General features: G+C 41.0%; 7 protein-coding genes and 1 pseudogene across 7 annotated transcripts; 2 read left to right on the plus strand and 6 right to left on the minus strand.

Moving 5' to 3' along the window:
* Positions 1–2203: 2203 nt before the first annotated feature.
* On the minus strand, positions 2204–3127 carry LOC121517269 (olfactory receptor 13F1-like). The gene has a single exon (XM_041798922.1). It carries the CDS (start codon positions 3125–3127, stop codon positions 2204–2206), a length of 924 nt encoding a protein of 307 aa, XP_041654856.1.
* A 2198-nt stretch (positions 3128–5325) lies between these two features.
* LOC121517276 lies at positions 5326–6209 on the minus strand (annotated as a pseudogene).
* A 6071-nt stretch (positions 6210–12280) lies between these two features.
* On the minus strand, positions 12281–13240 carry LOC121517283 (olfactory receptor 52K1-like). The gene has a single exon (XM_041798948.1). The coding sequence runs from the start codon at positions 13238–13240 to the stop codon at positions 12281–12283; it is 960 nt and encodes a 319-aa protein (XP_041654882.1).
* A 19663-nt stretch (positions 13241–32903) lies between these two features.
* On the minus strand, positions 32904–33824 carry LOC121517287 (olfactory receptor 1500-like). The gene has a single exon (XM_041798960.1). The coding sequence runs from the start codon at positions 33822–33824 to the stop codon at positions 32904–32906; it is 921 nt and encodes a 306-aa protein (XP_041654894.1).
* A 2939-nt stretch (positions 33825–36763) lies between these two features.
* On the minus strand, positions 36764–37714 carry LOC121517292 (olfactory receptor 142-like). The gene has a single exon (XM_041798973.1). It carries the CDS (start codon positions 37712–37714, stop codon positions 36764–36766), a length of 951 nt encoding a protein of 316 aa, XP_041654907.1.
* Positions 37715–42244: 4530 nt separating this feature from the next.
* Positions 42245–43168, plus strand: LOC121526363 (olfactory receptor 11A1-like). Its single transcript, XM_041812930.1, has one exon. It carries the CDS (start codon positions 42245–42247, stop codon positions 43166–43168), a length of 924 nt encoding a protein of 307 aa, XP_041668864.1.
* A 4833-nt stretch (positions 43169–48001) lies between these two features.
* Positions 48002–48928, plus strand: LOC121527088 (olfactory receptor 11A1-like). Its single transcript, XM_041813787.1, has one exon. The coding sequence runs from the start codon at positions 48002–48004 to the stop codon at positions 48926–48928; it is 927 nt and encodes a 308-aa protein (XP_041669721.1).
* Positions 48929–58271: 9343 nt separating this feature from the next.
* On the minus strand, positions 58272–59222 carry LOC121517297 (olfactory receptor 2A14-like). The gene has a single exon (XM_041798986.1). It carries the CDS (start codon positions 59220–59222, stop codon positions 58272–58274), a length of 951 nt encoding a protein of 316 aa, XP_041654920.1.
* Between the last annotated feature and the right edge of the window lie 12867 nt (positions 59223–72089).

Here is a 72089-nt window from a genome sequence, read left to right on the forward strand (position 1 = left end):
AAATTACCATAACTATGCAGATGACACACAGCTCTACATTTCAATGTCCCCAGGTGACCATGGCCCCTTACAAGCACTGGGTAAATGTATGGAACAAATTACTGAGTGGATGTGCCATAATTTTCTTCAGTTAAACAGAGAAAAAAACTGAGGTAGTTGTTTTTGGACCCAAGGAGGAATCTCTAAAAATCAGCATTCAGCTCCAGTCACTTCAGTTAAAAACCTCATACCAGGCCAGAAATCTGGGTGTTATCATGGATTCAGACCTAAATTTTAAAAACCACATAAAAACAATTACAAAGTTAGTGTATTATCACCTCAAGAATATTTCTAGGATTAAAGGACTGATGTCGCAGCAGGACCTTGAAAAACTGGTCCATGCATTAATTTATGTTACAATGAAGTCGGAGACCACTTTCAAGACTTCAGCAACTGTTAACTACCGTAACAGTTGCTGTGTTCGATTGTACTCAGAATTTGGAAAGAACAGGGTCAGAAATTCAGACTTCTGAGTTAAATGTATTTCATTGCCTAAGCTTGGAAAACATGGCTGGCCGCAGTAAGCTGATGTTTGTTTGGATGTTTTTCGAGGATCAAAAATTCCTTCTTGGGAAATATATTAGCTACTTGAGGGAGAGAGAGAAAGAGAAACGTCATATGCTGTAAGTATGACTTGAACGCACCAGCAAGGGGAATCCTGCATGCATCATTGAACTTATACGAGCATCAAAACGAGCTGTGCAAAGGCCTGTAGTGTAGTAACACAAATGCTAAATTAGACGAAACATAAAAGTAAAAGTTGAGGAGAAAGTGACTGTTTAGCTCTCACAGTGTGTGACGCCATTTTGCTATCACGTCATTCCGACCAGTCAGAGTCCCGAGCTCAAGGGCCGTTCTATTGTACTGTTCCGATTCGGAGGACGCATTTATCAGAGTTCTGAGACGATTCGAACGCGGCAATTATCTTTACTGGTCTGCCTAACAAGTCAGTCAGACAGCTGCAGCTGATCCAGTTCTCACTAAGACCAAGAGAGTGGACCACATCACTCCTGTTCTGACGTCTCTGCACTGGCTCCCTGGCTCTCAGAGAATAGACTTTAAGATCCTCCTGTTAGCTTATAAAACACTGAATGGTTTAGGCCCAAAATACATCAGAGACCTTCTAGTCCAATGTAAACCATCCAGACCGCTCAGGTGGTCTGGTGCAGGTCTGCTCTGTGTCCCCAGAGTCAGAACCAATCATGGAGAATCAGCGTTCAGTTTCTCTGCCCCATATATCTGGAGCAAAATCCCAGAAAACATCAGGTCTGCTGAAAGTTTGAGCTCTTAAATTCAGGTTGAAGACTCACCTGTTCACTGCTGCCTTTGACTAAAACACTTTATCACTTTTCAATTTTTCTATTTTCATTCAAACTCTGCACTGTAACTTTTACTTTAATATCTGTGTTTTTATCTTATTTGCTGTTTTTAATCACCTTTTACATGCTTTGTTTAAAATACTTTCATTGTCTTTCTTTTTCCCCTTTGTATTTTAATGTCCTGTGTGAATCACTTTGAATTGCCTTGTTGCTGAAATGTGCTATACAAATAAACTTGCCTTGCCTTTGTCAATGTATTAATTTCACTTTTTATCTCAAATTTTTTTTTCAGCTTTTCAATTTATGATTTTGACCTTTATCTCATATTTTGACCTTTTAGGTGCACAATTTTAAATTCATATTTTTTGCCCTAACCCTAAACATGATTGTGACTTTCTTTTTTATATATTTACCTTTTAAAAGCATCATTTTAACCTATAATTTCATATGTTGACCTTTTAAACTGAGTTTGACTTTTTATCCCAGATTTTGAGCCTTTTAACTAGTCATTTTGACTTTTTAAATCTCAAAATCATTTATCATCAGTGCTAATTTTCCCCATAATTTATTTCTGGTGAAAACGAGGTTGACAGTTTGGTTGAATGTGGACCCTGTTAGGCCCTCAGGTTAGACGTATAGAGCAGAATATTACTCATCATTTAATCATGCACTTGTTAAAAGGCCAACATTAATTTCAGCATTAAAGGAAGCACTTCAGTTACCTGCTCAAACTTTTGAAATCATGTTTTTGTATTTGTATTTTTTAAACTCTACTGAGATCACAGCAGACCTAAAAACAGATATTGGACATTGTTAAAACTACAGACTGAGTCAGACTTCACAAATCAAGCAGAAATCAGACTCCTACATTTGATCCGGATCTTCGACAGCCTCAGTCCGTACATCAGAGGGTTGAAGAGAGGCTGACATGTGATGAAGTACAGAGACAGAAAGATTCTCAGCATATTGGGGACACTGCTCATATCATACCTGCTCTGGACTACATTAAAAAAAAGTCCAAAGCAAAAGTTGAAGAGACAAGCCAGGTGAGGAGCACAGGTGCTGACGGCCTTCTGTCTGGTCTGTTTGGATCCAGAGAAACAGACTCTGAGGATCCTGGTGTAAGAATACAGAATCACTGCAACATTACAGGAGATCAGGGCGGAGGCAGATATGAGCTCATAGAGGTTATTCACTGTGGTGTCATCACACGCCAGCTTAACCACGGAGAAGAAGTCACAGTACACTTTATCAACATCGCTCCTGCACAGTTTTAAAGGGATAATCAGTAAAGTTTTAACAGTAACGACCAGAGAAGGAATCAGCCAGCTTGCTGCAATGAGAGAGAAGACTTTGTTAGTGGTCATTCGTGCGTTATACTGCAGAGGAAAGCAGATAGAGAGGTATCGGTCATAAGACATGATGGATAACATCCAGAACTCCACACCTCCGTATGAGTAATAACAGAAAATCTGCAGGAAGCAGAAGGAAGGAGAAATGGTGTGAATGTCTGAGAGAATCTGAACCATCAGAAGGAAAAACAGCCCTGTACTACCATACAGCTCATTAACAAACAGGCTGCACAGAAACATGTACATGGGTTCATGTAAGCTTCTGTTTAAAACGATGACCACAACAAGCAGAACATTAGAAAGAACTATGAACAGATAGAGGAGCAGAACAGTGATAAAATAGACAGATTTCAGCTGTCCACTGTGGAAGTAAGCAGTGAATGTGAAGAAAGAAATCTGAGTGGAGTTTCCCATCATCCGTCTACCACCTTTGGGATCAGTCATCACGGTTAAAGGGGAAGAAAATCAGTGTAGAGCTAAATGTTAAGAACCCATAGGAAGCCTTCAGTTTACTGTCATCAGCAAGAATATTTAGATCAGCAATAAAACCAAAGTTAGAGTCCAAACATCAGCGTGAGATGATCTGTCTGAGTGTTCAAGGTGGTCTGCGTCTCCTCACAGATCTCCCCTCTCTGGTCTGAAGAGTCTCGGCTTAAACCTCTTTACTTTAGTGACGTGGGGCGTTCACCACAAACACTCTGCTCTTCTCCTCTGAACCTCTCATGTCCAGGGACCGCCACAGGATCAGACTAAGGGGACTCTCAGAGCGACCAAACTCTAACACTAAATCTGATCTACAAATCTACTGAAGACTGATCATCTGGCAGTATTCAGAGTGGTTTTGTCTTTCTAGTGTAAATAAAGACAGTCTTCAGTCTGAATTAGGAGATTCTTGGTCGCTATCTGAAGCTAAGGTGGGCCAACTCTAACTCTAAATGCTCTTTGGAACTTAAAGGTCATATATTATGCAAAAATACACTTTTTCAGGCTTTTCTAACAAAAATATGTTCTTCTGACCTGTCCGCAATCCCCCCAAAGAATCAGAAAAATCATTCCAAAAAGTGGCAAAAATGGGCAGACAAATGGCAAAGGGTAGATAAAATGGGTAAAAAATTTGCAAAACGCTGGTGCAACGAAGGGGGAAAGAAGCCTCACAAATATGGGAAAAAAGTTCCAAATAGTGGCAGATAATTGGTAAAAAGTGGCAAACATGGGGTTAGGTAGCAAAAATAAGAAGAACAGTCAAATAGTGGCAAGAAAAGAATGTATAAAAGGGGTGAAATGCAAAAATTGATTACCATAACAAAGGTGGGTAAAAAGCAGCAAAAATGGAAAACAAACAAACAAACAAACAAACAAACAAAAAAAAACACAGCAAAAAACATTCAAAATACCAAACTGCTTGAAAAGAGGTGGCAACAATTGCCACAAAAATGGCAAAAGGGAGCTAAAATAGGTAAAAGAATGCAACGAGATTTTGCAAAAGTAGCCAAAAATTTGGCAAAAAATACAAATATGGGAAACATTCACAACAGAAGGCCAACATGGATGAAATGGGACATTATTGACTAAAGTGGGAAAAAGTTCCAAAACAGTGACAACAAGACCTGTTCTCTGGTTTCATCAGGGGCCAATCTCTGGTTTATCAGGGGCCATTCTCTGGGTTCATCAGGGGCCATTCTCTGGTTTATCAGGGGCCATTCTCTGGTTTATCAGGGGCCATTCTCTGGTTTATCAGGGGCCATTCTCTGGGTTTATCAGGGGCCATTCTCTGGTTTATCAGGGGCCATTCTCTGGGTTGATCAGGGGCCATTCTACGGGTTGATTAGGGCCCATTCTCTGGGTTTATCAGGGGCCATTCTCTGGTTTATCAGGGGCCATTCTCTTGTTTATCAGGGGCCATTCTTTTGGTTTATCAGGGGCCATTCTCTGGGTTGTTCAGGGGCCATTCTTTTGGTTTATCAGGGGCCATTCTCTGGATTGTTCAGGGAAAATAGACTCCTAGGAACATTCTTAGGATGGCCTTAGCCAAGTCAGGAACTGTAGTCTCAAAGAAGACCATCACTAGAGTCCTGCCCAGGACTCAACTGAGAGATAACAGACCAAGAAATACTCTACTTCTGCAGCCAAATGTGGAGCTACAGATTAATGACTCCAGGGGGCTGGATATGTTTGTACACCACACTTTTCAGACTTTTATTTGTGAAAAATTTTGAGGCCATGTATTATTTTCCTTTCACTTCATAATTAGAGGCTGGTTCACTCAGTGGGATACACCGCTGACTCTGGTTCTGGAGGTTGGTGGTGCGAGTTCCAGTCAGTACAGAATCATTACCCAGTATGGGCCCTTGGGTAAGATCCTGAACTCATGGGACACCTGTCTACCTGTATGTACGTTGCTTTGGGTAAAAGCGTTTGCTAAATAACAATTATGAGCAACTTTATGTTGATCTGTCACATGAAATCCCAATAAAACATATAGATGTTTGTGGTTGTAACTAGAGGAAATGTGGAAACCTTCAAGGGGGATGAATACTTTTGTTAGCCACTGTAACTTCTCAGAATTGGGGCTCTGTTCGGATAAAGAGAAACCACATCTGCATTCTGATGATGTGCTATCTAATCTCGGAGGTCCTGACGCTGTAGATGATTGGGTTGAAGCAGCTCGGGAACAGCAGGTACATGGTGCTGAAGAACACACGCATGGAGGAAGTCCGTTTCTGATCCGATAGGACAGGAAAGCAACGAGGGCAATGGTCAGGCTCACAGTGATGACCATGATGTGGGTGATGCAGGTGTGCAGAGCTTTGACGCCCACTTTTCCAGACGTGAGCACGGAGCTGAAGATGACTGTGTAGGAGGCGGCGATGAAGACAAAGTCGGCCACATGGATCAGGAACACCGTCAGTAAACCCACCAGGTTGTTGATGGTGGTACTTCCACAGGCCAGCCCCACCAACGCCATGTGCTCACAGAAACAGTGATTCATCACGTTTCCAACACAGAACGGCAACTTTCCCGCCAGACTCCCCGTCGAGGTGACCAGGAGGACATTTCTGATCACCAGTGGGAGTATAAACTTCAGGAACCCCGGTAAAGCCATGCGTTCATGGCAGTGGAGCGGGCTGCAGATGGCGAAGTATCGGTCCAGGGCCATCCATACTAACAATGTGGACTGAAAGGCTCCCACAAAGTGGAGGAAATACATCTGAGCCAGGCAGCCAATCAGAGAGATTCCCCTCCAGTCAAACAGGAAGCTCAGTAGCATGTTGGGAGCGAAGAACAGAGGGAGGCTCAGATCCATGCAGGCCATCCCGACAATGAGGATGTATATGGGTGAGTGGAGACTCCTCTGTGGTACGATGACATACAGCAGGGAGTTAGCCAACAGAGACAGGAGCAACATGAGGAAGAAAGGGACAAAAAGGACAGGCCTCAGAGCTCCCAGTTCACTGAAGCCGTTTAGGATAAAGTGTTGGTGTGAGGAGATGTTCTCCATCCTTTAGTCCCTTTAAAACCTGGTTTAAGAGTCAAGATCAACTTCTGGTGGATGACTGCAAACAGCAGAATGAGTTTCTGAGGGAAGGCTCTTAACCTGAGTCTGATAACTTTACTAAAGATTAGCCTGTAAACACGAGAGAGTCCCAGGATGTAAATCAAATCACAGCCATTAAACAATCACGCAGCATCTGAGCTGGAGAGTCCTAGCACATGGTTCATGATCACATACATTTCACTATAACAGCTATCACTGAGATTTAGGGCTGTGGAGATGAACTGTTCCCTTCTTTCCTTAAAGATCCAGATGGTTGAGTTCATGTTCTAACCTCTGTTCTATAAAAGCAGGTCAGGAGGTCAGCTGCCCTCTGTTTAAGTCAGGAGAAAAATCAGAATGCCTCAAAAACAGCTGAAATGTAGAGCAATGGAGTTTAGAATGCAATAAAAAGGAGGTGAAGCAACAGGCAGCCTCGGAGTATTTACCCCGCTGCAGAGCTGCTCAAAACATGAAGTTAATTTTCTTTCTAAAAGTCCACGGAAAAACCCGCCATCAGGCTAAAACATGGAGAACGTTCTGGAGTAAAACAGAGTCAATGATACTGACCCTCTCTTATATTCACAGCCAATCATACAGAGGTCTAGTTTAGATTTTTAGGTAATGATATTCATTTTTATCTTCTATTCTTCAAAAAAAAAAAACAGAAACAATAGGATAATAAATAATTTTGCTCATTTCACTTCCTGTTTAACGCTGTAAAGGTTGTGAGAAGGCGTCTATTAACCCCCAAAAAATCTGAGCGCCCACCAGCAGATATCTTTATAACTACTCTGTCATTTCCTAAAATGTAAATCTAGCAGCAGGATGCTCTGATTCTCAGGATTCTCTCCATCAGAAAACCACCACAGCAGACTCCACTGAGGACTTTATCAGACCAATCAATAAAAGTGACCAGCTCCCCTGATCAGAATATTCCAGCAAATACACACAGAGTCCCCACAATCTGAATGCAGTCAGATATTTAGTCCTAAACCAGGATCACATCTGTAAAGACGTAAAGACCCATGGAGTGTTTTTATGGTGTCACATGTGCCGCTGCTGTCCTCAGTAGTTACAGGGCCTTTATCCAGACAACAATGCTGCAGAGGAAATGTCTGTTTGACTGCTCCTCAGAAGAACACCTGTAAAACCCTCATCTTCTGTTCTGGTCTCAAATTAGAGCCTGGACTAGCTCAGGCTTCATGCTGGTCCAGCTGAGTTTGCCTCTGATTCACTATAAACATTCAAGCAGGAGAAACTAGTTAGTTGTTGTTTTAGTCAGTGGCAGTAGCAGCTACAGTGAGTGTGAATGTTTAGGAGGAAACCTCAGACTGGTCCCTTCCTACAGACTCCGTGTTAGAGCTCGGACTCCTCATGGTTCAGAGACAGCATTCAGTTTCATTTGGCTGTTCCTGGAGAGGAGTTTTTCACTATTTTTACCCAGAATTCTACGGCTAAAAACCCCCCAGACCTTTGATTGAAAATTGACCAGAAGAAGGGTTCAACAGCAAACAAATGAAACTAGAGAGCAACATCCTGAAGCCTTCAGTTGAACAGATCTCAGAGAGCCAAAGCAGATCATGCAACATGAGGGGCTGTAAAATTATCCCTCCTCTTTCTAGATCTACAGTCATTCCAATCAAATCAACAGAATGTGGTTAAAAGACTCCAGCGCTGATAATATCTGAGGGGGAATGGTTCAGTCAGCGCTCTAGGAGTAAACTCAGATCAGTCTGAGTTCATCCTGCAGAGTGACTGTCTGCTCTGAAGGAAGCTGTGAAACCGAGTCAGCAGGTGTAGACCTTCACCTGCTGACTCTCCTCCACCCACCAGCCTCAGATGATCAATGACTGAGCATTTCATAAGCCTCCATCTGCATTTTCATTGGCTGTCCCACTGCATCCACACACTCTAACAAATTAACTAACAGACATACCTCTCATTCACAAAAATTCAGACTTTTTTAAGTTTTATCCTGATTCTACACTAATTTAAATTCCTGTTTATTCTCATTAATCAACCATCAGGATCCATCATGATAGAGTCAAAAACAGAATTTGATACATTTTTGAAAATGTATTAAAATTTAAAACTAAAATATCACATTGATGTCAGCAGGCCTGCCCAGACAATGGCCCCTGATAAACCCAGAGAATGGCCCCTGATAAACCCAGAGAATGGCCCCTGATAAACCCAGAGAATGGCCCCTGATGAACCCAGAGAATGGCCCCTGATTAACCAGAGAATGGCCCCTGATGAACCCAGAGAATGGCCCCTGATGAACCCAGAGAATGGCCCTTGATAAACCAGAGAATGGCCCCTGATGAACCCAGAGAATGGCCCCTGATGAACCCAGAGAATGGCCCCTGATAAACCAGAGAATGGCCCCTGATAAACCAGAGAATTGCCCCTGATAAACCAGAGAATGGCCCCTGATAAATCCATAGAATGGCCCCTGATAAATCCATAGAATGGCCCCTGATGAACCAGAGAATGGCCCCTGATAAACCAGAGAATGGCCCCTGATAAACCAGAGAATGGCCCCTGATAAACCAGAGAATGGCCCCTGATAAACCAGAGAATGGCCCCTGATAAACCCAGAGAATGGCCCCTGATAAACACATAGAATGGCCCCTGATAAACTCATAGAATGGCCCCTGATAAATCCATAGAATGGCCCCTGATGAACCAGAGAATGGACAGTGTGGACATCACTAATTTTAAGGTTGTGTGTTTTATTAAAAGGGCTTTACATCTTGAACCAGCTAAATTGTACCACAGCATTCATAAAAAGATAATTCATGGCTTTAATTGGAGTGGTTGTTATTCAGGTTTAAAACATAATCACAGGCTAACTTTACAATGGACCATGATTTCGCTGACCTCCATGGCCCCCTGTTTGGCTGGAATCTCTCCCCTATATCCCCCCTTTATTGACGGCCCTGGATGTAAGTATTCAGAGGCTCTCCAGCACCTCTTTAAATGTCGCTCAGGTTCCTCCATGTCTCTGATCTTTGCTGAGATGTTTCTACACCTTGACTGGAGTCTACCTGTGCTAAATTAACCTGATTGGACATGATTCTTAAGCCACGCCCCTCTCTATAGAAGGCCTCACAGCTGACAATGATATCAGAGCAGAAACCAAGGGTCAAAAGTCAGAGGAGCTGCAGAGCTCAGAGACAGGATTGTTGACAGGCTTAGATCTGGGGAAGGCTACAGAAACATTTCTGCTGCTTTGGAGGTTCCCAGTCGCCCCCTAAAGCCTGATTGGAGTTTGTAAAAAAGCTCCTGAAGGACTCTGAGACTGTGAGAAACAAGATCCTCTAGTCTGGTCAAACTGAGATTGAACTGTTTGGCAAACCAGGCACTGCTCATCAGCTATCATGGTGGTGGCAGCATCATGCTGTGGGGGTGTTTCTCAGCAGCAGAAACTATGAGTCTGATCAGGCTTGAGGGAAAGCTGAATGGTGAGATATCCTCAGTCCTCCTCCTGATGGTTTACTTTTCAACATGACAATGACCCTAACACCACAGCCAGGACTACACAGGAGTGGCTAAGGGAGAATGTCCTAGAGGGGCCCAGCTACAGTCCTGACTCAAACCCTATCCAGCATCTCTGGAGAGACCTAAAGATGGCTGTCCATCGACGGTCCTCATCCAACCTGACTGAGCTTGAGAGGTTTTACAACAGCAGAAAATCCCTCAAATCCAGGAGTGCAAAAGCTTGCATATCCTGCCGACAACGCCAAACAAGAAAACAGTGAAACAGATAAGGCCAGATGTTCTCTACATCCAGTGAGGGTTTAATGGACAATCATACAGCTTACAGAGCTAATGGCCTCTCTCACCACAAGACAATCAGCGTTTATACTCACAGACAAATCTCTGGTTACCATAGATACAGTGTTTGTCACCACAACAGACACTTGGCAGTCATCCTGTCCTCTGACCATCAGCTGGAAGAACTTAAAGGGCCAGTGCGTCCATTATTCTGGTATTAGTAGTGCTAACATACACAGCTACATGCCAACTGGCATCAGCTGTCTGTCAGCTGACATTTAAAGAGTGCATCGCTCCATTTCTTCAGTAACACTTTATTTTAGTGGGCCCTAATGACCTCATAATAATAATCATAATTGACTAGTAATTTCTCAAGAATAAGGTGGTAAATATCTAGTCATTAGTTGGCAATTTACCAAATAATAACCCATAAATATGGTAGTTTTAACCCTTGTGCCCCCCTGAAATTTACTACCCCCTGGACACCTTGCTCAAAACTACCAAACACTAAATCATTTTCAAGATTTTAACCCTTTCAATGCCAGTCTGATTATTTTAAATATTTTATTTTGTATTCCAAAAAAAAAGAAAAAAAAAAAAAAGAAAAAAAAAACACAAAAAGTGGACTATTTTCCATATAACAAATAATAAAAAAATTGGGGGTGATGAAAGTCTTGGATGGTCAAAAATTAGCAACAAAATTGATTTTATTGCACTAGTATTTTTTATGTAATGTCAGAAATACCCTCCTGACACCTTTGAGGCAAAAATTGCCATTGACTTCCATTAAAACCACGTTTTTTAATCTCACTGTCAGTGCAGTTTAAAATCATGCATTCTTTAATGTCAGAATATCAATGTGAAGAAATCTAGTGAGATTTGACATTTTTACTGATTCAACCATTTACTCATTGTAGGACCATGCACAAAATTCTTGTATTTTTGTCTGTTATATTAAGGAGAGTTTTTGTATGGTTTAAAAGGGTTACAATTCTGAGAATTATTGAAGGTTTGGTAGTTTTGAGCAGGTCTGAAGTTGTTAAAGAGATTTATGAAAATAAAGTAGAAAAAATATTGATGTATGGTGATTTAATAGCAGGTTTTTTTTGTGTGTATATTTTTGCCTCGAAGGCGTCCAGAGGGTGCCTAATGTTACAGCTGGCACTACATTAAAAATACAAGTGCAATCAAATCAATTTTTTTGCTAATCTTCGACCCATCCAAGACTCTCATCAGCACCAAAGCCCCATCTTTCTACTATTAATTTTATGGAAAATAATTCACTTTTTGTGTTTTTTTTTTTTTTTGTTTGTTTGTTTGTTTGTTTTGTTTTGTTTTGTTTTGTTTTGTTGTTTTTTGTTTTTTTGTAGTAAAAAATATAATATTTTGAATAATCAAACTAGCATTTAAAGGGTTAAAATCTTGAAAATGATTGAATGTTTGGTCATTTTGAGCAGGTCTGAAGTTGTTTCAGAGATTTATGGAAAAAAAGTAGAAAAAATATTGATGTATGCTGATTCAATGGCAGTTTTTTGTACGTGTACATTTTTGCCTAAAAGGTGTCCAGAGTGTACAAAATTCATTGAGAGTATGAACGACATTTGAGAGTAAAGCATGTTGGATTTCAAAAATTTAACTAGAAAGACAAGTTCCTGTAAAAATTCATGCCACAAGCTGTAAAACTGACAAAATGATCGCAAATTTTAAAAAAAGTTGAGAAAAATGGCCAAAAATGCCCCAAGGAGGGCAAAAGGGTTAAGGAAGTATTTACCTACTGATGGTGCATTTATTATCAAGTATTCCTTATAATACTGTGGTAATTCTCTGGTAATTAGGTGGTATTTTAGCCAACCCTAACCCCCTAAACTTAACCCGAAAAATAATTTGTCGTGAAAGACTCACTTAAATTCAGTGAGCCGAGATAAAGAAATGACCTGGGAATTATCAAGCAACTCATATAGAAAACTATCATCTTATTTTTAAGAAATGACTCAGTCAAATTCCACAGACTTAATAAAACTGCCACAGTTTCACAGGGGTTAGGGGTAGGGGGTGAGGGTTAAATACCACCTAGTTACCAGAGAATTGCCCCAATATTATGGTGAGCTATTTATACTGAATACATTATTACTAGATACATACTTTACAATACTTCTAATGTTTTACTCGGTAAAAAAAAGAGAAATGACCAGATGACTACATGTTTTATTATGAGGTCACTGGGCGCACTGGAATAAAGAGCGACTGTCTGGTCTTTAAAAGTCAACATTCTCTTCAGGGCCCGTCTGCTCCAGGTGACGCCATGACAGCATCCTCAGGATGTGCTGTCTGATCCCTGAGGTCCTGACGCCGTAGATGATTGGGTTGAAGCAGCTGGGAAAGAACAGGTACATGATGCTGCAGAAAACACGGACTGCTGCAGGAAGTCCGTTTCTGATCCGATAGGACAGGAAAGCAACAAGTATGATGGCCAGGCTCACAGTGATGACCACGATGTGGGTGACGCAGGTGTGCAGAGCTTTGACCCTGGATTTTCCAGACGTGAGCACGGAGCTGAAGATGACCACGTAGGAGGCGGTGATGATGATGAAGTCAGCCACAGGGATCAGGAACACAGAGATCAAGCCCACCAGATTATTGACTGCAGTGCTTCCACAGGCCAGCTCCACCAACGCCATGTGCTCACAGAAACAGTGATCGATCTCTTTTCTGTGGCAGAACGGTAATCGTCCAGCCAGACTGACTACAAGAGAGACCATGAGGACATTTCTGATCACCAGAGGGAGTATAAACTTCAAGAACCCCGGTAAAGCCATGTGTTCATGGTAGTGGAGCGGGCTGCAGATGGCGAAGTATCGGTCCAGGGCCATCCATACTAACAATGTGGACTGAAAGGCTCCCACAAAGTGGAGGAAATACATCTGAGCCAGGCAGCCAATCAGAGAGATTCCCCTCCAGTCAAACAGGAAGCTCAGTAGCATGTTGGGAGCGAAGAACAGAGGGAGGCTCAGATCTACGCAGGCCATCCCAGCGATGAGGATGTACATGGGTGAGTGGAGACTCCTCTGTGATACGATGACGTACAGCAGCAGGGAGTTAGCCAACAGAGACAGGAGCAACATGAGGAAGAAAGGGACAAAAAGGACAGGCCTCAGAGCTCCCAGTTCACTGAAGCCGTTTAGGATGAAGTGTTGGTGTGAGGAGACGTTCTCCATCCTCTCTCTGTTTAAATGCGTTACTCTGTCAGCCTGAAAACACAAACACATCTCAGAGGTTTAGGCTCGTTTCTGCACAAACATAAAACCATAAAAACCTACAGAGTGTCTGTTTATACTTGAAAAAAATCTGATAAATGGGAATATAACTAAAATAAAGACTCTTTCTCTCTGGGTGTGAACTTGCAGTCTTTACATCTTTCAGCTGCTTGCACTTTGTGTTGTACATGAAATGATTTCAGGAGATTTCCATTTTATCTGGGACACTGAGATGGACTAGCACTGAACACATTAACAGAGTTAACTAAGTTAAAATAGTACTGTAGGCTTAAAATCAGCCCTGAAAGGGTTAACACTGAGAGTTCAACACTCCAGGATTCACGGTGGATAAAGTCGAACATTTACAAGAAACTGAACTCAGAGTTTCTGAGTTTAACCCTTAGAGCTCACTGCTATTTTTTCACCATCATGTCTTGTCTGGACTTTTTTCTTAAAAAGCTTGTAAAACATCAACTCTGTGCACAGTCAAGCTCTATATATCTTTTTTCTTTCAGGACAACCTGGGCTTTAAGTATATATCTACTACAGTAATGTCACTTGAATAATGAAAAAGTTATAGGACTCTAAAGACAAAATAAAAAAACAAATTGGAATTTGAAACTCAAAGATTTTAATTGATAACACACAGTGAACAACAGTGACAAAGCATTTTCTTTGCACAGACTTTTTCTCCCATCTCTTGGGGACAAAACAGTGAAAAAATAAACATTCTGTGACTAACAGTTTTCAAAATATCTACATATATACAAAAATGTCCATGCGCTTTTTTGCAGTTAGATTCATTTGTGCCATTCCATTAAGTGGTAGAGAAGCAACTAGTCAACTACAACTCCCACAATGCTTTACATCTCATTCATTTCAAACATTGCCCTCAACAAATATGGTGGAATCCACCAAATAAAGCCAAGATAAAATATCAAAAATGGATTAAAAATGGACAAAAAGACGCTTATTACCTGATCTAACACCGTGGATGTAATCTTTAAAGACCCCGAAAGTCACCGAAGTTCCGGGCTCGCTAGAATGGCGTCCTTAAGGACTACAGAGACATTGATGGTAGCAAACGAACGGCGAAATGGTCAGCTTTCAGAGGATAAAAAGAGTGTCTACGACGGAAGGTTCAAAAGTTATTAACGTTTTTCTAAACTGTGTCACTTCTTGTTGTATACGACAACCCTGTCTTCAGAGACCCCAGGAAGTTAGCCAAGTTCTGGGCTCACTAGAAAATGTTCTGTAAGAGCTATAAATACATGAAGCACATATATAGAAAGGCATGACACAGAGCTTTCACGGGAAAAAAGAAGCTAGTGCCTCTGACTTACGGTTCAAAAGTTACCAAGAAATTTACAAAGGGGTGTGCCTCTGGCACAGATCTGTGCCGCTGGAGCTCTAAAGGTTAAAAACTTTGTAAAAACTTTTTTGACTTTGTCATAAATCCACGACATAGTAAAGTAAAAAAGTCACGATAAACCAACCTAAGACCAGAAGTTAGAAATGTCTCCTCTATGTCCAGTTTTGAACCCATAAGGACCCACCGTAACCCAGGTGTCACATGACCTTTAAATGTCCTGTAAGACACCTTTCATAGCTTTTTTTTAAATTTAAACTAATAAAGTCCCTGAGTGAAACACACTGAACATTCTGATGTGGTCATCTGATTGGTGGAATAATTAAAAAGTGGAAAAATTGAAATAGGTGTAGAAAAAAAGGGGATAACTTGTGAAAGCAGAGGTGAAAAGGTTTCAGAAGAGGTGACAGTGGGATTAAAATGGCAAAAATAAAATCTTATAGAAATGCAACAAGAGAAAAAATGTGAAGAAAATTGTGAAAAGTGGTTCAACCCATTTAGGCAAAAGCAGGTAAAAAAAAAAAAAAAAAAAAAAAAAAGCCAAATGAACTCATAAAAACAGGATAAAAACTGTCAAAATGAGTTCAAAGTGGAAACAAATGCTAAAAGTAAAATGTAGTGGCTGAATTTTTTTGAATATGCAAAAATGGGGAAAAGAGGCAAAAATGGGTACAGCAATGCAAAAAGGGTGCTAAAATGGGTGGGAAATGGTGAAAAGCTGTTAAAAAGTGCTAAAAATAGTATAAAGTCGAAAAAATTTGCAAAAATTGGCTAGACCAGGGATTTTCAAAGTGTGTGCCTCCCCTAAGAAGAACTGATCCATTCGGTGGACCCCCACCCACAAAAAGGATTCAAAAAAAAAAAAAAAAAAAAATTAAACATCAACATTTCAAAATTTATGTCTAATCTTTAAACATTTTTAACATTAATATATTTTGGATATTTTAGTTTGCAAATGTCCAGTTATAATGCCATTAAATACCCCTTTTTCATATTTTTTGGGGCCATTTTACAACTTTTTTTTTTTGCTTCTTTTTCCCCATTTTTCCACTTTTATTCCATTTTTGCCCTTTTTACCTTTTTGTCCATTTAAGCTACCTTTCATTATTAAATATTCCTTTTTTTCCAAAATTTTTTGCTTATTTTCGTGACATTTTTTTGCCATTTTTATCCCATTTTTTGTCCATTTAAGCTACCTTTCATTATTAAGATTCCTTTTTTTCCAAAATTTTTTGCTTATTTTCGTGACATTTTTTTGCCATTTTTATCCCATTTAAACTACCCTTTGCCATTACATACCACTTGTTTCCTCTTTTTTGCCCATTTTTTGCCACTCTTGACTGCTTTTTTCCCATTTAAGTCACTTTTCACTCTTTTTTGTCACTTCATAAAATTTTTTGCTACTTTCAGCAATTTTCAGTCCTTTTCACCATTTTTTGCTGCTTTTTGACAATTTTTGCCACCTTTAACCTATTTTTATTGCTACTTCAAGCTGGTTTTGCCTATTTTCACCTCTTAGATTGTGGCTCTTGCAAAGGTATTTTCAATAATTTGGCTCTTTTGTTGAGTAACACTGCTCTATAGCATAGTCCTTATAGTAACTATAAGTCTATCCATTTTGCTCCATGCACAGTAGAGGTTAGCAAAGCAAATCAACTTTTTTCCGGTTTATGGTTCCGCGCCTCTCCTGAGGCTCTGAGGCGCCCCCCAGGGGAGGCCCGCCTCACACTTTGAAAACCACTGAGTAGATGAAGTAGGAAAATGGGGTGCAAAAGAGAATTAAAGGTACGGTGTGTAGAATTTGGAATTTTAGCGACATCTAGCGTTCAGATTTTAGAATGTTACCAAACCATCACATCACTAGGCGACGAGAGCCTGTGAGGACCAAAAAGGATCGTGAGCCGGACATCATTTACAGCAGTGACGAGGTGAGGGTTTATTCATTAATTTCTGTAACCATTATTTTTATAGATTATAGGTCAGTTGTAAGCTCTGCCTGCCTTCCAGGTAGCTTTCAGGACCGGCGGGCAAGTTCGTATTTAAAAATTGTGTTTCGCTCTTTCTGTCCCCAAAACGTTGCCATAGACAACATGGCAGTTCGTTATGTCAGCCTCCATGAGGGTGACCTGCAGTAATGTAAATTTAAGAAGCTTTTTACTATGAAAGTTTTAAGGGGATGATTGTGCACTTATTTTAACATACTTCACATAGATATATAAACATTATATCCCATTTACACCGTTTCTGTTCGGTGAAATGCAGCCAAATTTTACACACTGTACCTTTAAAAGTGGAAAAAATGTGCATAGAGTGGAAAAAAGTGGCATAAATGAATAGAAACAGTGGTGAAAAGGGTTAAAAAGCCCCTATTTCACCGATCAAGCACACATGCATTGATGTCATCAGTAAATCCTGACTGTGGAGGGCCTGTTCACTGGGTTTTTGTGTAGAAAAAAGCCCCCGAAAATGATTTTTGTTGTTAAATCTAATTGATTTTGACAAATGCTGTATAAATACAAATGAAAAGATAAAATGATGCCACTTTGCAATCAAGACTGGAAATTAAATGTATTTTCATATAATAGATGATGATAGATGTGATGATTGTGTGTTAAAACCACACGTCCTCCATTCACTGTAAATCTATCAGGCTCTCTTTAGTGTGTTGTGGAAATTTCTCATTCTGCCTATAGAGAGTAAAAAAACAAGACTGGTGAGGTATCACGCACCAAGTGTTTTACTCTCTGTACAGAGGACGCAACACACAGAACCACACGGCAGATAGCAGTTCAGAGGTTGGCCCACTGAACAAATGCTTCAGCCTCGTCTTATACCATCTAACACGCCTCTGAGCCTTTGGTCAACTTCACAGAACTTCCTTAGCAGAAGACTAAATCATCTGGGGTACAATAAAACAGACAGTGACCCATCTCAGGAATTTACAACTAGGTACACTGTCCTGTGGTGATCTTCCTCTCATCTCCTCTGTGCTCAGAGAGTGATTTACAGTGGGGTTAGAACAGAAGGGTTCAGCAGGTCATTCTTTGATCAATAAAACAGATGCACAGCTAAGACCACAGACTAACTAAATCAAATCTCAGGTTAAAATACAAAGCATGCGGGGTGAGCCGGTAGTCAAGTGGCTAAGGCATGCACCATGTACGCAGGGGACCTGGGTTCAAATCCGGCCCGCGGCACCATCTCCTGCATGTCTCTTCCCTGTTTCCAACTCTATCCACTGTCCTATCTAATAAAGGCCAAAAATAAATCTTAAAAAAAATACAAAGCATGCAAAAACTCCACCACAAGAGTTAGGAGGAGAGAGTCACCTGCTCTGATTTTCTTCCATGCTTCAGTTATTTCTGACTTTATTACCTCACAGATTCTAAGTTTCAGTTCACTGACATTTTCAACTTTTAATGTGAAAAGTGTTGGGTTTTTACTCATGACTGTTTAGACTAGAAAATGTCTCTGTTTTTAAATGAACAGACCCTCTGATTTTTAAATTATTACGATATTCCATCATAAAAAATGGTTATTTGATGTGTAGATCTTTAGGCAATGATATTTGATTTCTCGAAGTGTGTGGGGCATTAGCTTTTCTCAGACTTGAGTGTCAGGGCCATAAAGATAAAGGTGGTGAACCACTGCTCTAATAGGTGCTAAATCTCAGAGGGTAAGCTCAGTCCTGGGCAGATGTGTCAGTTTTTATCCAGACAATCTTCACAGAGCAGAGATGTCTCTATTTGGACTTAAAGTTTCAGATTCAGAGAGGCCGAATCTGAATTCTCTGACATCAACCAACACTCTCTTAGAGCTCTAAATGTCATCGTTTTAGCCGGACATTTGGTCGTTATTCCTAAAATAATCCCAAATCAACAGAAATAACCATTCTCATCAAAGGTTTGACTCTTACTGGGATCCTGGTCTGTTTGTACCCTGATGTACCAGCTCATGAACTCCACCTGTATAAAAGTCCCACAGAGCTGATCCATGGAAGTCTGTTTGTCTCAGTCCTAACTAAAAACCACCTCATACACTTCTTTAAAGTCACAGTCTAGAAACAGGGAAAGGTAATGTCTGCTATGGTTTTAGACCTTGTGTTTTACGAAAACAGCATCTGTTTTTACAGAGCGACATGTCGGATTTAACCAAAAACTACCCTGGCTCTGCTCTCAGAGGCATGAGGTCAGGATTAAAACATGACATACAGATTTATCCTCCATGTATTCATGTCAGATAACCAGCTGTTTCTACATTCAAGGCAGAGCGACAGTCATCTGTTGGGTCAGATGTCTGCTATGGGGCCCAGTCTAAAGTATCCCATCCTGTGGAGGCAGAGAAAATGAGCAGTATGTTTGGGCATAGTCTGAACCCCCCCAGTCATAGAGAGCTGAAGCAGCTAGCTATAGTAAACAGGTGTCAGCTGGTTACCTTTCCAGGGTGTTTGACTCTCCTCCATCCATCCCTCTATCCGTCTGTCTCTGCTGAGTGCTGACTCGGCACTTTAATACCCTCTGTCTGATGCTGCTATTGGCTGCACCAAGTCCAGAACCAGGAAATAAGTCCTCAGTGAGCAACAGAATCAGTTAAACATTTCACATCTGTGTAAGAATATTCAAGTTTAGATTAATAAATGATGGTTAGGCTTTTAATCATACTACTTCTAGAACTGAATAAATGCCATAATAAAGGACTCTACAGTCTATTACAGCCCAGAAATTTTGGTTCTTTGCTTTGATGATTTGCATTTTCTAACTGCCTGATAAAATGCTGATCAAGAAAAAGCCCAATGGACACAACAAGAGGCCAAAAATCATCCCCACTCTGATATAAGGTAGCCCAAGGACCACTGAGCTAGCAGAGAAACCATCTCCTTGCTGATATAAGGTAGCCCAAGGACCACTGAGCTAGCAGAGAAACCATCTCCTTGCTGATATAAGGTAGCCCAAGGACCACTGAGCTAGCAGAGAAACCATCTCCTTGCTGATATAAGGTAGCCCAAGGACCACTGAGCTAGCAGAGAAACCATCTCCTTGCTGATATAAGGTAGCCCAACACACTGGCTGTGTCCAAAATCTCTCTTACTATTTACTGCAAACATACTGTGTTCCACATTATTAAGCAAATGACATTTTTCTCTGATTTTCCTAAATATTAATGCAAATGACAGTCAGAGTATTTTCAAGTCATCAGCCGTTAGAGCATAATTCAAATGTTTTTGAACAAACTTTATAATAATAACCATCATTTTTTTCAAAAGAAAAACTTCAAAATGGGCTTTTCCACATGTTCCACATTATTAAGCAGGCCAGGGTTTCAGCAATATGGGAAAGAAAAGATGGTAAGATGGTCTGAAGGAAACGTTGCTTGTTTATAACGTCATGTTGTTAGTTCACATTCATATTTAGAAACTATTTCTTTTGAGTTAAGTCATCTTAATCCTGGGCTAGTCACAGGTCCATTATTTAACTGCTAACTTTGTCAGTAGTCCCAAGGAACGTCAACGCTAGCCAAAATGTCATCTCATGTCAGTACAATGCACCACTGAAGAAAAGGCTGAAACAGCAGTAAGACTTGCTTTGTTTTCTTAAAAAAGAGTAATGTTAGTGTGAGTAACGGTTACACAATACAAGGACATCACCTAATCATACTCGAGCATTTATCAACATGTATGACATTATATTAGATATAATGTACGATAATGTCTGATCAGGAAAATGATAGTACAGGGTAGTGAGGCAGTTGAAGCGATGAAAGGTGGAGAGACTGAGGAAGCTCAGGTGAGGTCTTAAACTGATAAGAGAAATATGTATTAGCCCATTAATACTTTTTAAACATAAACATCATGAGAAGAACTGTCATACATTCAGGAGAGACACAGGAGAGGCAGATGGAGCTTCAGGGCGTGAGGTAAGGTTTGAAAATCATTTTATTGATTATAATAGATTCAGAAAGGAGAACAAGTGAGGACTAATGTCAAGTTGATTATTTAAAGATTAATTTTCTATAATTATTTCATCATTTCCACAGTACTATAAGGGTTTGGGTTAGGTTATGATTAGGTTATCAGCTGCACTAGAACACCCCACTAGTGTTCTGCACATTTATATGGTGAAATGCTACTCCATAGTGACACATAAGTGGGTTTTTTCCTGTTTAGTTTTAAAATGGGCCACCTTTGTGCTCAGGAGCTGTACCTTAGACGTGCATCTCTGAAGCCATTTTGTATGTTTAGGAGCAGGAATGCAGCAGCAAGAAAGAAACAGGAAAAGGAGAGGATGGCACAGGGCTTGGGGTGAGGTCTTAAAATAAATGAGTGAAAACTTTTACTGTAAGGGTTAAGTTATTCTGTAAACAGAGTGACAGTGTATGAGCCTAAATACATCTGCAAATCAATTAAAAGTCTTCATTCTGTATGAAAAAAACCTTAACAGATACTTTTTTATCTTTTGTAAGTCAAATGCTGATACTCTACATTACTGTATGTAATGTTGTCTTGTAAATACATCAATGCCATGCAGAGACATCAAGGGCTTGAGGAAAGGAGTCAAAGTGAGGGAGAGACAGGAGCAGACCAACAGGTAAGAGAGAGTAACATAGAACAGTTTTTTACAGGAGTTCACAGAAAAGTAGAAAAATGGAATTGCTTGTTTGTAGTAAGTGCAGTCCCGTGGCATCATGTGACATTGTGACTTTTCCTTTTAGGGTGTTCAGAGTTCTGTGTGTGCTATTAAATTTGTCTTTGTGCTACTGAAATATTTAGCTTGCTAGCACCAGTGCTGCCACCTGATAAAGTAAGCACACAGCCCTGGAATGACATAATCATTATGATTTGATTAAAGACTCAAGCCATTTGTTCAAGAGGAGGAGGGAGAAGTGGTTTTTCTGGGTGGTTTGTCCACATCTTAAAGGGATACTTCAACATTTTGGCAAACTCGCCCATTGCCATAATTCCTATAGTCTTAGTAATAGGTCCGTTTCCTTTAGTTGTTGGTGCAAGCTGTTTCTAGATCTGGGGGGACCGTTAAACCAGCTGCACCGCGAACGCGATGTTAGCAGACGGAATTTTTGCTTTCCCTCATCAAACTCATCAAATACGCAATCCAACAACTCCAAAACGCTCTCATGGACAAGTTGTGACCTGCACATTCACCACGCTATGAAATAATCATGGAACATTAAGAGATGGAGATGTTTTAAAGTTAAATGCAAAGCCGGAAATGCACGGATTGTGCATTTGATGAGTTTGATGAGGGAAAGCAAAAATTCCGTCCGCATTCGCGGTGCAGCTGGTTTAAGGGTCCCCCCAGATCTAGAAACAGCTTGCACTGACACCTAAAGGAAACGAACCTATTACTAAGACTATAGGAATTATGGCAATGGACAGATTTGCCAAAATGATGAAGTATCCCTTTAAGATCATAAAACATATACATACAGATCTATACATGCATTTATATAGGTGTGCACAGCACTATTTTTCAAAGAAACATTTGAAAAAAGAAGAAAGTAAAAGATCACATAGCATTTTGTGAATCTTTTGCAGTGTAGTTAATTTATGACATATTTCTGCTCAAACTATTTACGGATCTGTCAGGTCCCCCCCCATATTAAACTCATTCCTACGCCCTCGCTTAGAAGAAGAGCTTTCTCACAGATCAGAGCTTTTACTAAGACTTTGATGGTTCTGGTGCTGGCTTTAATAAAAGCTTTATTCAGGAACAGGGACTAGGAACACTCAGGAGCCCCACAGGGCCCCATGCTGACAGATGGCTCTCTGCTGCCACCTGTGGGTGTGTTATACTACAGACAGTAACAAAAATGAGCCACACTGAGGCTGTTTGTCACAGCCTAGGAAGGATACTGGATCCTAGTTTAATTGTCACATGGTTCGTTGTACACTGACAGGAAACAGATCAAACAGGCTACACTCACAGTGGATGGGAAGGAGGAATCATGGTTCCAGCAGCAGATGGCTGCAGACTGCCATGGTCTCTGACTGTTAACTGGCTTGATGAAACACAGTTTAATCGTTCTGTCATCCCACAAACCCAGCTGACCCCGCCGGCTAAAGACAGAGTAGGGAAGGATAAAGAGAGGATAGTAAAAGGAGCCATGCTGGAAAAGCCTGGTTAAATACGGAAGCTGATGAGGCCAAATGGGCCAAAGCTTTGATTTATTTTGATATTTACAAATACAAACCAGCATGCAGCATAATGAGCATGTGCTGGAGACAGCGAGGTAAAACCAGGTAGAGAGACAGCAGGTTATTATCAGGAGATGAAGAAATTCAATGATTCATGATGTCAAATCTTCTAACCCACGGGTGTCAAACTCAAGGTCGGGGGGCCAAATCTGGGCCGTGGTGCAGTTTTACCCGACCCGCAGGATCACATCACATTTTTATTAGAACTGGCCCGCAGGTCTGAGGTCTGCAGATTTTCTCCAGTGTAGAAATGAGTATTTAACCTTGAAGATTTAAAATATCCTTTGTTAAGTTGTAAAAAACAGGAAAAATAAAGAGTAAAAATAATGAGATAGAAAGTAAGGAATGAGGGAGAGAAATTAATTTGTGTTTTCAGTTAATATTTTCAATTTGCATCTGAAAATTCTGACTTAAATTTAGCATTCTGACTTTTTTAATCTCATATTGTGAAATTTTAGATTCCAATTTTAAATTTCAAGTCACATTTCGACTTTTTAAACTCACAATTTAGAAATTCATCTCATGTTTTGACCTTTTAGATTTACTATCCTACATTTTAAGTTACGTCTCAGCCTTTTAAACTCAAAAGTTTTTTTTTTTTTGTCTCAAATTGTGACCTTTTCAACTCTTAATTTTGATTTGTAATCCCATATTTCAACCTTTAAAACTTTTGATTTTGTATTTTATCTCATGTTTTGACCTTCAAACTCATAATTTTTACTTTCTATCTCGTATACTTGCCTTTTGAAAACATCATTTTGACTTTTGATTTTTTGGTTTCTGATCTTTTAACTAATATTTTGATTTTTTTTTTTTAATCTCAGATTTCGCGCATTTAAACTTATCGTTTTGACTTTTTTTAAATGTCAAAATCATTGAACATCTGTTTTTCTCCCCTTAACTCTTTACCCACTGAGGCTAAAAATGGTGATTTGGACATATTTTGTTATTCTGGCTGTAAAATAGTCAGGAAATGCCCTAAGTCTGAGAGCTTTGGTCCCTTTTCCCAGGAGAACCTGAACTTGACTTTTATATTACCGGAAAGCACAGATTCTCAGCTCTCTGTCAGCGTTGGAATTTTTTAAATTGAGCAAACTTTCGAGGAGTTATGGTGCTGAGAATCTGTGTAGTTGTCTCTCCAAACTTCTGGTGTATTGTTATGAATGCCCACGTTGTTATATGGTTGCGAGTACCATAATGAACCATAAATGTGCGCATGCCCACAATTCTCAGCTTTCCAACACCGTTGGAATTTTTCAAATTGGACAAACTTTGACAGAGTTATGGTAATAAAACTCCAGACATATAGAACAGATCACCGTCGCTACCTCAGTAGGTAAAGGGTTAATTAATTTCCTGTGAAAATTAGGCCGACAGTTAAAGTTAGATGTTGACCCTGTTGGGCCTTGAGGTCAGACCTAAATTCAGATTTGGGCCCCTGCTGTGGTTGAGTTTGACACCCCTGTTCTACTCTTTACTCCTTATGCCATGACTGGGTTTAACTGAGGCACTGTTAAATGTTTTCAGACATGTTTTCAGTGGTGTACTTTCACTCACTAGAAATGTTCATAAACAAAGACAAAAGTTTTTAACTTGATTTTTGTGTCAGAAGGTGATTTATAGAAAAGTCAGGCACAGATATCTATCAGAGGAAAACACAGGAATGTTTGTCATGAGCAGTTCTTCAGGGGCTCACTGAAGCCGCCATCAAATGTTTACTTTGGCTAAAAAATAAAAAATAGTCAAAAATAGGAGCTACAAACTAGGGAAACGCCGTCTCTTCAACTCTACTGTTTAAAGGCCCTGTATGTGGTATTTTATATTAATCATCTGTTCTTCTTTTCCTGGCCTTTGGACTGACTGGTCTGGCCCTGAAATACACACACATGCACACACAGTCTGGAGGTGATTTAGACTAATAGGAGAGAATCAATAACCACACACTGAAATAGACTAATACATGTTTGAGTAGTTTTATCTGGAACTGTAATGTTTACTGATAAAAAAAAATCCAGAATGCAGTAAAACCTGCAAGAAACTGACGGCACAAATGATTTCTTTGATTAAATGGTTATACTGGTACAAGAAACTGCTGAGTTGTCATTAAAAATACATTCAGATCAGTGGTGACGATCTGAGGGCTGCAGGCAGACCAGTTCAGGCCCCGGACTCTTCTCCTGTGAAGCCATGCTGTCGTGATGTATGTGGTATGTGGTTTAGCACTGACTTGTTGAAATAGTAAAAGCCTTCCCTAGTGTTGTACTCAAGAGCACAATATCCGAGACCGAGACAAGTCTGGGACAAGAACAAGACCATCAAAATCCGTTTTCAAAAAAAACCATGACAAGGTTGAACAGTTAAAGAGCATTCTCTCTTTAATTTTAGTTTTCTTTGTCATGCATTTGACAGATAAAAACAAGGAGTCTGCAACTCTTTCAGAGCACAACATGCAAGAATCTCAAATCTTTACAAATTTGTTCAACTACTTACGTATAAAAAATAAATCCTTGTATGTATTTAAAGCCACCGACAAGTCCAGAATTATTTAAAATACCAGGAAATGAGGTGTTTCTCTAGATTAGTCAGGTGAATGAGGCCTAAAGTGTTCAGAGGTGTTTCTGACCAGAATAAGATGGACTGGTTTTTGCAGGTGTAGCTGTTTGTTGTTAGCGAGTGCTTCTCCTTATTATATATTATTATCACTTTAATGAAGTCAAAGAACAGCAGATCAGTGCTGGTCTCAGCCGGTCTTGATGGAAAATCCTGAGTCCAGCCAGTCCAAGACCGAGACATTCAAAATGTGGTCCTGAGACTGGTCTCAAGGCCCAGACCAAGACAACAAGCTGGATGCTCCCTCTCCTCTTAAGTCCACAGGACGTCTGCGGTTTCCTCTGACCACAGAACAGTTTTCCATGTTTCCTCAGTCCATGTGAAATGAGTTTTGGTCCAGAGAAGACGGCGGTGTTTCTGGATCCTGTTCACATATGGCTTCTTCTCTCCATGATCCAGCTTTAACTGTCTGTTAAATGCCTGTTTTTAATGCAGTGGCCCCTGAGGGCCCCTTCAGCCTTGTCCCTTGCTCTCAGAGGTTCCTCCAGATTCTCTGAATGGACTGTAGATGGAGGGAGACTCAAAGTCTTGTTCTACAATTTTTAGACTCAGTTTTTCACAGGTTGGTGAATCTCTGCCCATCTTTACTTCTGAGAGACTCTGCCTCTCTAAAATGCTCCTTTTATACCCAGTCATGTTACTGGTTTGTTGATAATTGACCTAAAAAGATGTAAAATGCTCCTCCAGCTTTTTACATTAGTACCACTTACTTTTCCAGCCTTTAATTGCTCTGTCCCTACTTTTTTGAGATGTGTTGCTGCCATCAAGTTCAAAATGAGCTAATATTTCCATTTAATGTTAAAATGTCTCAGTTTCAAAGCTGATATGTTGTTTCTGTTCTAATGTGAGTAAATATGGGTTTATTAGATGTGACGATCACTGACTTCTGGTTTCATTTACATTTTACACAGCGACCCAACTTTTTTGGAGTTAGGGATGCAGACCCTGTCAGTGACAGAATCAGCCTGTTAACAGTGAGACCTACTGTAGAATACTGACAGCATGTCAGCGATGTAGCACTGAACAGAAACATTATCAGATAAAGTGATGAAACCTTCAGCTGTCACGGTGAAATGACCATCATGGCTTATTTTCCCTGTTTGGCCCTCGGCGTGGAGGCGAGCGGCCCCCGGGACTGATGGGTACTTTCATCATGTTTACAGTAACTTTGGCAGTAATGAGCCTCAGAGGAGATCCTCTCTTCATCAGCAGTGTTTTCTATCTGTGGCTCCACACCAGACCAGACCCTGGAGACGTCAGTGTGGACACACGGACACCCTGGAGACGGCAACCTGCTGCACAAACATCCTAATTAGCTCCCTCTCCATCACAGGGAATTATGGGAAAAAGCTGATGTCATAGTTACTGCTGAATTCTAGAGGTCTGAGGCCTTCACTGCAGGAGTCCAAGTTTATCAGCAGAATCCACAAGTTTTCTGCATCCATCACAAAGTTTGAAGAACTAGGCATCGTAGAATCAGGTGGGATCATGTTTGCTGCATGAAGACAGTGGACCATGTCCACTCTGGCTCTGGTCTTCATCATAGTCATCAACAAACACACAGTCCATATTCTACTGATGTGACCAAAGCGATGATACATATGGCCGTCTATCATTGTCCAGGTTATTTTGGCTGCGAGACATCCAGTCCTATTCTCTAGACCAGTGGGTATAAACTGGTCTAGCATCAGCACCCAGTCTCCTCTCCTCTAGATCAGTGGGTCTAAACTGATCCAGTATCAGGACCCGGTCTTCTCTTCTCTAGATCAGTGGATCTGAACCATAACCAAACGGTACTTGGTCACCTGGTACCCCAAATGCTGCTTTGGACTTGAGACAGAGAAAAAGAGATTAAGATATTTCCTTCAAGCTAAAAGCACATCATGGACTTTTTGCAGCATATTTTTTTTCCAAGCACACATCCACGACCACCTGAACATGTCTTTGTGGCCCACTTTGGGATCCCAGCCCTCTACTTGAGAACCAAGGCTCCTGATTGTGGAGCGTAGGACTATGTCACTCTGGCAGTCTCAGACTCATGAACATGCACGCCAAAGCGGGGATGCAGCTGCTATGCAGCCACCGTGCACCCAGTCTGATGCCACCTATAGCGGGGTCATCCCCCACATTTGGACACGATCCAGCTGTCCCCCTGACAGGCACTTTGGGGGTCCAGATTTCAAACAAACTCCAATTCTGGTCAAATTAAGTTATTCTGGCTTAAATATTTGATTTTTTTTTTATTTTAACCATTACCATTGATATCAGCCCTAGATGCGGATACTACAACCTGCCACCAGGTGGCGATAGCAGTAGTTAAGCCACATGTTTCTTGCACTGTTATGTTCTCCATCTCTGGTTTTATCACTTTAGATGCCATGATGGGTGAAGAACACAAACAGGAAATAGGTGCATCAGGTGAAATCACACAGAAACCTCCTGAGTTGATCTATTATCTATAGCTCTGTTTTGAATCGTTTTTGCTGGGCATGGCCAGACTGCAGAGCAGTAATCTAAATGTGATAAGATTAGAGCTCAGGTTAAAAGTTTAACAGTATGATTTATCAGAAAATAAACCTTTCTTTCAATCGCAGACCTAGATCTGATTGTTTCAGCTACAGTATCATCAATGTGAGCAGTCCATGATCATTGATTGTCCGGGGTAAAGCTTCACTAGCGCCATTTTATTCACTGACGGTAAAGGTTGTACTTCTTTTCTCAATGCACGGTGAGACCCAAAGACTATGCATCAACGCTTTAGTTGGATTTTTAAAGGCTTTTATTTTTAAAAAAAAAAAACGAGCCTTAGTTTTTCCAATATCAGGCCCTTTCCATGTCTCTAAAATCAGAACTCAAACTCCAACCATCCTAATATCTTAACATGTCTCTAGTCCATGTCACTATAACTACTCCTGTCCACTCTTCTGACCAATCAGACGTTTGGATGTATTGGTCCATTCTACCACAAAGTAATCACCAGTTTATTATTTCAGCCTGTCTATAAGGATCTGCTGCACTATCATCAGCTGATATGGAGACAGTTAGGGGCCTTATGGGGGGCTGGGGCCCTGATGTTGGGGCCAGGGGTCCTCCATGTGGACTTCTTAGGATAATCAACATCTATGTTGATGCTGTTAGATTCATTCTCCACACATTTTTTTGTTTTTATTTCAAATACACTTCTAGAACATTTAAATGTGTTGTAGACTTCCTACCATAGCCTAACCTGACATGCCAGATGGATGTGTGGGAAAGCTTCAATAGGAAACGTTTGAGAAAAGGCAGAGGAGTGTGGTTGGGTGAACGTTCTGTCTGTCACATCTCTACGGGCCAATCAGGGCAACAAAACACATGCCGCTATCGAGCTGCGCTTGCGCAGCTACTGAGAAATAACACAAAACATGACGACTATAGACATGTTAGTACTCGACTTTTGTCGTTTTTGAAAAGAAAACAACTCACTGCTGTTCTTTGTTCTTCTTTTAACGAAGAAATGTCGTCAAATTCTGATAGAACTGGTGCTTTAGCAGCATCCACGCTAATCTCTTCCTCCATAACTGCACCAGCTCTTACTGCTGCTTGTTTACGTCACGACTCTGCTGCGCCTGAAAGTACTGCCCCTTGTCACTGATTGGTCCTGTCACTTTCTAGCTTTGAAAGATGGATTCACTGACAATAAACAAGGAAACAGGCGTATCCATCTGCTTTGCAAGGTTAACCGTAGCCTCAGTATGGTGTAATTCCATAGACATAATATATTGGTAGACGCCTCACTGACTGTGTTCGCCTGCTGCCACTATATGTCAGCGTGTCGCCATATTACCAGAGGAAAGACCGTTCCATAAACAATGTAAGTCAATGAGGGATGAAGGGTTTTGTAATTAAAAACACACAATTTTACATTTAAGTGGTCGTTATGAGTTGTTTGTATATAACGTGGAATACCTCTGGCAAGATGGCGGCGGCGTTGATGTACGGCCCACTGGCCAGTCGTCTACATATATTATGTCTATGTGTAATTCACAATAGATGTGACATGATTGGATTGTGGAATCGATTGATCAAGATGCCAGGGGACAAAATCAATAAAAGAGTATTTTTAGGGAGTAAAGTAAATAATTCTCCATGGGATAATGAGATTTATTCCATTTTTGAGGAGGTGGATATGTCGTATATCTACAGGAATAATGTATGCTGTAATGTTAATTCACTGAAAGAGAAGCTCATGGTTAAGTTTGAAGAAAAATGGTGTGAACATGTTCTGTCCAAACAAAAACTAAGCACGTATGTGCTGATTAAAAACACATTTATGCCTGAACTGTACGTTACATTTGGACTCCCTAGAAGCCAAAGATCCTGGCTTGCACAGTTGAGGTCTGGTAGTCTTCCTCTAGCTGTTGAGATTGGTTGGTTCAAAGATAACCCCAGAGAAAACAGACTCTGTGAGGAGAACTAGAAAGTGAGTCTCATTTCATTTTGCATTGTACCAAATATGATGACCTGAGAGAAGATTTGCTTCGTAAAATGACTCGTCAAAATCCTGAAATTCTGCATTTGTCTGATGAGCAAAAACTGGAATGTCTGTTTATGTTTGAAGTGTTTAAACTGGTTAATTTTGTCTTAAGGCCTGGAAAAGAAGACAAGATAGATTATTTAACTATTGAACTGATGTTTAGTTTGTCTCCATCTTCCTTTCTGCTCTGTCATGAGTGAACAACCATGAACTCTGATCCTGGTTTTGCCTGAACTCTTTGTGTCATGTAAGCCCATGTGGGCTGGGCAAATGACTGTATGTATGACACAATAATAAAATAAAAAACTTCAAAACTATATGCATACAGGGCTACTGCTAGGATACTGCTAGGACCTCTAACCCAGGGTTTCTCAGCCTTTTCAGCCCGGGACCCCAAAAATATAGGGGCCAGAATCTGGGGACCCCCACTGTACCTGAAGGTGGTTGAACACAGCCAAGAACATTGAAGAATAGTCATGTGGAGACATGTAATAAACACATAATAGTCATGTGGCTGCCCATAAGGGGGGATAAAGGGGAAGGTTTTTGGGATCCAGCCAAACTGGGGGGCAGCAAAATCATGGTCATTTGGGAAGTTAAGCTTAAAATGAAATAACTTTTGTTAAAAACATATTTAAAAAGGGTAAAAGATGTTGCTTAAGTAAGTGAATAATGGCAAAAAAAAAAAAAAAAAAAATGGTGGAAAAGGTGTTGAAATTGGATTTTTAAAGAACATAAAATGGGTTAAAAATGGCAAAAATTAGATAAAAGTGGACAAAAAATTGATTAAATTGGCAAGAATTGGTACAAACAGTGGATTAAAAAGTGGCTGAAATGGCTTTAAAGGGCAAAAAAAAATGAGGGATAGTAGGTGGACTGGGATGAAAAATTGATATAAACTGGCAAAAATAGGTTAACTGTGGTTAAAATGGGCAAAAGGGGGTGTAAAAAGTGGTTAATAGTGGCAATAATGAGGCAATAATTGGCAGAAAGTGTTCAGAATTGGTTTAGAAGTGACAAAAACAGGCAGAAAAAGTGGTGGAAAGGGTATAAAATTGACACAAATGGGTTTAAAGTGGCAAAAATATGCTTAAATTGGCAACACTGATGTTTAATTGTGATGAAAAAGGATTAAAAATTGGTCAAACAGGTGTAAAGTGGCAACAGTGTCATTTAAAAAAATATTCTTAGTTTTTTTAAGGCATCTGGAGACGCCCCCTCAGTGTTTGCAACCCCCAGTGGGGTCCCGACCCCAAGGTTGAGAACCACTGCTCTAACCCCCTCTTGCAAAAGTTTTAGTTCAATCATCCAGCTGTTAGGGAGGGCAGGGGTGAGTGATAAAAATAGTAGACCACGGGTGTCAAACACAAGGCCGGGGGGCCAAATCCGGCCTGCGGTACAGTCACACCTGGCCCACAAGATCAAATCCTATTGTTATAACCGGCCCTAAAATCTGAGGTCTGCAGATTTCCTCCCGCGTAAAAATATAAACTTAGCCATGATGATATCAAATATTCTGAAGTCAGTGATTCCCAAACTGGGGTACTCGTACCCCCAGGGGTACGCATAGTGACATAGGGGGTACACGAAAAAAAAAAAAATAAAATAAAAATGTGATTTGAAAACAACCTGATTACATTTTCAAACTGGCGTATAAATAGACAAAGGCCTACAGTCTGAGGTGCCTGCTCAAATTGCCAAAAAATCTCATATAGGCTATAGGCTACCCAGTGTTAAGCAAATTGCACTGTCAAAATAAATACACGTGCTAGACTCTCGTTGATTGACTGACACCTGTGGGTGTGTTTATGTAGAGTTGCTGTCACTCATGCTGGTCACCCGGCTAACCACCAAAAATGGATATGTTCTCGAAATGCATATTTCTTTTTTCAAAAGTGAACTGGTGTTGCTCACTGAAAATGCTGGTAAATAAATCTATTTTGTGAGAAATAATTCACTTTAAGAGATTTTATTTGTATGTTATGCATGCTAAATGTGGGAGGTGGGGGTGGCGGCAGGCTTACAGACACATTTCTTTTTCTAGCTGCTGTAAGTGCGTGAGAGACGGGGGTATATGGCTGGAGGTCAAATGTCTGAAGGGGTACGGGCTGTGAAAAGTTTGAGAACCACTGCCTTAAGTCATAAAAATGTGAAATAAAAATTAAAAATGAAAATAATTAGAAAAAGGAATCATTTTAATTTTAAATTTGCGTCACACATTTATGACTTCAGTCTATAATTAAGACTTTTATTTTATATTTTAACCTTTTACATTTATTATTTTGACTTTTTGTTTCATATTTTGACTTTGTCAATTCATCATATTCACTTTTTAACTCACATTTTGACCTTTCAATATATAATTTTGACTTTTTATCTAATCGCTTGACCTTTTAAACTTATTAGTTAGACTTTTATCTCACATTTTGACCTTTAAGGTGCACCATTTTAAATTTTAAGTCATATTATTGCCTTAAAAACATGATTGTGACTTTCTTTTTTATATATTTGCCTTTTAAAAGCATTATTTTAACATCTAATTTTGTGTTTTGACCTTTTGAACTACTGAGTTTGACTTTTTATCTCAGTTTTTGAGCCTTTTAACAACTCATTTTGACTTATTAAATCTCAAAAGCATTCATCATCAGTGCTAGTGTCTGTCTGCCCCTCTGTGATTGAGTCTGACACCCCTGCAGTAGACCTTTCTAATGTGCACGCTAGAAATAAAAAAGACAAGTAAATCAAACAGTTTTGTGTCAGTCTATTATATTTATTTATATTTATTATGTGTATAATATTTTTATCAGCACAGGGATCAGTATCTCTTGATCCAGCAGCGATGGTACTGACATGCTGTAGTCTGGTTTTGTGGGTGCTCTAGTTAGGAGGCAGAGGGACGATTCAGAAAAAGTCTGATGGTTGGTCACTTTGACATCAGACTTTTACACTTCAGACGTATTTTTGATAGGTTCAGACCGTACATCAGAGGGTTGAGGAGCGGCGGGCATGTGAGGAAGTATAACGATAAAAAGATCCTCAGCATACTCGGCACAGTGTTCATGTTAAATCTGCCCCCTAAGATTTCAAAGCAAACCCCAAAGGAGAAGTTGATCAGCGAGGCAAGGTGAGGCGTGCAGGTGCTGAACACCTTCTGTCTGGTCTGTTTGGATCCAGAGAAGCAGACCCTAAAGATCTGGATGTAGGTGTAAACAATGACAAGAAAAGGAAGGTAGATGGAGACGCTGCTGACCAGAAGGCCGAAAATGTTGACCACGGGTGTTTCAGAGCAGGCCAGTTTGGTGATGGAGGTGCTGACGCAGTACACTTTGTTCATGATGTTTCCACACAGCTGCAGAGGAACCAGCAGCATGAAAGCAAAAGCATTCAGCACAAACGAGATCACCCAGATGAGCACGATTAAGATGACAGCTCTGGTTATCGTCATGTGCCTATTATAGTGCAGGGGGAAACAGATGGCAAGATATCTGTCGAAGGAGATGACGGTTAGACAATAAAATTCAACTTTCCCATAAGAATACAAACAGAAGATCTGCAGGAAACACCAAGAAGGAGAGATGGTGTGCACGTCAGAGAGAATCTGGAGCACTAGGAAGGGAAACAAGGCTGTGCTGCCGTACAGCTCATTGGCAAAAAGGCTGCAGAGGAAGAGGTACATGGGCTCCTGAAGGCCACGGTCCGTACAGATCAGAACGATGAGGAGAAGGTTAAAACACAGAATCAGCGAGTACAGCAGCAGCACAACCAGGACACAGACATATTTAAACACACCCGTGTCAAAGTAGGCAATGAGGACGAAGTAGAAAACCTGTGTAGAGTTTGTCATGACTTCACTGTAAACACAGACCACACACATCTAAATAAGTCCACATTCAGCAGGTTCAAAGTCCCACCAACCAGCAGCAGTCAGAGCATGGTGCTGTCAGACTGTCTACTTTACTGCAGGACGAGTCTGTGACGGTCACACCTGGTTCTGTGAAATAATGAGAGCTATAAACATCCTCACTGCCCACATCACAGCGGTGTGTCTGCAGATCAGCCAGACTTATCCTTCAACTTCATTATTTATCTCTGCTCATGCTGCAAACATGCACCTCCCCTTTGCAACACCAACTCAGACTGAAAGCCCTGTTTATCATAGAAGACATCCTAACACAGCAGCATCCTGTCTTTTTGTTTGATCCTAACGAGTCTAACCATGATCTGGGGTCAGACACACCTACGCCCTGACTGAGCTGCAGACAGCGACGGCTCATTTTTATAACAGAGGACGCCACAGCAGAGACGGCCCGGTCATCAACACATCATCCTAATTTAGTCACACACCTGAAGAAGAAAAGCATCACACTTAATTATTTTTTTAAGATTTATTTTGGGTATTTTTGTGCCTTTATTTGATAGAGGAGGATAGTGAATGGAGTCGGAAACAGGGATGAGAGCGGTAAAGGGCCTCAGACCAGATTCAAACCCAGGTCGTCCGCGTACCTAGGGCGTGCCTTAACCACTCGGCCACCTGCGGCCCAAACTAAATAATTTTACATCAGATCTATCAGCCAGAGCTGTGATTATCCTGTACCGTCCAGGGCATCACCCTGAAAATCAAAGAAATGTTTGATTTGATTATTAGACCTGAGCTCCAGCCTCTGGGCCAGGGCCTTCCTGGACCTGCTGGCATTATTATTATTATTTCTATTCCAACAGAAACATTTCTCATGCCACAAAACTCTCCAAACTCTCCAGGAAATTGTCCCCCAGTCAAAATTCACTTGTGCAGGGGCCCCAAATGTGATATAGGGGACCGGGAATAAGCTACATGCATGAAAGTCTGTCCACATATGGATCACGGTGAGAGGGAACAAAGGCTCTAGGTCCCATCCTCTAAAATGTACAGTTAAAAGTCAAATTATTGTGTTTCCTCCAGGGGACATGTGGCACATTTTAGAGAACACACCTGCTCATACTCATACTAGACGACAGGGACATCTAAGGTTGTTATTTGGGCCTAAACACCTTAGGGCAGCCAAAGAGGCCCAGACCAACACTAGTTTTTATATTTATTGCAGTGAAAATGCCTGAGAGTCTGTACTGGGGCCCTCAGAGTCTGTGATATGGCCCTCAGAGTCCGTATTGGGGCCCTCAGAGTCTGTGATGTGGCCCTCATTGTCTGTGTTGGGGCTGTTATGAATTCTTAGATTTTTAAGAATCTGGATGACTTTTTTCCCCACAAAAACCCAGTGAAAATTCACCCTGCTCGTTTAGGCAAACGTGGTGCACCTGAGGGGGCTGCTCCCAGCTGAGAGCTGTTGGTAATCAGCAGGGCTGGGAGGCTATATAGGGAGCAGGCTGCTGCTCAGTTCAGTGGGTTGTGAATGTGTGAGGGTCAACACCATCAGTTGACTCTCTATTTGTGTTTGATCTAAAATGAAACTTTGTTTTGAGTGCCTGTGTGTGCAGGAAAAAATCCCAAAATATTGTTGATTCACCTTCCCCTTTCTTTAATGACTCCCAACTATTTTTGTTTGTGGGTCAGGTTTTCAGTTCATCTATCAGTTTGATAGACTTAGTGGGTGGCAGTTTGGAAACATAATCCCCTGCCACCTTTAAGAAACCCTAGACCCATTTGGTTTTGTTCATGCAGTTTTTGTTTATTTCCCATTTGCCACCATTGTTATAAAATTTGTGTTTTCTTTGGGGGGAAACATCTGTGATGTGGCCCTCAGAGTCTGTGTTGGGGCCCTCAGAGTCTGTGATGTGGCCCTCAGACTCTGTTGGGGCGCTCAGAATCTGTGATGTGGCCCACAGAGTCTGTTTGGGCCCTCAGAGTCTTTGTTGGGGCCCTCAGAGTCTGTGATGTGGCCCATAGAGTCTGTGATGTGGCCCTCAGGGTCTGTGTTGTGGCCCTCAGAGTCTGTGATGTGGCCCTCAGAGTCTGTTTGGGCCCTCAGAGTCTTTGTTGGGGCCCTCAGAGTCTGTGATGTGGCCCTCAGAGTCTGTGTTGGGGCCCTCAGAGTCTGTGATGTGGCCCTCAGACTCTGTTGGGGTGCTCAGAATCTGTGATGTGGCCCTCAGAGTCTGTGTTGGGGCCCTCAGAGTCTGTGATGTGGCCCTCAGACTCTGTTGGGGTGCTCAGAATCTGTGATGTGGCCCTCAGAGTCTGTGATGTGGCCCTCAGAGTCTGTGTTGTGGCCCTCAGAGTCTGTGTTGGGGCCCTCAGAGTCTGTGTTGTGGCCCTCAGAGTCTGTGATGTGGCCCTCAGAGTCTGTGTTGGGGCCCTCAGAGTCTGTGATGTGGCCATCAGTCTGTGATATGGCCCATAGAGTCCGTGATGTGGCCCTCAGAGTCTGTTTGGGCCCTCAGAGTCTGTGATGTGGCCCTCAGAGTTTGTTTGGGCCCTCAGAGTCTGTGATGTGGCCCTCAGAGTCTGTGTTGGGCCCTCAGAGTCTCTGCAGACAAGAACCAGTATAAATAATGGAATATATAACAAAGAAAGGCACAGTCTTGTATTTGGAAATATGAAATGTTTTGATGAGAAAGCTGGAGGCATGTTTCAGAGAGCTTCACAGACTTTTTTTTGCAGTTTTTCTCTACACATTTATGACCCACTGAAAACAGCTCTGGGACCCATTCTTGGGCCTAGACCCACCTTTTGAGAACCATTGCTGCAGGTGTGAAACCATCATGACCTGGCATGAAGCCAGCTGTAGGCTGGTAAAGTTCACAGATGATTTTCTTGTTGGAAAGCTGAGTTCATACTATTTTTATGAATTAACGGAAATCAGAAGAGACCCTGCAGGACTCTGGTGAAACCAGACTTTTACATATCCCACGGATTTTGGACAGCTTCAGACCGTATATCAGCGGGTTGAAAAGAGGCTGACAGGTCAGAAAGTACAGAGATAAAAATATTCGCAGCATGTTGGGCACATTGTTCATATCGAAGCGGCTCTGTAAGATTTCAAAACAGGCCCCAAAGGAGAAGTTAAAGAGGGAGGCCAGGTGAGGTGTGCAGGTGCTGACGGCTTTCTGTCTGGTCTGTTTGGATCCAGACCAACAGACCTGCAGGATCCTCATGTAGCTGTACAGAATCAGGAGCAGAGACACACAGATGGTGCTAAAAGTGGCAATGAGGCCGTAGAGGTTAATGGCAGCTGTGTCGGAGCACACCAGCTTCACCACTGAGTAGGTATCACAGTAAACTTTGTGGATGACGTTCCCACACAGCTGCAGCGGAGAAGTCAGAGATAACAACACAACCATGGCCAAACACGGGTAGATCCATGTCAGCGCTATGAGCACGGCCATCTTTGTAGAGGTCATATGAGCGTTGTACTGCAGAGGATTACAAATAGCAAGGTACCGGTCATACGACATGACGGCTAAGTTCAAATACTCAACGGCCCCGTAAGAATGCACGCAGAAGATCTGCAGGAAACACAGGGATGCAGGAACGGCGTGCACGTCAGAGAGAGTCTGCACCAGGAGGAGAGGGAACAAACCTGTACTACCATAGAGCTCGTTCACAAACAGACTGCACAGGAAGATGTACATGGGGTCATGGAGGCTCTGGTTCACACAGATCAGAATGATGAGGAACGAATTAGAGCACACGATAAAAACATACAAAGACAAAATCAGCAAAAAATACACATATTTACAGACGCCTGTGTCAAAATAGGCTGCAAGAGAAAAATAGGACACAAATGTGGAGTTTATCATGATCAGATATTTGGTTCAATTAATAAATCTGAGCACAGATGCATAGTCTCAAAGATAATTGAAGATTTAAGCTGGTTAAACTGAGCACAGATGCACATTCTCAGAGATAAGAGAAGATTTAAGAAGGTCAATCTGAGCATAGGTACATATTCTCAGAGATAAGAGAAGATTTAAGAAGGTCAATCTGAGCATAGATGCATATTCTCAGAGAAAAGTGAAGATTTAAGAAGGTAAATCTGAGCATAGATGCATATTCTCAGAGATAAGAGAAGATTTACGCTGGGTAATCTGAGCATATGTTGTTTCACGGTGCATCAGGATCATGATGCCTTCATGAGCAGAGGTCAGAGGAAAAATACTGGTCACATTCATTAAAGCATCTTTAACCAAGAGCTCCATGTCCTGTCACATGTTCCTACCATCTAGGACGGCCCGTCTGAGCTGAGCCAATGCTGAGTCAACGTCTTTTAAATCTTGAAGGTGGAGAGCTGTGACAGAGAGACCCTGATCCTCTGGGGGTCGAGAATCCCGTGATGTAATGATGACTAAGGAAACACTCTACTATAGCAAACAGCATATGCTCTCATACGTCCTCTATCCATCAAACACAATCTCATCCATGACACCAGACGACTGGATGCACTAACCCAGGCTGGATCCAGCTCACAGAATACCAGACGCTGGGGGCATCCCTGGGGGTCATGGAGGGGTCAGCTGGGAGGAGACCTAGAGAGATGGAGCACAGGCCTGCACCATGGCCATCAGGAGGTCAGAGCAGGACAGGACCAACGCTAACATGCTAAAGTGCTGAACTGGCATATGCTCTCATACCGTGGTCCATCACAGTCCAGTCAGCACCAGACCCAGAGTTACAGCAACCGAGCTGTTGCTTCCTCCACACGTTCATGCTGCAGAATCATAATATCTTTATTTCATTTAGGTGTGAAAATCACTGAGTGCAAACATGTAGCATTGTTTGATTTAACATCCAGTGTTTCCATGGTAACCATATACCAGTCGTGTCTGTCATGACAACAACCAAAACAAGACACACTCTGGTCCAGCTCTGCCTTCAAGTTCAGACCGGAGACCAGAGTTTAAACTCCTGACTGATTCTGAGATTCCATCAGACAGTATTTACCGCTCTCTGGCCGCGTTCACAGGCAGATAAAAAAATTAACGGCCAAAACTATGCAGGGAAATGTTGGCCAGGACACTGTTAAAAAAGGAGATTTTTAATCTTAATGAGGTTAAATAAAGGTTCAATAAAACCAGTAGTATGGGAGGATTCTCAGTCAGTCATCACTTAGCAGAGAGGCTAAAATAAGGAGAACTGCAGAAAGCTGAGCAGCCTAAACACCGATGTAGCAGCCGGGACGAGGATAGGTCTGGACCAAGCAGAGCTCTCGTGGACTTCAGTGAGTGGGTAAATCTACCAGTGACAGATTCTCTGATAAAGTGGAACTGTATTCAACACAGAATCCCATTATGTAGGAGGGCGTGGATTGTTAGGGTTGATGCTGCCATCTCAGGTCTCCGTAGCAGGGTGTTCATGCTCGGGACATCCTGGATAGTCCTGGCAGTGTGGGAAGTGCCATTGATGAGAGGAGGACTGTTCTGAACTAGCCCGTGGGCCCTCTAGTCTTCCTTTGGAACTACTCTAAATAACCCACAGTAGTTGGATACTGCTTTAGTAGAGGTTACAGTCGAGATCATCAGTATGAGGGCTTATATTGGACAGCTGATGGTAGGACTCAATTTCCACCTGAAATGTGGATCTTTAAGGTGGTTTATAGTAAACACATCCCTGGGTAGTTATTTGTTTGGATGATTTGTTGGTGTTTTCAGTGTAGGATGGTAGCAGCTGATGTGCTAACAGGCTAACTCAGAGCTAACGTAAAGCTAAGCACTGTTAGTGTTTATGAGTAAAATGTGGGTGTTTATTGTGTAACTGAGAAAGGTTCACAGCTATCATTATGTCTGTTTAAACAGCTTAGACTGAGACCAATAAAAGAAAGAAATGTGTCCCCGGTCCTGTTTTAGCTTGGACCTGAAGCTGTATCACCAGTTAAATGCAGGTCATAGGTCACACGGCTAGTTTCTCTAAATAGCCAACTCTTCTTGGACTGACAGTCATTTGGGCCTGAGATGAAAAAGTTTAGCAGAAACTGAACTGATGCCATCATACCGGTCACAATGTGACTGAGGGAGATGATGCATCGTTTCCATGGCAACAACTCTCACGGTCAGTCAGTTTAAAGAGGTTTATTTCTGAAGTTACAGCGGAATAAATCTGTGTCTACAGGAGGGACAGGGCTGCATCAGCCTGTTTGGCTCATCGCCATGACAATGGTAGCGAGGCAGCAAAGGTAAATGCACAGAAGTAGCTCTTACAGCACTGATCATCAACTGGCGGTCCTGGGGCCATATCAGGCCCCCAAAAGCTTCCTGTCCAGCCCCTGAAAGATAATTAAATTCAGAAAAGGATGAAAAGAAGATGTTGTGATTTTAAGAGTATCCTTTGGCTTTAAATGTCTGCAGCTGTTTAATCAATCCCACAAACAATTAACATTGAAATAGTTTTAGAATGACTTAACATTTGATCTGTTTTTACAGAAACGTACTTTTCAGTCATACTTATTATATATTTTTAAAAAAGGGGTAAGGATGGCAAAAGTGTTACAAAAATAATGGGTGATAAATGGCAAAATGGGTTGTGGAGTGGCACAAAGGGACAAAAATTGGTGAAAAAGTGGTGACAAGAGGAAAAAAGGGGCAAAAGTGTCAAAAATAGTGCAAAAAAGTGATAAAAAGGGGTTAAAAAGTGTCAAAAATAGAAGAAAAGTGAAACCAAGAGGATAAAACATGCTGGAAAAGTGGTTCAAAGGGGTTAAGAAAGGAAAAAATGGGTTAAAATGACAAAAAGCATCAAAAAATTGTTTAACAGTGGCAAAATACAGCACAAATAGCCTGGCAAAGTAGTGGAAAGGAGTTAAAGAGTGGCACAATGGGTGAAAAGTGGCAAACATTTATTTAAATGTTGAAAAAAAATATGATGAAAAGGGACTAAAAAGTGGCAACAATCCGGTTTAAGAGGGGTTAAAATCTTGCAGAAATAGGTAAAAGAGGAAAACAGGGGTTTAAAGCGTCAAAAATGGGGGATAGATAGGGATAGATCTCACTGGTAATAACTAAAACTGTCCTGCAGTTTGAAAGAAAATACAAATACTACTACCATAATATTTCAGACCAAAATATTTCTTTGATTTTTGTGTATTTGAAAGTCCCGCCCACAGGGTCTCTGTGGAGAATAAATCTGGCCCTTGTGCAGATGTACCCCTGTCCTACAGTCTTAAATATCGATTATCTCACGAATCACTGCACGTCCTGTTTAGGATAAACATTAATCTGCCTCTTGGACATGATCACATCTTTTATGTTTTTACTGTTCATGTGGAAACTTCAGCCCATTAACATCCCTGACTTCATCAGGTCAGCTATAGGAGCTTAGACCACAGAGACCTTGGTCCTGTCCTGCTCTGGCCTCCTCCAGGCCCATGCCCATGCTGAGGAACATTTTTCTGAAATCGTTCACAGATTGGTGAACCTCTACCCATCTTTACTTCTGAGAGACTCTGCCTCTCTAAAATGCTCCTTTTATACCCAGTCATGTGGCTGAGCTGTTCATAATTAACCTGATTTTTGTCAAAATGCTCCTCCAGCTGTCTTTCATTAGTACCACTTACTTTTCCAGCCTTCAGGCATCTTGCTGCCATCTAATTCAAAATAAGCTTGTATTTCTCATAAAATGTTCAAATGTCTCAGTTTAACATGTGATATGCTGTTTTTGTTCTGTTGTGAGTCAGTTAAGGGTTTGTGAGAATTGACAACCATTGGCACAGCGTCCCAGCTTTTTTGGGATGTGGGTTGTATGAATAGAGGCTGACATGTTCACAGAGGAAGTTGAGAACTAAAGCATTAGCTCAGCTCATCTTAGGGGCCCAGAGGACTGAGGCGTTCAGGATTAAAGATATTTAAGTGGAGCCGTCCTGAGCTCAGTGGAGGCGTGCTGACGCTGCTAGGAGCCGTGTTTACTGCAGCTCTACAGTAGGATGATGCATGTGAGAGATATTCAGAGATATATATGTGGAGTCAGGTGTGAGAGCTCCTGTACATGAATGTGTTTCTGCTCTTCAGGCTGTGAACATTTCTGTTTTACAGGTGCACACTCATCCATGAGGTGGTCTGTTTTCAGTCCTGATGGTGTAGTCTCTTTGGAGGGGGATATTTATCCCTGAGTTTGTTCTTTATGTACTGATCTTTTAAAACATTACTGCTGCTTTAGCTGTATTTACCAGCATGTTTTTAACACACTGTTGTTTTTACGTCACTGAGAGAATGCCTTGTTGGAGAAAATGATTGCTTTTTTGTGCTTCTTAACCTTCCTCCAGGCTTTGGATCTACATACAGGTTGCTAAAGCCAGAGCATCACTGCGCTTTTTCTCTGTTCTGTGAGACTAAAGAGGGCTGATGTTTAACTCCACTAAGGTTTCTTGTTTCACTCTCGCCGCCTATGTTGACGTTGGCACTTTGGAGTACTTATGGTTCCTGGTGGTTCTGTCTTTGTACATGTCAATTGTTCTGGCCAACCTGTTGCTTGTGGTGGTGATCTGTGTGAGCCGGAGCCTCCATGAGCCCATGTACGTCTTCCTGTGCAGCCTGTTTGTGAATGAGCTCTACGGTAGTACGGGTTTGTTCCCTCTCCTCCTGGTGCAAACTCTCTCTGACGTCCACACCGTCTCTCTTCCTTTCTGCTTCCTGCAGATCTTCTGCATCTACACGTACGCCAATGTGGAGTTCTGTAACTTAGCCGTCATGTCATATGACCGATACCTGGCCATCTGCTTCCCTCTGCGATATAACGCCGTCATGACGTGGAACAGAGTGGCCGTCCTGATCGCTGTGACCTGGTTGTACCCGTTTGTGGCCATCAGTGTTCTGATATATCTGAGCGCTTCCCTGCAGCTGTGCGGGAACATCATCAACAAAGTCTACTGTGATAACTACTCCATTGTCAAACTGGCGTGCTCCGACACATCCCTGAACAACATCTACGGCTTTGCTTACACTGCTGCAACCATCACTGTTGTTCTTCTAATCTTCTACACCTACATCAGGATCCTTAAGGTCTGCTTCTCTGGATCCAAACAGACCAGGCAGAAGGCGCTGAGCACCTGCATGCCTCACCTGGCCTCGCTGCTCAACTTCTCCTGCGGCTGTTTCTTTGAGATCGTTCAGAGCAGGTTTGACATGAAGCATGTTCCCCTCATGCTGCGGGTGCTCTTATCTCTGTACTGGCTCACATGTCAGCCGCTCTTCAACCCTCTCCTGTACGGGCTGAATTTAACCAAAATACGCCTCCTGTGTAAAAGCCGCCTCTTAGGTCAAATGTGACACCAGCTTTGGGTTAAAACAGCCTTTATGAGTGATTCTATCCTGACATTAATCTGAATAAAAGGGACAAAAACGTCTCAGATTGGGTCTGTGTTTGTGTGATCGCCTTATCCACTACAGCTAGGGCCGGGCCATCTGCTGAGTTTTTAAAACCTATCAGTTTAGAATCAAACGGGATGTTGGCTAATGTTTAACTGTCATAGAAAAAAACACTCTTTTCCTAAAGTTGCTGAGGTTTTTGTGCAGTTTTAGACAGCGCTGTCTCTCTGTTTGGGTTGAAAATATGACCACAGATGGTTCAGTTCCTCTATGTTCTCATAAAACACACCCCGGAAATTGCAGACAAACTACAAACTGTTCTGACCAAAAACATCGGCCACATTTCAGTAAACTGATCCATCAACATATCCATCATCTTCAATAATCAGGTCTTCATTATTTTAATTATGGAGGAAACAAAGGAACATCTTTTATTCAACCTTCATCCTAGTTTCAAAAATCACTGAGGTTTCCCTCATTTACAACCATGCTGAGATACAGACACACACAATCAAATCTAAATTAAATAAATCTAAGGCTGCATGCAGCGCTGAAGGACCCTCACACCCCATAGAGCACTGAAGGGCCCTCACACCCCATAGAGCACTGAAGGACCCTCACACCCCATAGAGCACTGAAGGACCCTCACACGCCAGCACACGTCTGGCTGTTGTAATCTCAGTAGTCTGTAGAAAAAACTGGACATCATATGTCAGAGCAGCTTTCTTACAGTAGGTGGCGCATTAGCAAAGACATGTAATACACATCCAAATACACGTTTAAATTAGTGCTGTCAACTGATTAAAAAAATTAATTTAGTTAATCACATTACTATGCTGTGATTAATCATGATTAATCACAGCATTTCTTTAGTTTTTGTAGTTTTTAGATTTTTAAATTTTCAAAATGTATTATTTATATTATTATAACTATTATTGTTATTGTTATTATTATTATCTATAAATTAACATTTGACATACAACCATTTACTTGTGCATTTGGTTGATATAAATGAGTACAAGTATGGTGTTTAAATGAAGAAATATTAAACAAACTAGAGTTTTATATTTATTTGTGTTTTGTACATCAGAGTGTCCTAATTCACTGAGCAATAATATTTATTAACTGCACACGGCACACACTGCAGTGAAATGATTTCTACCTTTAAATTATCCAAGACAATGTAAAAAGACAGTCTTGAGACTTTGTTGTAAATTGTTCCACATTTTAGGAGCATTAAAGCCAAACGCAGATTTTCCTAATTCGGACTAAACCCTCAGGACCTGCAGCATGAAACAGTCAGAGTGAGTCTGGTAATGTCCAGTTCAACATAAACGTTGTATAAGAAGGTGCAGTCCATCAGGGATTTATAAAAACATAAAGCTTTCACATCTGTGTGCCAGAAAACATCAACCGTTTTATATAGATCACAGTGATGAGTGTTACAGGGATCCCTGCTAATTAATCTAACCAGCTGGTGTGGCTCTGTGGTCTTGATGTAAAAAGAAATGTGGTTCAGTTTCCATGAAACTGCTGCTCTCCTACAGCTACATCCGAGCTAACAGCTACTGCAGCAGCAGCCGTTGGATGGACCGGCAAACCCCACCAGTAATGGTCGCAAACCTGCGCTAAAGTAGACTGGGAGAAGAGTGAAGACATCTTTTCTGTCATGAAAAGCTTTCAGTGTTGCTCTTTTCTCTTCTTTTAATGAAGAAATGCTGTCCAGTTCTGACTGAACTGTCACTCTGGCTACGTCCAAGCTAATCAGTCCTAATCACAACCACTCACTCAACAGCTAACCCTTTCCCTCTGTAATTATCACAAAGTCATGCCGTCATAAGAGTGAAAACATCTTCAACATCATGAAAAGCTTTTGGTGTGGTTTTATTCTTTACTTCGTACAGAAATGTGCTCCAGTTCTAGTAAAGCTAGCAGTATGCTAAAGCTACATCAGAGGTAATCACTGCACGGAGGCAGCCATTACCATCAGCTAAACCTCACCTGTCGCTACCACCCTGTTCTCCTCCACTGACTCTGACTGTTCCGAACAGTGTTCAGCTCGAACACTCATCTTGTTCAGCAAACCCTTGGCACATGTGCAAGTCCAAGTCTGCGGTAGCTACACTTGGTTGGCTGTCACCAGCAACAGGGGGCTTGGCTAGCTAGAGAACTACATTTATTACATGTACCATGGAGGACGGAGAAAATCTGAACATCTGGCACACAGAGGAGAGGCAGAAGCAGACAGAGAAGCCAAGGCTTAGCTAGGCTAAGTTGTTGTAAAAGAAGAAAAGGAGGCTAAGAGAAAAGCAGCTAAACTGTAACCAGTATACCCAAGAAGTCCTCTGAAAAGAAAGAATGACAATAGGAGCAACAGGAAGGTTTGCAAATCGAGACATTCATTCAGACAGACAGACAGACAGACAGCTCTCCAACTATACTGTAGTAGTAAGATATAGCAGAGTGGTAAACAGAGTCCAGAGATCTGGGTGTGGATGCAGCAGCGTGTCCATGGACCATATCACCATTATCAAGTACAGACAGGAAAATGGCCTCAACTAAACTTTTCCTTCACCTAGGAGGAAAACTCGTTTTATTTCTATACAAAAACTTGTTTGTTTTTTTTTGTTTGTTTACCAAAGGTTTGCCAATCACAGTGTGATGGTATAAAGGGGGACTGAACTATCCACTAGATGCCTTAGTCTTTCTTCAGAACTACTCCAAATAAACCACGATGGTTGGACTTACTGTTTTAATGGAGGTTACAGTTGAGATCATCAGTACCTGGATTAATACGGGACAACTGACAGAGGACTCGTTTTTTCATTTTTTATGGGGAGTTTTAGGGTGTTGTTTGGTTAACGGAGCTCTGGTTAGTTATTTGTTGTTTTTTTCAGTGGAGGATGGTATTTGGCTTTTGTAAACTGCTAACTTATGCTAGCAGCTCATATGCTAACTGGCTAATTTAGAGCTAACGGTGCTAACATGAAGCTTATTGTTGTTGGTGTTTATAAGTTAAATAAAGATGTACATTGTACAGCTGACGACGTGTGTAAGGAAAAGCTCTGATCTAAACAAAGACACATAAAAGAATGTCAGTCTCAGTCATTTCTATAGTCTGGTCATGAGTAATGGGAGTCTAACAGGCTGTTATGACAGGGGAACAATTACTCAGGTTTAATATCAGCTCAGTGTCTTCAGAAATAGAAATGTGTCTGTTTCAGCTCAGACTTGAAGATGTATCACAGAGTTTCTGTTTTATGTGTTTTATTGCTGTTAAATGCAGAAAAACGATGCTGAAGCAAACATCGGACAAAGATAACCTGAGTAAAAACTAAAGTCAGTTTTTAAATGATGGTTTGATTTATTAAGGGTAAATCCATCCAAACCGTCCTGCCCTTATGTGAAAAAGTCACTGCCCCCCTTTTAAATCATGAATTAACTCTGATTAACCACATTTTTATAAAGCTGAGCTCAGTTTGACTATCCACACCCAGACCTGATTACTGCCAGACCTGCTGGATTCAGGATCCCCATAATTAGAACCTGTCTGACAAAGTGAAGTAGGCTACAAGATCTCCAACACATCATGGTACCATCTAGAGAAATTCAAGACCAGATGAGAAACAAAGTCACTGACATCTATCAGTCTGAAAGGGTTACAGACATTTCTAAGGCTTTGGGACTCCAGCCAACCACACTGAGAGCCATCACCCATAAATCGAGAAAACTGTGAACGGTGATGAAACTTCCCAGGAGTGCCTGCCTACCAACATGACTCCAAGAGAACATAGACGACTCATCCAGGAGGTCTCAGAAGAACCCAGAACAACATCTAAAGACCTGCAGGTCTCACTGACTCAGTTAAGGTCAGAGGTCATGGCTCAACCATCAGAAAGAGACTGGGCAACAATGGCATCATGGGAGAGTTTCAAGGCCAAAACCACTGCTGAGCAAAAAGAACACGAAGGCTAATCTTACATTTGACTAAAAACATCCTGATGATCCCCAAGACTTCTGGGGAAATATTCTGAGGACTGACCAGACAGAAGAGGAACTTTTTGGAAGGTGTGTGGAGAATGTCCTGCCATCAGTTCATGACCTCTAGTCTACCTCTGAATGGACTAAAGACTACATGAAGGTTCTGGAGTGGTCTAATCAAAGTCTGGACTTAGATCTGACTAAGATGCTGTGGCATGACCTCTAACAGGCCGTTTATGGGAAAAACCCTCCAATGTGGCTGAATGACAACTATTCTGCTGAGAAGAATGGGACAGCATTCCTCCACAATGATGAGAAAGACTCACTGACAGTTATCACAAACACCAAAGATGGAACAGCCGGGTATTATGACTGTTCCACACAGGACCAGGCAGGTTTGGATGGATTTACCTTAAATAAATGGAATCATCATTTAAACAATGACTTTAGTTTTTACTCAGGTTATCTTTGTCTGATATTAACATTTGTTTGATGATCTGAAACTTTTTTAGTGTGACAGAAATGCAACAAAAAACATTTTTTCATTGATCTGTATTAACCCCGGTGTTTTTTAAATAATTTTATTTTTTCCTTCAAACGTCAGGTGTATCCTCAGGTCATGACATCATCGTCTCACCTTTCAGGTTTAAAAGCGGCAGAGGCGGTGATGCTCCCTGTCAGGAGGGGTCTGGGTCTGAGAGCAGGTGTGAGGGTTCTCTGACTGATCCAGAGTCAGACTGTTGATGGGTCTACACTGTTCAAACAGTCCCTCCTCTGTTCCTCTAAGCTGTGATTTCACCTCTGCAGAGGACAATGCCAAACTCTTCCCAGCTTTCATATTTCACCTTTGGTGGCTACTTTGACATTGGCCCGTTGAAGTACTTGCTCTTCTCCGTCCTGTTGTGCCTGTACATGCTGATCATTTGTGCTAACGTGTTGCTGGTGGTGGTGATCTGTATGAACCGGAGCCTCCGGGAGCCCATGTACATCTTTCTGTGCAGCCTGCTCATTAACGAGCTGTACGGCAGCACCGGCTTGTTCCCTTCTCTTCTGCAGCAGATCCTCTCTGACATCCACACCATCTCTGCCTCTTTCTGCTACCTGCAGATCTTCTGCTTGTACACCTACGTGAACGTGCAGTTTTACAACCTGGCCGTCATGTCCTATGACCGCTACCTGGCCATCTGTTTCCCTCTGCAGTATAACTCACGCATGACCTCTGTTAAGGTGGCCGTCCTGATCACTCTGATCTGGATCATTCCTGTCCTTGTGATTGTCGTCATGATTTCCCTGAATGCTTCCCTGCAGCTGTGTGGGAACGTCATCGACACGCTCTACTGTAATAACTACTCTGTGGTCAAACTGGCGTGCTACGACACCACGGTCAACAACATTTATGGGCTCATTTACACCTTTGTTGTGCTGTTTGGGCTGACCATACTGATCCTGTACACCTACATTAAGATCCTGAAAGTCTGCTTTTCTGGATCCAAACAGACCAGGCAGAAGGCTGTGAGCACCTGCACGCCTCACCTGGCCTCGCTGCTCAACTTCTCCTGCGGCTGTTTCCTAGAGATCGCTCAGAGCAGGCTGGATATCAGCAGCGCTCCCATCATGCTGCGCAGTTTTCTCTCTCTGTATTTCCTCATATGCCAGCCGCTCTACAACCCTCTGCTGTACGGGCTGAAGCTGACGAAGATATCCATGATCTGTAAAAGCCTCCTCAGTGGGAGAATCTAGGTGCTGCTGTGTGGAACCAGGGCTGTTTCCTCAGCTGTTGTTTACATCCGCTCAGACAGCATCATGGTGAATTTCATGTCTCTAACCCTGTGAAAATAAACCTCCAAAAAAGTCTGAATCCCCATGTTTGTGATTTTTAAGGTATTTAAATGATTTATAAAATGTGAAAGAATTAAGAGACAGGAAGTGTACCACTGGCAGAAGACAAGAAATGTCAAAGACAAATCCTAAAGCAGAGTTAGTAGAGAGTGTCTCCCTCCTGATTCTTAACCTTAACCTCTTAAAGCCTGTTAACTCAAATAATAGCCAGGAAATTTGTGATTTTTGTAACTGAAATTTTTATTTAGCTTCCTACTGAAATCCAGAAAAAGAAAAAATGCCATAAAATTACACCCCCCCCCCACACACATCTATTTATCTATCTATCTATCTATCTATCTATCTATCTATCTATCTATATATATATATATATATATATATATATATATATATATTTCTGTGTATCAGATTTAATACATTAAAGTGTTTTTGGCAACTGATAATTCACTGTAGGACTTTTTTTATAATTTATCTGCCTGTATTAAAAATATTTTTGATTAGATAAAGTTCCCATAAAAGTGTGTATCAAATATTATACAATAATCATTCAGGGGTTAACTGGGAGTTTCAGTGAAGTCACTTTAAGACCAGAAAGGCCAAAAATCTAACAGAGAAAGGCTGAGAGACTGCTGAATTACAGACGGACAGAATGGGTTTATGGTCTTAGTTATATATATTTAGATAAATATATGTATGTAGACTTCTTAGGTGTACTGGTTCAAAAATTGTGCCATAAATATCTACAGATTTTCAATAAAATCCCAAAATGTCATATCCCTGTGTTTTGTGTTGACTGTGGAATGTGATTGCATCTCAGTGCCAACAGAGGGCGCCACAGTAAAATTCAGTGTCAATGATGTTGAGCGATGGTTTGATTCATGGCAGAAACGAAGACAGTGTTCCCCCTTGGTTTCTATCTATCTATCTATCTTTCTATCTATCTATCTATCATCTATCTATCTATCATTATTTATGCATGAATGAATGACAGGGTTGGAAATTAACTTTTTTGCCTTCCTGCCACATCAGGAGTAACTTTAGGACTGTATCAGACCAGTATTAAGAGTAAAGTTTACCCCTGCTGTCTAAAAGGCCTCCCCACATACAAATGAGTCTGACATCTGAAAGATTTAACAAATAAATAACCAAAAATACTGTTCAAGAGACCGTTTATTGTAACATTTAACATATTTATGATATGTAGGATGATGAACCTTGGCAAATGTTCTTAACTCTCGGATCCTAGTATGTCCATTTTGAGGGCATTCAACATTTTTATCGTCATATTTTGAGTTGATAGTCACATTTTTATAGATTGAGGCGTTAAATTTGGCCACAGTTATTATTTTTCTTCATATTAAATCCACCTTATTCCTAATCCCCATGATGCTTTGCGTGAAATATGGGTGCAACTTCTGGTCCCTTCTATCTAGATGGGACTTTGCATTGAATACAAGCTGTGTTACCTGATTTTTAGAGCAATTTGGACATTAAAATATGTAACTTTCGACTGCTTCACCTCAATCAGCACAATATTATTATTTCTTTGCCCTCTACTAAAGAGTACAAAGTGACAACATTTCCTCAGATAATCTAGACAAGCATATTTAGCTAACTTTATTAGCTTCATCAGTATAGTAATAAACGATCATGTTTTGTTAAATGAGTTTGGACACCACCTTCAGATAACATTTCTAGTTTGTGGGGTTGCTGAAATCCTTATTCCACCAACTAATCCCTCTTAAAATGTGGGAATTATATTAAATAAAATTATCCATGACTGAAGTTGTCAGCTCTTCAGTTTGGTAAATGTCAAGTTTTGAATTAATGATGAATTAATATTGAAAGAATTACATCCCAAATGCATTTAAACAGTGACCAGCATGTTTAAAACACTGTTGTTAAAGACATGTATTTAACTTTGTCACATAATTAGTACCACAACTGAAGCAACAGCTACTGAGCATTACAGAAAATATTAGTTAAAGATTCAGCTCATTTAACTTTATTGAGTTAACAAAAATAAAGCAGCATTTATTGCAGAAAATACTTATATCAGAACAAGCACTGTTGACGCTAAATCACTTTAGTAATCCCTTGGAAGAATCACGTTTTGCTATTATTGCTACTGGACGGGAAGTACCAACCACAGTTATAGTAGTAGACCCCCAGGAATAATGTAGTATCCACCTTATTTACTTACTTACAACTTACAGAACAAAAAATGTGAACATTTGATTTCTAAAATATATCAGTATTTACAAATTTGCGGTGAATTTCTATCAAACAACTGTCGTTCTTAGTTAGCATCTATCGTTAGCTGCTGTATTAAATTACATGTAATTATGTACTTCCGCCTTAGCACCGGAAGTTTCGGCCATATTCAGATTTACAGTAGCGGCCCCAGGAATGAGGTGGATAGAACTCGATTGACTCCAAATAGCTCCATCCATCCTTGTTTGTCCAAAATCTGGACAATAGACTTCCATTAAAAACACGTTTTTCAGACTGTGTGTCTGTGGCACCAAAATAACATATAGTAACCTTTTCAATGCAGTCACTCGATCACCAGGGCTCTAAATTTCACTAGTAGCAGATAGTCAGCAGATAGTGCCATTTTAACCCCTTCAGCAACATATATACAGGGCTTCTTCCATGGACTCAGACTGTTCAGAGCACTATTTCACCCACTAAACATCATCAGAATTGAATGAAACGATTCGTGCCACTAGATATGGATGTCTGAGAGTGGGCTACATGTGTAAGGAAAAGTTTGTGTGCTCCTACGTGTGTGCTCAGATGGGAATTTGCGTCTATGTTTACGTGGAGTGTTTACAGTCGAAAATGCTACTTCTGAGTTCTGCAGTCTGGGACTAAGAAAAGGGGAACTTTGACCAATTTTAACTTTGCCCTCACTTTATAGCAAGTGGATGGACATGCATGAGGATGCACAGGTCCTTTCGATCAATAGGTAAGAATATATCATATCTCAAATATGCAGTAAATTCATATACTGTAAAATACCAAATAATAGCCCGGGCGTTTATTTGTCTCAATCACTGAGCAGACCAGGCGTTTATTTGGGACCAGGTGGCTATTTGGAACAGGCATTTAATTCCTTTCTCAAAAAAATCTTGCTGAGCAAAAATTGGAAAAATATGGTAAATTTAACCAAACTATTTATTTACACCAGTATGAATATCTTTTTTACATTTTTAAGACAAGATTACAGTACCATAGTTCTACTTTTGTCTTCTTCTGTCAACTCAACACTCTCTAAAAACTTTAAATACTGGTAAGGAACTTAACAAACACAAAGTTGACAACAGACAGTTTAAAGTTAATGTTGTACTTTAATTTTTTCTGCTGCACCGAGGCATGGCGCTGCTAACTCACTTGAGAAAACAAGCAAGGGACGGGGGTGCCCCAGCCAATGAGGAGGCTAGCTTCCGTATCTCAGCTCAGTGAGAAGTTGATTCAATGGCGGAAATACGGCGGTGTTTGGTCCTGTGTAGAATTTGTTCATGATGAGATGAAGTGTTTTCTTGCCTGTGATTCAGCCATTGCTTTCAGTGGAAAAGCAGAGCAGAATCACTCCACGAGCGCTTTGCCACCATGAATATTAAATTCTGCAGATGTTCTCATCTGCGAGGAGGCACGTAAAGAGAGGGGTGGAGCTACGGAGCTCAAACAGGGAGAAGAACAGGAAGGGAGGGGGAATTGTGAGTTGATTCTATACGGTTCTCATCTCATCTCAGTCACATATCACAGCTGTAAATAAATTACACCCGGCATTTATTTGTCAAAATGTACTGCCACACCCGGCAGTTAATTGGGACCTGGCGATTATTTGGTGTTTTACGGTATTCGCGTGAGGAGCGTAATCACGGTCAAATTTTGGTTAGAGGTGGAAATTCGCGTGTTCATAATTCATATCCTACATATTTCCTCTGATTTTTTATGCCTGTACATGAAATAAACCTAACATGAACAAATGCATTCACTCACATGGTGGTAGAGGAGGCTCAAGAAAAGCATGGCGTGTTTTTCCGATAGAGTCATCTGTTTAGCATGGACGCCATCTCACTGAATCCAAGTCATAGGCATAGTGTACAATAACTGGCATAAAAAGGGTGTAACATTGATTTTTTTTTTTTTTTTTTTTTTTTGTGGTTAGGGTTGAAGTTGTTGAAGAGATTTGAAGCGGTGACTGTAAAAAAAATGTAGAAAAATGATTATTTTATTAACATTTATCTGCATGCCTGATTTCTGGACATACTGGCATTAACCATGCTTAAAATGACAAGGGAGCAAGGGTTAATGATGATTGATTGTCCTCCACTGACTTTATCTACTAACTTTCTCTCTCTTCACTATTATTATCCACACACACACACGTCTTCGTCTCTTACTGTTGTCTCTGTGCCTGTGTGATCTTTGTGAAGAGGTTGTCATAATCTGGAGGTGGCTGAACACAGCCATGCATATTCTACAATAGTGCAGACAAGGCCGTCCATAAGGGGGGATAAAGGGGGAGGTCTCTGGGACCCAGGCAAACTGGGGGCCCATGGAGGTCAGCAAAACCATGGTCCATTGTGTAGTTAAGCAGTGAAAACCATATTTAATATTTGACCTGAATAATAACCACTCTTATCATAGAAACAAAAATCTTTATTTATTCATTTATGTAGTGAATAGCCTTCTTTAAATGAAAATAACTTTCCTCCTCTCAGTGTCTCACGACCCCCAAAGGTCCCGACCCCAAGGTTGAGAACCACTGCTCTAGAAGGCTGGATTTCTGGGTAAAGATGTGGTGGAAATGGTTCAAGTCAGGGTTCAGATCACAAAAACTTCAGGACACTTTCAGGAGTTTAGTGCACATTTGATAAAGCAGACATTATTGTCAGCTGGAGACGCCTGCAGGGGAAATATGTGATGATGAAGAGAGATTTGAACTCACAACCTTCAGACTGCAGAACCAGATCTCTCCCTACTGAGCCAAATGGATTCTGATGAAAGACAGTAACAGACGGAGTCACTCAACATGTTAAATTCAGAAGTGCATCAGCATGAACATGTTAGTTTCAAACACTCAAACACAAGCATGTTTGAACTAAAAAACACTTTTTCCTCTTTGCACTAAAGTGTTGAAGTTTCTGCCGCTTCAGTCTGATCTTTCCCTTCTCTCTGGTTCTTCCTGATTCTCAGCGCTGAAGACAGTCCAGAGGTGAAGGACTCTGCCTGGAGACCGGGACACGTGGGTTCGACTCCGGCCTCAGCAGATCAGAGGTAAGTCGCACAAGCATGTGCATGAGTGAGTGTGATTTCATTTCCGACTCACTGCCTTGCACTGAACATCGTGCATTTCCGACATTGCGATTTCTCGACAATTTCAACTTGGAGCGCGTCGATTTCAACTTGCAAATTTGTGAATTTCCATCGCTGACCATGGAGGAAGAGGAGACATGTGTAGGTAATGAACAGCATGAGCCCAGGGGTGTTGGACCTTAATGTGCATTTTTAGTGTTTAAATCTGCAGGTGCTCAGCTGTCTCTGTTGAACTTTTCTACTGGATGAAATTCATGCTTTAAGATAGAACTGCTGCACTGAAATGAGGCAGACTTCTTTTACATATCAAACTTTCACCTTGATGGGGATTTTCTCAGAGTCATGTGTGGATGGCACGGCCAACTGTGTTGACAGACAATGATTTCTGGAATGTTCTTGAGCCCATGCAGTGATTTCACTACAGAATCATGTAGTGTTGTGGTGATGAAGGTTGACACAGCATGTGTAATGTGACAGTCTAATGTCAGGATATTCCAGCGTCTGCTGCAGAACCAGGGCCTTCTTTAGATTTTTAGAGTTCATTTTAATGCTGTCAAATGATTAAAAATTTTAATCAGATTAATCACAGGGTTGCTGTGGATTAAATTCGATTAATCATGATTAAATATCATTCATTTTTAATCTATATTTATCGTGTTTCATTTCGCATCAGCAAGTAGACTCAAAAAAGAAGGGAATATATATGCCAGGGCTATTCAATTACAAATTCAACTGGGCCAAATTTTTAAATCAAGAAATGTAGCCGGGCCAGACATGTTTGGCACCCAGCAAGCAGCTGCTAATGTCAAATATCGAAACAATACTGATCAATTTGATGAAAAATATTCACTTCTATTCATAGTCTGCCTTTTAAATTTGGCGTTTTGTGAGGGTGGTTTGTTGCAAGCTTGGCGACGCGTTAGCCAAACTGCCAGCAGAATCTCAGACGAACACATGCTTCCTGGTAATGTGGTATTTTAAGCTGGAAGTGCTTCGGTGAAAAGAAAACTCCTTCCTGCAGAATGTGCATAATACTTTATGGCGGTTGACTGTTCCGTCTTGTTTTATTTTGTACTCAAATTTCCCATCGAGAGGGCCAACGGGCTGTTTAGCGTCTTTCATATAGAGTTAGTTGGTCACTACCAGATCAACGGCCCATTTGGTTACCGTCGAGCATGCCGCCGCACATACTCAACAGTACCCTACTTGGACAAACTGCCTGAAATGCGTTGCCAGAGACGTTTCAGGGATTTTGAGTCATTCTGTGCTGTAGATGGGCGAATTGAGTTACATTTTTTAATCAGATTAATCATGATGATGGATTAATCCGCATTAACGCAGCAATTTTGACAGCCCTGGTTCATTTATTAAGGAAAAAAAGCCATCCAAAACCATCTGGCCCCATGTGAAAAGTCATTGCCCCCTAAACCTAACCCCCCTTGCTAAAGCCTAAATTAACCACGTATTTTGGAAATCTGAGTCCAGTTGACTAGCTACACCCAGACCTGCTGAATCCCCTTAAATAGAACAATTCTGACAAAGTGAAGAAGGCTAAAAGATCTCCAACACATCATGGCGCCTTCTAAAGAAATCTAAAAAGTCACTGACATGTATCAGTATGGAAAGGGTTCCAAAGACTTTGGGACAGTGAGAGCTATTACCCACAAATAGGGAAAACTTGAACCTGTGGTGAACCTTCCCAGGAGTCAGGGCGCGCAGATGGTCGAGTGGTTTAAGGCGCTACCCCTGTATGCAGGTGGCCCAGGTTCAGTCTGGCCTGTGGCCCTTAACTGCATGTCTATGATCTATAAAGTCCAACAGAATATTGTAAGGTATATTCCCAGGTACCTCTGCACTGATTTTCAGACAATTTGACCTCAGCATTATTGATTTAGAGCACTCCAAAATCAAGCCTGATTTTGGATTTGTATACACGGAAATATAAGGACAAAAAATATAAAAAGCTGACAAATTTGGCATTTAACCCTTAGGGGCTGTTCCTCACATTTTACTCTTTTCATTCTTCATGTGTTCATCATTCTGGCTGTGTTCATGTAAACAGCATGAACTGTGGTAAGATTGTGTGTTTTCATCTGATCTTGTTATTTCCAGCTCAGCTCAGACAGTAATTCTGAAATAGACTGTTTACAAGCAAAAGTTACACTCACACTGTTAAGAGCCAAAAATGCCCCATTAAAACCCATTCACACTGGCATTTTTCCTCACTTTTATTAAAGCTTCATACATACAGGGTGTCAGTCTGGGCTTTAGAACCCTGGAACTGATCGTTTTTATTACTCTCCACCAGATGGTGCCATTTTCACCATATTTGGAGCAAAACATGCTTAACATGCAAAAAATAATAATAATGCATAAAAATCAATGTTGCTGCTAATCACTGACATATCCCAGGCTGTAATAATTCAACATTAAAAAATGACTTTGCATGGAGTGAATGGAAAATTATTTATTTTTCTGTTTTTTCCATGTAAAATCATGGTGGCGTCATGGCAAAAAACCTGGAATTCAAGGGTTAAAATCTTAAAATATGAATGTTTGATATCAATAATTAGGTCGGTTGTAGGTGGAAAAACAGCTGAATAAAAGTAGAATAAGATATTCTTGTTTAACATTTATTGTATGAAACATGCATTTTTTTTTTAAGATTTATTTTTGGCTTTTTTGATAGGACAGTGGATAGAGTTGGAAACAGGGAAGAGAGCAGGGCGAACCTGGGTCGCCTGTGTATATGGCGTGCACCTTAACCACTCGACTACCGGCACGCCATGAAATGTGCATATTTTAAGTGTGAGTAATATTAGAACAACCCTAAGGGTGAAAGCCCTCCGTATAAATGTGGGAAACAGACTGATGGGACTTAGAATGGGGCATTTCTGAGGTCTAAATGTCCTTTTTTAGGTTTATAAGGGAATATTTTTCCAAATATGAGCCACATGTTGATCATCGCTGCTGTAAATCCACTGAGAATTAGCGTGAATGTGCAGAAGCATCCCAGCATCACTGATCAAAACCATCTCATGCATCTAAGGAGCGTAGGGGTCAGTGAGGGAAAAGTCTGACACCAGGTCAGTCGCTGTTTTAAAGGTCTACAACAGTGGTTCCCAACCTGGTGTCCGGGGACCCCTAGGGGGGGCACCTCAGATTTCAGGGGGTCGCAGTCAAAATTAGATGTTCGACTGAAAAAATATATCATGATTACAAACCTAATGTACAATAGAGCACAGGAGCCAACGAAAAAGATTAAAATATAAGGACAATCTGTAGATTCCTAATCAAAAAGGTTGAAACTCTGTTTGGAAAAAAAAATCCAAATTTTTTAGTTTATAAAGTCTTATATTTGCAACATTTCAGAGTTTCAAAAGTCAGGAATTTAAAAGGAAAAAAAAAAAATTTGTGAATGAATAAATTTTTTCACCCTAATAGGAATGGATAGTTTGGACATTGATCTTTAGTCAAGAAAAAGTCTAAATAGGTATGTTATGTTGGTATTTTGCCAATGAAAACAATTCCAAAGGATGTGTGCTTTTTCTGAGTGGGTCCTAGAGGGGCTTAGCTTTCTTCGATACGAGTAAGGGGGGCCCTGAGGAAAAAAGGTTGGGAACCACTGGTCTACACCATCATTCTGTTCAAATCGTGGCATTTCTGTTCTTTAAGAGATTTATCCTTGTAACTCTATGACTACATAAATCTCTCAGCTGTCATGAGCACCAGTGTTTTCTCCAGACAACTTTGTTTGATCAGCTGAGGCATGAGGAAGCACATTTTCATTTCATTGTCAATAAAAGATACGGGTTTGAGTCTGAATAAAAAACAGTAAAAGCTTTGAATGTTTTAACGTTGCTTCGGGAGCGTTCACTCTCTGACGCACACTCACTCTGCCTCAGCAGTCAGGCTTTTATTTCTGATTAGAATATCCACGCAAAGAGATATAACAGAGAACATTTTTACACGTGTTCCGTAACTTTGTCAGCTGCAGTCCGTACATGAGAGGGTTGAGGAGAGGCTGTATGAGGAGGAAATACAGAGACAGAATGATGCGCACAGTGCTGGGCACGCCCGCCATGTTAAACCTGCTCTGGAGGATTTCAAACATGCAGCCGAAGGAGAAGTTGAGGAGGGAGGTGAGGTGAGGGGTGCACGTGTTCACAGCTTTCCGTCTGGTCTGCTTGGAGCCAGAAAAACAGACTTTCAGGATTTTGATGTAAGAGAACAGAATGGGAAGCAGAGGCACTAAGATGGTTAAAATAGTCCCAAAAACTCCATAAATGTTGTTGACTTGAGTGTCAGAACACGCCAGCTTCACTACAAGATAATTGTGACAGTATAAGCTATTAATGACGTTTCCACAGAGAGGCAAAGTAACGCTCAGGAGGAAGGTAATCATGAATTTAGCAAAAGAGTAGATCCATACAACAGCTATGAATATAACAGCCCTGTTAAACGTCATTAGAGTGTTATACTGCAGAGGGAAACAGATGGCCAGGTAGCGGTCATAGGACATGACGGCTAAGTTACAGAACTCCACATGAGCGTATGTGTACAGACAGAAAATCTGAAGGTAGCAGGAGGGAGCTGAGATGATGTGGATGTCAGAGAGGAGCTGGACCAGGAGGTGAGGGAAAAAGCCCGTGCTACAGTAGAGCTCATTAACAAACAGGCTGCACAGGAAGATGTACATAGGCTCATGGAGGCTTCTGTTCATGCAGATAACAAAGATGAGAGACAGGTTGACTACAATAATCACAAAGTACAACAAGGCAGTCAGAGTGAAATACAAGTATCTCAACCCTCCCACATAGATGTAAGTGTTCAGAATAAAGTAATACAAGGTTGAGTTGAGCTGCATTCTTATTGTAGAGGATGGACTATTAGAACAGGATCATTTCTAAAGCCATCAGAAAGAATTTTCTCTCATGTTCATCATTCTGCAGACGATCACAGACATCATTTCATCTCTGACCAGCCTCAGAGTGAAGAACTGCATCACCTCAGAATGATCAAGACCCTCACATGAAGCCCAGATCTCCCTCTGACCCCCCCTGCACTAAACATTCATGGTTTGACTTACATGCACAGGAGGACATGAATGATCTGCTGTGCTGCAGACTGCTGCAGCAGAGAATGGGAGGCAACAGCACAACCTGATGCTTTATTGACCCCTCGCAGTCATGTGACCACGGAGGACATCAGGAGGAACAGATCAATATTTCTGAGGGAAATTCAATTGACAGGAAATAACAAAATAAAATGCAGCTACAACCATTCCAGAGAGACTGGTGGAGAGCAGACGGACAGACAGCCCAGGTCTGATGTCTTACACGTGTAGTTAAAGCTCCAGGTTTAAACAGAGTGACACATGACTGTAGTTCTAGTTCTATAACTGAGGAAATACCAGACACACAGGAGGGTAGGATGGCAATAACAACCTCCAACCACGGGGAATTAACCTCACAGAGAACACCAGTGGCATGCACAGACTTTTCAAGGGCAGGGGCGAAAAGAAAAAAAAGGGCACATGCAGCGCGTTCTCGCCACTGAAGAGGGCACTAAGTTTTGCGTGTTTTGGAGGGCACTTTAGACATGTTTATATGTTATACAAATGGCACATTATATAGCCTTAAAACAGACTAACTAGACAGACTACTCTAGTTAGTTTGTAGTTAGGATCAGCATCCACAAGAACCGTGTAGATTCAACGTTGGACTGTGAAGAACACACAGAAATAAATAAATAAATCCCTAGGGGGTCTGGGGGTCTTCCCCCACAACATTTTCAATGAAGTAGATGCCATTTTCTGTATTCTAGTGCATTTTAACACCATATTAGCACCAGATAATCCAGACTGGTTCTGTGAGATCTAGTTCTGGCTCAATATAGATCAAGAAAGGGCCCAACATAAAAGTCATTGCAACAGTAATGTTTCATAGTATTTCTTGGTCCTAATGGTCTTCTGGAGTTTAGTGTGTTTTGCCAATGGGGAGGGTACTTAAACAAGCCTTTTTGCCATTTAAGTGGGCAGTTCATTGTGTTTTAACCAGCCAAGGGGGCAGTTTAGTGTGTTTTGGCTCCCAAGAGGGCACTTTAGCGCGTGTTTTGCCTCCAAAAAGGGCACTTTAACAAGCATTTTGGCTTCCAAGAGGAGCCACTGGAGAACATGAGGAGGAAAACACTAAAACCAAAATCGCCAGAGAGAATCTGTTAGAGAATCTGTCCAGATTTTGACTCTTGGCACAGATTCCTGTGGTTTTTTCATTATTATGTAAGTTTAAAGTTTTTCCCTGATGATCTTTACATTCAAAATGAAAAAAGTAGTAATTATTTATCTTAGTATGAAAAACCAACATATGACAAAGGTTTTAGTCCAAACTGTGCTCACACTGATGTTTAGAGTTGTGATTTAATGGGAGGAAAGACTGAAAGCATAAAGTACTGGACTAAAGTGTAGTGTCTAATAAAATTCACAAATGGAGTAGAGAAAAAAGTTCTGTAAATGTCATCCGTGAATTCCGTGGTGAGGGGCACATGGGGACGGATCCAGGAATGTTTTTTAAAGGATTCTTCACTATTGGGAGATAGGGCTAATGGCGGAGGTCTGCATTCTCCAAGTGCTTTTCTAGTTACTTACTTTCTTTTTGTTGGAAAAAATATGAGATGACAAACTTGAGAAATAATCGTGTACTAAATCGCAATCGCAATATTGGGTAAAAAAAAAAAAAATTGTAATTAGATTATTTTCCCTTCAAACACTTCAGCCCTAGTTAGGACAGTGGTTCTCATGTTGGGGTCGAGACCCCCTAAGGGGTCGCGACACACTGAGAGGGGGTCACCAGATGCCTTCAAAAAACTGTATTATATTTTTCATAATAATATTCATAATAGTTTTTGCATAATTTGGGTCCATTATGCTTTTCTTACCCATTTTTGCCACTTTACACTGCGTTCCACATTATTATGCAAATGATATTTTTCTCTGATTTTCTTTAATATTAATGCAAATGACAGTCAGAATATTTTTCAAGTCATCAGCCGTTAGAGCATAATTCAAATGTTTTCGAACAAACTTCATAATGACAAAAATTATTTTTTTTAAATAAAAACCTCAAAATTCACTGTTCCACATTATTAAGCACAACAGCTTTTCAAAACATTTTATAGGTTGTAAAGAACTGAAAATGGTCATTTGTTGAAATTGCAGCATCAGGGGGTCATATTTACTGAAATCAAAGCTATTTCAATCAAAAACATCTTAACAGGCCAAGTTCCATGTTAACATAGGAGCCCTTCTCTGATATCACCTTCACTATTCTTGCATCCATTGAACTTGTGAGTTTTTGGAGAGTTTCTGCTTGAATTTCTTTGCAGAATGTCAGAATATCCTCCCAGAGCTGCTGTTTTGATGTGAACTGCCTCCCACCCTCATAGATCTTTAGCTTGAGGATGCTCCAAAGGTTCTCAGTAGGGTTGAGGTCAGGGGAGGATGGGGGCCACACCATGAGTTTCTCTCCTTTTATGCCCATAGCAGCCAATGACACAGAGGGATTCTTTGCAGCATGAGATGGAGCATTGTCATACATGAAGAAAATTTTTGATACAGAAGGCACAATTCTCTTTTTGTACCATGGAAGAAAGTGGTCAGTCAGAAACTCTATATACTTTGTCGAGGTCATTTTCACACCTTCAGGGACCCTAAAGGGGCCTATCAGCTCTCTCCTCATGAATCTGGCCCAAACATGACTCCGCCCCCTCCTTGTTGACGTCCCGGCCTCGTTGGGACATGGTGGCCATCCACCAACCATCCACTACTCCTCCATCTGGACCATCCAGGGTTGCACGGCACTCATCAGTCAACAAGACTGTTTGAAAATGAGTCTTCATGTATTTCTGGGCCCACTGCAACCGTTTCTGCATGTGAGCATTGGTTAGGGGGGGCTGAAAAGTAGGTTTATTCACGACTGCAAGCCTCTGGAGGATCCTACACCTTGAGGCTGGTGAGACTCCAAAGACACCAGCAGCTTCAAATACTTGTTTGCTGCTTTGTAATGATATTTTAGCATCTGCTCTCTTAATCTGATGTATTTGTCCGTCAGAAACCTTCCTCATTATGCCTTTATCTGCAGGAACCCGTCTGTGCTCTGAATCAGTCACAAATTTCTTCACAGTATGATGATCATGCTTAATTTTTCCTGAAATATTGAATGTTTTCATTCCTTGTCCAAAGCATTACACTATTTGACACTTTTCAGCAGCAGAGAGATCCTTTTTCTTTCCCATATCCCTGAAACCTGTGGCCTGCTTAATAATGTGGAACATGTGGAAAAGTGCATGTTGAGGTTTTTATTTTTTTTTAAATAATAGTTATCATTATGAAGTTTGTTCAAAAACATTTGAATTATACTCTAACAGCTGATGACTTGAAAAATATTCTGTCAATTGCATTGATATTTAGTAAATCAGAGAAAAACGTCATTTGCATAATAATGTGGAACGCGATGTACACCAGATCTGCCACATTTCAACCTGTTTCCATCACTTTATCTTGCCAATTTTTGCCTCTTTAATACCATTTCTGCCATGTCTCAATCAAATTCCAACGCCTTTTTGCACATTTTTTCCACTTTTAAGACATTTTTGTCATTTTAAACCCTTTCCATCACTATTCCCACCTACCAATGCCTCTGTTGACCCAGTATTGCCACTTTTAACCCCTTTTCACCACTTTTTACACCTATTGTTGCCAGTCTCACTACATTTCACTTTCATTCCCACATTTACCAGGTTAACTCAATTTTCCCACTTTTTAATCCCATTTCACCACCTTTTCTGGCCTTTTTAGGCCAATATTGACACTGTTAGCCCTTTTTTCTCCACTTTATATGCCTGTTTTTGCTATTTTTCCATTTTCCACCCATTTTTTGTCATTTTTAACCGATTTTATTCCTAATTTTAAAAAAGGGATTCACATTTTATAGATGACTATATACTACGGCACAAACGAATAAAAAAAAAAAACACTTTAAAAAATAGTTTTACTTTGATAACAACAGTTATTATTCAGGTAAAATGTTGTTATCACAGATTAATATACAAATTGACCATAATTTTGCTGACTTCATGGCTGGGCCCCAGAAAGCTCTCCACTTTAACACTCCCCCCCAAGAATGTTCATGGCTGTGTTCAACCACCTTCAGGTACAGTGGGGTCCCTGGTCTCTGGCACCTTTATTTTGGGTGTCGTGGGCTGAAAGGGTTGAGAACCCTTGGGTTAGAAGATGGATCTCCAACCTAACCTTTCAAAGCAGATGGATTAAACTGTTTCCGTGTTTCTCACTGGCGAATCCATCTTGCAAAGCTCCCGTCTGAACCGTTTGGGCCCGGTTAGAAAGTGGCAGGACCAATCAGTGATGAGGGGCAGTACTTTCGGCGCGGCAGAGTCGTGACATAAACAAGCAGCAACAAGAGGCCGGTGCAACTATGGTGGAAGAGATTAGCGTGGACACTAAAGCGCCAGTTTTATCAAAACTTGACGACATTTCTTCATTAAAAGAAGAACAAAGAACAGCAGTGAGTTGTTTTCTTTTCAAAACCACAAAAGTCATGTACTGACATGTATACAGTCGCCATGGTTACCGTTATGCAGTTCTCTATGGAGTTTAGTCCTGGGTAGCGGCTACTACGTCATGTGTTCTGTTGCTCTGATTGGCCAATAAAGATGTGACAGACAGACTGTCATCCAATCACCCTCTGAGTTTTTTTTTTCAAATCCTCTGCCCTTTCCCAAATGCTGCCTATGAGAGGTTTACCAGATGAATGTGTGAAAGAAATCCATCTGGTATGCTAGGTTACAATAAACCTGATTTACAGTGAAAAATTTTGATTGGAACTGAAAATGAATGAATCAAAGCAGAAGAGTATAAATAAATCAAAGGTTGAATTAAAAAAGCACAAAAAGATGAAGATGAGTTAAAATGAAAAATAAAGATGTTTTTATCAGCAAATCAGACGCCTACTTCTTACAGAAAGTCCCACCTTCCTGTTGCTAGGCAACATGCCCATAAGAGATGCAGAGAGAGGGAGAAAGCACCACATCAGGAAAAAGTAACTAAAAGTGAAGTAAACGGCAGGAATCTGAGGCAAAAGCAGGAGATAAAGCCCAAACAGACTCTACAGAAGATCACCAGAGTGTTTCCTACAGATGGTAAGTCTACAGGAGTTATTTAACTCCATAATGCTAGTGCTAGCTTAAAGCATTACACTGTTAGTTCCTGTGCTCTTCACAGAGAGTGGATTATTCAGACTTTTGTCTTACAGGAAACAAGAAAACCTGTGGTTTACTGGGCACCACCATATTTCTGTGTGTGCTAACCCTACCCAGAGATCCATGAGCGTCTCTGTTGTTGTTTTCCCCTCTAATACAAGACATTTAGCATTTCTCTGTGCCACTAAAGTTTATTTCATTCATACATTTAGGTTCTAAAATACAGATAGGTTTTTTGTTTTTTTATTCTCTAATTTCTTCCATCTGTGGAGGAGAAAAAAATGATTCCTAGTTCATTTAAAGAGCTAAATGTCTGCTTTTCCCTCCCACATGAATTTTAATCCTACAGCTGACCATCTAATAATGCCTCTGCTAAAACCACAGTCATTTCAACTTTACTTTTGATTATACAGATTTTAACATAATAGGATGATTAACTGTAAACAGATGTTTACCCCTGAAATTCAACATTTGAGTACTTTCACCATCTATTTTTGGTAGAGCTGGAAACGTTTGGCATTTTAATCTGTGTTGTTCACCCTCTTTCTTTGTAAAACTGTTCATATGAGCAGAAAATGGTTTTAAAAACTCTCGTTTTGGTCACCTTTCCTCCAATCCTTACAGTGTTAAAGGGATACTTCAACATTTTGGCAAATTCGTCCATTGCCATAATTCCTATAGTCTTAGCAGTAGGTTCATTACCTTCAGTTGTCGGTGCAAGCTGTTTTTAGATCGGCCGCTGCCGAGTTCAGACCTGCTGTGCCAACTCAATGTAAGTGACACGGCCTACAAAAGGCTGAGAAAAAGTAAAAGAAATAAGGATACTCGGACACGATGTCTCCATTCAGTCAGCTTCTGCCAGAATTTAATTAGAGATAAAAATGATTTACATAGTTACAAAATTTCTAAATAAAATTCCTTTTAACAAGCAAAATAAAATTAAAACAGGTGAGCAAACAAAAGCATCCCTGTCAAAAAGCTTCTTTTACATCTCATCCACATCTCTATACTTCTTGTTCCTCACACAAATCAAACACTGCAAATACATTCACAAAACACGACAAAAACAGTCACAAAATGTAAATAACTCGACCAAAAAACAACCGAAAGCTCGACTAAAACACTCAAAAATGCAACACAACATCCCCACAAACGTTTTCCAAAAACAAACACAAAGAAACATGTTTTTACCTGAGAAAAAGTAAAAGAAATAAGGATACTTGGACATGACGTCTCCATTCAGTCAGCTTCTGCCAGAATGAAACATCATGGCCGAGAGCTCCCCCTTGCGACCTAAACAGGCATGACTAATCGAAAACAGGTTGCACTTCTCAGACAGGCTTAGCAGGTAGATCACAGATCACAACTCTAGCCAGGAAAATCCTTTTATTTAAAGTACTTTTAACCAAAAAAAAAACTGTTTTAAAGCAGTTTAAACCTATTCTATTTTTATTTTCTTCTAAATTATAGATTAATAGATTCTATTTTAACACTTAAGTCTTTTTAACCATTTTTTAACCTTATATGAATTTAACAGCTGTTTTTATGACCCTTGTTACAATGAAAACACATTTCTATGTCATTACAACTGTTTTTAATCACTATTTGTTGATTTTTAGCTGGCTGCATTTTTAAAATAAAATTCAACCTGTCACATAAGCAGATGGTATTCCAGCTTTCCCTCATCAAACTCCTCAAATACACAATCCAACAACTCCAAAACACTCTCGTGGACAAGTTGTGACCTGCACATTCACCACGCTATGAAATAATCATGGAACATTAAGAGACGGAGATGTTTTAAAGCTAAATGCAAAGCCGGAACTACACTTCAGGCATGGCTGCTGCACTGTGTCACTCCGCCCAGTGGTTTACTCAAGAAATAGTTCCAAGTATTTGCCTCATGCATCGTAATGTTACATAATTATATGTTATTATTACATAGCTTGGTGAATGTGCAGGTCACAACTTGTCCACGAGAGCGTTTTGGAGTTGTTGGATTGTGTATTTGATGAGTTTGATGAGGGAAAGCTGGAATACCGTCTGCTTACCTTGAGTTGGCACAGCAGGTCCGAACTCGGCAGCGGCCAATCTTAAAACAGCTTGCACCGACAACTGAAGGTAACGAACCTATTACTAAGACTATAGGAATTATGGCAATGGACGAATTTGCCAAAATGTTTAAGTATCTCTTTAAATTTTAAATTTCTTCAGTGAGTCATTGTTCTAAATCACAAGCTAACACAGGGCTTCTCAAACTTTTCAGCCCACAACCCCAAAATAAAGGCACCAGAGAGTGGGGACCCCCACCTGGAGGTGGTTGAACACAGCCATGCACATTCAAGAATGGTGCAGACAACGCCGTCCATACAGGGGATAAAGGGGGAGGTCTCTGGGACCCAGCCAAACTGGGGGCCCATGGAGGTTAGTAAAACCATGGTCCGTTGTGAAGTTAAGCTGTGAAAACCATATTTAATATTTGACCTGAATAATAACATAATAACCACTCTGATCAAAGTAACAATTAGAAAAGCACTCGGAGAGCACAGACCTCCGGCATTAGCCCTATCTCCCAATAGTGCAGAATCCTTCAAAAAGTTCTGGATCCAGACGGTGATCCGGATCACTCCCAAAATCTAATCAGTTCTTTCTTATGCCATTTCTGACATTTCCTGAAATTTCATCAAAATCCGTCCATAACTTTTTGAGTTATGTTGCTAACAAACAAACAAACGAACAAACTAACAAACCCTGCCGATCACATAACCTCCTTGGCAGAGGTAAATACCTTTATTTATTCATTTGTGTAGTGAATAGCCTTCTTAAAGTGAAAATAACTTTTGTCAAAAACACAATTAAAATGGGTTAAAATTGCAAGAATTGGTTAATAATGGCAAAAAATGGTGGAAAAGGTGGGGAAAGTAAATTTCTAAAGAATAGGTTTGGGTTAAAGTGGCAAAAACAGGCATGAAAAGTGGTACGAGGGGATTAAAAAGTGTCTGAAATGGCTTTTAAGTGCAAAAAATTGCTGGAAATTAGGTGGAATGGGATAAAAATTTGATATAAACTAGCAAAAATTTGTTAACTGGTTAAAATGGGCAACAAAGGGTTTTAAAAAGTGATGGATAGAGGCAATAATGGGTCAACAGAGGCAACATAAGGCAGAAACTGTTAAGAATTGGTTTAGAAGTGGCAAAAACAGGCAGAAAAAAGTGGTGGAAAGGGTTTAAAATGGACAAAATGGGTTATTAAGTGGCAAACATGTTCTAAAATTGGCAAAATGTGTTAGAAAGTGATGAAAAAGGCTTTACATTTGGTAAAATTGGTGTAAAGTGCCAACAGTGTATTTTAAAAACATATTCTTTCTTTTAAAGGCATCTGGTGACCCCCTCAGTGTCTCGCAACCCCCAAGGGGGTCCCGACCCCAAGGTTGAGAATAACTGTGATAACACACTGTAACCAAGATGTCAGAGCGCTGAATATTATACAGACATTTAGATAAAATATTATCATAAAGGGAAACAACCGAGGATGATGAAAAACTACATCAGAGCGATGCTCTGTCCTGCCACCTTCAGCTACCTCACTCCTCGATGCAGCTCTCGTCTCATCTGTCCGCTAGTACGGAGCTCAGCTCACTCCTTCGGTTAGCTTCTAGTAGGCTGGAAAATGACAAGAGATTCCAGTGAGAGATGGCCCAAAACTACGGGAGGAACCAGGGACAACAGGAGTTTTGGCAGGTACGTGGCAAAGTTCCCGTGCTGATTCTACTTAGGGCCTCACTTTGGCCAGAGGTTGGCCTGTAGGTTCCAGGGTTGTGGGTTTGAACTGATAAAAATTTGTAATAATCAGTTTAAAGTGGAACTGAACCCCCAGACCACTCTTTTACCTGTCCCACACAGTGTTAATTCTGACAGACATTTCTAGTTTTAACTTGAAGGTCTTTACACACTGGGTCTGTTGTTTTCTGATGCGTTTTTTCCGAATCTATAACCCGAAAAAACGCCCCACACACTGACCTTGCACACCGAGTCCAGACATTCGTAGAACGAGGAAAATAGTTTCATACAGCGAGCCTATGTCTTTGTCACTTCTTTAAAATCCTGCTCGATCCATCCTGACAGAGAGCGTCATACAGCATACACTCAGGCTTCATAGCGCTGAGAAGAGTTGGGGAGATGAGCGTATCAATCACTCATTTTTCTGTTATATTTCCATGGTTGGAATTTTCTGGCTATTATTTGAGTTATCAGGCTTTAAAGGGTTAAAATCAATCATCCGTCAGTCATTTAAATGTCTTGGACTGATGCAAAAGTTGGCATTAAGTTGAGCCTGTTCCGAAAAACAATGTCACGGATGAAAATTTGAGCGTCAGTGTGCAAGCATGATTAGAACAACATGAGCTTGATTTCTCTTTAAATGTGCAAAAAATTCGGATGAAAAAAATGGACTCTGTGTGCAACGCCCTTAAATCTTAGTCTTTTGATTACTCACTTTTAGTTTTAAGGTCGGCTTATGCTCCCTTTACGTACGAAAATGTATATGTTCTTTTCAAACGATGTTACTGTCACTGCTCACATACTTCCATGCATCCTCTATGTTGGCATGGATGCTAACCAATACATTAAGTTAATTTATTGGGGGGCAGCCCAGACTCAAAAGTTTATGACAACAACAAACTCAAAAAGAAACATGGCAACTGTGGAGGAGGTATTGATAATGTACCTCTTGCATAAAAGACAAAAACGGAGGCAGTGCTGTAGGAGGCGGTGGTCGGTGAGGCCGTTAAATACATCGCGACTGGAGGACGGAGAATTCTTTTCTCTAGTACTGCCAATGAGAGAAACTGACCAAGAGCATCATTTCCAGAACTTTAGGATGTCCACTGGGACATTCGATAACTTGCTTCGCCGGGTTGCCCCTCACATCCAGCACAACTTTTCCTCATTGCCATTGCTATTTCTTCTTTGTGTCTCACTAGAGCTACATATCGTGTAGTGACAGCAACACCGCCCCCGCGGTTTCTGGTGGTACTGCTCTGTTTGGGATGTATCCGTAAGCTTTATGGAAACATGCAGAAATACAGACGAAATGAACGCAGAGCACAGACAGAAGGCTCCATCTGTATCCGGATTCGTATTTAACGTTGAGCATAAACTGGCCTTGAGTCCCATTTTAGTCATGTATGCCCGTTTTAGTTTTAGTCTAGTTTTAGCCCATAAAAGTCCTCACATTTTAGTCTTTACTTTTAGTCCAAAAATTTATTTTCTTGCCTAAATCCTGAGTCATGATACTGTGTTCTCTGAAACCTGTCTGACCTGGGGTCCCTGCTTTCTACAGCTGAGAGACAGAATAGATACAGATGCATTATATTTGGACAGATTTACCCACAGTGGAGAAATATCAGATTTTTAATGTCTGAGGAAAGCTATCCATCCATCCATCCATTTTTTTATACCGCTTATCTTGTTGGGGGCTGTAGCCTATCTTAGTTGTCATCTTTCTGACTTTAGTACACCTTACCACCTCCTCCTTTCTATGTACCTGTTGTACTACTAGTCTCCTTCAATCTTTAGGGCCTGCTTTGTTCCACACCGGTCTACCTGAGCCAGGGTCAGAGACAGGCAACCTGCAGGGTTCATGGTCAGAGACAGGCAACCTGCAGGGTTCATGGTCAGAGATAGGCAGCCTGCAGGGTTCATGGTCAAAGAAAGGCAACCTGCAGGGTTCATGGTCAGAGACAGGCAACCTGCAGGGTTCATGGTCAGAGATAGGCAACCAGCTGGGTTCATGGTCCGAGATAGGCAACCTGCCGGGTTCATGGTCAAAGATAGGCAACCTGCAGGGTTCATGGTCAGAGATAGGCAACCTGCAGGGTTCATGGTCAAAGAAAGGCAACCTGCAGGGTTCATGGTCAGAGACAGGCAACCTGCAGGGTTCATGGTCAGAGACAGGCAACCTGCAGGGTTCATGGTCAGAGATCGGCAACCTGCAGGGTTCATGGTCAAGGATCGGTAACCTGCAGGGTTCATGGTCAGAGATAGGCAACCTGCAGGGTTCATGGTCAGAGAACGGCAACCTGCAGAGTTCATGGTCAGAGATTGGCAACCTGCAGGGTTTTTGGTCAGAGACAGGCAACCTGCAGGGTTCATGGTCAGAGACAGGCAACCTGCAGGGTTCATGGTCAGAGATAGGCAACCTGCAGGGTTCATGGTCAGAGAAAGGCAACCTGCAGGGTTCATGGTCAGAGACAGGCAACCTGCAGGGTTCATGGTCAGAGATAGGCAACCAGCTGGGTTCATGGTCAGAGATAGGCAACCTGCCGGGTTCATGGTCAAAGATAGGCAACCTGCAGGGTTCATGGTCAGAGACCGGCAACCTGCAGGGTTCATGGTCATAGATAGTCAACCTGCAGGGTTCATGGTCAGAGACAGGCAACCTGCAGGGTTCATGGTCAGAGATCGGCAACCAGCAGGGTTCATGGTCAGAGGTAGGCAACCTGCAGACACCTGAAGAGTGTACATGAGCTAAACATGTTCCTTAATTGGCTTACTCCACAGTCCTCTGCTCTCTCCCCGGCCACCACAAACAACACCAGAACCTTGACATCCACAAACCCGTAGCTTACGGTATTCCTCCCTGGTTGGAACCTGAGACCTCACTTTGGAGTGCACTTCCACACAAAGCGGAGTTACCCCCCCCCCCAACTATGACAACTTGCCAAATTAAGAGACATCTGCATCAGCAGTACCATTCATCTATAGAAAAGCTGGCCAAGGACTGGTGAAGATAATTTACTCTTCTGTGTCATTAGATCAGAACTACACATGTCTCAGAGGAGGAGAAAGCTAGGTTGAGCCACATGTAGAAAGGCTATGGGCTGTAGACTAGAGCAGTGGTGTCAAACTCAAGGCCGGGGGGCCAAATCCAGCCAGTGGTACAGTTACACCTGGCCCACCTTACATATCATATTTTTATTATAACTGGCCCACTTTGAGGGCTGCAGATTTCCTTCAATTAAAAATGTAAACTTAACCTTGATGATTTAAAATATCCTTTTTAAGTCATAAAAATGAAAAAAAAGTTAAAATAATTAGATAAAAGGAATGTGGGAAAATACTTGTATGTTTTTTTTTCATATTCTAGATTTTGCATAACACAGTTATGATGCAAAGTCATGGTTTTGACTTTTTATTTCATATGTTGACCTTTTCAGTTCACAATTTGGATTTTTTTACCTTATTTTTCAACCTTCTGGATCTTCAATTTTAAATCTTTAAGCAATATTTTGGCCTTTGATCTCAAAATTTGAATGGTTTTCTCATACCTTCATGTTTTAAATCAACGGTTATGAATTTGAAGTCATATTTTGACTGTTAAGAATCATGATTTCTACTTTCTATCTCGTATATTTGTCTTTTAAAAAACATTATTTTGAGATTAAATGCCATGTTTTGAA

The sequence above is a fragment of the Cheilinus undulatus genome, linkage group 2, assembly GCF_018320785.1.
Source record: "Cheilinus undulatus linkage group 2, ASM1832078v1, whole genome shotgun sequence".
NCBI lineage: Eukaryota > Metazoa > Chordata > Actinopteri > Labriformes > Labridae > Cheilinus > Cheilinus undulatus.

Excerpts from the sequence above, each read along its gene's own strand:
- LOC121517269 (XM_041798922.1), bottom strand. The coding sequence starts at position 3,127 with ATGATGGGAAACTCCACTCAGATTTCTTTCTTCACATTCACTGCTTAC.
- LOC121517283 (XM_041798948.1), bottom strand. The coding sequence starts at position 13,240 with ATGGAGAACGTCTCCTCACACCAACACTTCATCCTAAACGGCTTCAGT.
- LOC121517287 (XM_041798960.1), bottom strand. The coding sequence starts at position 33,824 with ATGACAAACTCTACACAGGTTTTCTACTTCGTCCTCATTGCCTACTTT.
- LOC121517292 (XM_041798973.1), bottom strand. The coding sequence starts at position 37,714 with ATGATAAACTCCACATTTGTGTCCTATTTTTCTCTTGCAGCCTATTTT.
- LOC121526363 (XM_041812930.1), top strand. The coding sequence starts at position 42,245 with ATGTTTAACTCCACTAAGGTTTCTTGTTTCACTCTCGCCGCCTATGTT.
- LOC121527088 (XM_041813787.1), top strand. The coding sequence starts at position 48,002 with ATGCCAAACTCTTCCCAGCTTTCATATTTCACCTTTGGTGGCTACTTT.
- LOC121517297 (XM_041798986.1), bottom strand. The coding sequence starts at position 59,222 with ATGCAGCTCAACTCAACCTTGTATTACTTTATTCTGAACACTTACATC.